General features: G+C 44.8%; 1 protein-coding gene across 2 annotated transcripts; it reads right to left on the bottom strand.

The window, feature by feature from the left end:
- Positions 1 to 23,049: 23,049 nt before the first annotated feature.
- LRRC8C (leucine rich repeat containing 8 VRAC subunit C) lies at positions 23,050 to 49,743 on the bottom strand. Of its 2 annotated transcripts, none has more exons than XM_032695991.1 (3): positions 49,665 to 49,743; positions 31,622 to 31,763; positions 23,050 to 29,173 (listed from the first exon to the last, which is right to left on the bottom strand). In XM_032695991.1, exons 2-3 carry the CDS (start codon positions 31,757 to 31,759, stop codon positions 26,903 to 26,905), a joined length of 2,409 nt encoding a protein of 802 aa, XP_032551882.1. In that variant the 5' UTR covers positions 31,760 to 31,763; positions 49,665 to 49,743; the 3' UTR covers positions 23,050 to 26,902. The 2 variants fall into 2 exon arrangements, with proteins under 2 accessions (XP_032551882.1, XP_032551881.1); XM_032695990.1 differs by lacking the exon at positions 49,665 to 49,743 and adding an exon at positions 46,162 to 46,197.
- Between the last annotated feature and the right edge of the window lie 8,053 nt (positions 49,744 to 57,796).

The raw sequence follows: 57,796 nt of genomic DNA, 5'->3' as shown, positions 1-57,796 counted from the left end.
GTACCTTTATCCCAGTGCTTGCACCAGTAAGTTTCACAGCCTCTCACTTCTCCATCCCCATCCTCCTGGCTGTCTTGCTACTTCTGATGCCATTTACTGCAAATTCCCTTTGAAGTCATATTCCTTCCTGTCTCACGGACTTGCTTTTCCTCTCTGCTGTCACTTTTCTTTCCACACATACCCATGGAGCAGGATGCTGGTGTCCCAGTGTGCCCATCTCAGGCACACTGTTCCTCCTTCTTTGCTACATCTGTGGCCAGCTCTCTCCACATGGGAGTCTCCAGCACCTCTGTCTACTCCTTCCTCCCATGTGAAGGACACAAATGTCTCCTGGGGGACCTTCTGGAGACCATGTCCTCTGCCAAAAGGCTTCACATCTACAGCTGTGCTGGTCCCCACTCCTGATGGGTGTTTCTCCACCTTGCATCTCAGCCAACTCCTACCCTTTCCTATATGCTAACGCCATCTTCACTGACCCCCTTGCTTTTCCTTGCAAGTCCCTTGCGTGTCCAAGGGACTCTGTTTTCCTTTTGGGAGCATCACTCTTTCTTGCTCCGTTTCTTTGGCCTCCACTTCTCCAGCCTTGTCTCACCACCACAAAATCACCCGTGGTCACAAAATTGTAACATTTAAAACTGTTACTGCAGGAATGCAGAAGGTGTGCACATGAGAGAGCACATAAGGATGCTATAAAGGCAAGGAATTTTCCACTTGTATTATATTTTTATGCATACTGCAGACCATCTGTGGAAAGCTGTCAAATGACTAGTTGGAAACATATTATAAAATCATGTTATTTTACTTCAAACATTAATGTAACAGACTCAGATCTGAGAACTCAGCAAAACGTTAACAGTTTTCTTGTGCTTCCCAATTTTGCTCATCTCTTAACAAGAAGGCCTCATAGCTTAATGGAGTCTTCCCCTACCCTCTGTGACTTTTGAGCCCACATTTGGCTGCTAGGTTGGCACGTGTTATACATTTCTGTAGTCTCAGGTCCACACGTGCTTGTTAATGCAGCCTGGAGTAATTTGCATGTGTGTTCTCAAGTTAGGAAAAGTGAGGTGACACTTCGTTATTTTGTAGTGACACCTCTGGACTCAGAGATCAGTACATTACCAAGTGTTTTTTAAGCTTGTTTGCAGTTTTCTTGCATGTTCTTTTTTTTGCACACTGTGCTATGCTGTTATCCATACATTTGGACTCCAGATTTCCAGCTCTGTAACCTCCTGTCCATTTGAACAGCATCCTGAATACATTTGAAGCTAGCTTTGTGACCATTCTTTCCTGATTCCCAGTATTTGAGAAAGCTTCTCATATCTATCTAGTTTCCAAACAGCATTTTGTGGCAATACTGGCCTAGAGGAGACTGGCAGCTCTATATTACTGGTTTTCCCTATACCAAATTTCTCTCCTTTAGTTCCAAACCTCAGGAAAAAACCCTTGTCTCTGTGCTGTTACCCTCAACTCCCCAACCCCCCCACTTTCCCCCACTCCCCCTATACAGAACAGCTTGTCTTGCCTGTGTTTACTGCAGAATGTCTTCTTCCCATCTGAATATGTGTTGTTGAACCTGTCCTTAAACTCTTCTTGCCCACCCTTTCTAGTGTGTTTGTGCCTTTGTCCTTGTGCTATCAAGTTCTTTTGCCTTTACACTTCAAAAACAGCCATACATATCTTTTTTGTATGAGTTCCACTGCAAAACAAGTTCAAGTTAGTGCAACAGAGGGTGAGAGACAGGTACCCTCCCTTTCAAACTACACAACCCTATGCTTGGAGCTGTCGTGGCATGAGCTCTGCTGGTACTCATATACATTGTCCTCCTGAGCTGCAGTAGCTTCCATTGCAAACCACTTTGCTTGGATGACTAACTAGTAAAGCTGAATATATATAAAATAACAATGAAATGTTACTAAATCTATAATAAATCCACTGAAAACAGCCTGACTGACCACTGACCATGCCACTTTTTGTAGGTTTCCTGCACTGACAGTGGTCCATCACAATACTTCTCAGAGACACAGCCTCCACATACACCAAGTTTCTACACATTAGTTGTGGTGGGAGTAGCGAGCCTCAGCAGGCAACATTTTCCATCCAGAGCTTGTTTGCATAACCAGAAATTAACCTCCTCGGGTTTAAGACAGTCCCACAGCCTCATGCCCAACCCCAGGGAATCCACTTGGCATGGATTTTTCTCTTCTTTTATAACTAGCTTTCATTTCACACATAGGCAGGAACTCTTTTGATAACAAGAAGCAGCTGCACAGAATAGTTGCAGCTTGTGTCTGGACTAGGATGTTTCTGGTGCAAGAGGGAAGACCCAAAATGCACCTAAGGAAAAACTCCCTGAAGGATTAGAAGGTTGGTGTCTTGGGTTTAAATTGTATTCCACATCAGGACTACTCAAATGGGAACAGCTGTCTATTTCTGGAAGTCTGGATGACACGATGGGATTGGGAATAGAAAACAGGGAATGACTAGGGGAGGTGCTGTGACTAGTACCCTGGCCTAGCTGAGCCCCAAAGCCTTTCAGCTGTAGAGGTACCACTGTGCTGAAAAAGGCTGATTTCAGCCAGAGTTGGACCATATGTCAGGGAGCAGATAGGCACTGAGAAGCACAAGTCCTATTCCTGACATTTTCCCATTTAATTTTCCATCATAAGTCCAATATTCTTATGTGCACTGGCCAGCTCTTTGCGGTAACATCAGACATCTGGCAAATGTTTCCTTCTATTGTCTTTGTGTCTCCCAAAGGACCTTTGGTTTGAGTGTCTTTGCCAACAAATAAGCAGCAAAAGCAGTTGACAGACCGAGATCAGTGATGATGGTAGAAACAAGCTGACCATGTCAGTGGTTGCTGTTTATTCTTCTCTGAACAAAAGTACAACCAATTTTCCCAGCACTGCATGAACAAGAAGGAAGAGCTGATCTCTGCTTTAAGCATGTAATGAACTGGGATGAAGTCTCAACTTGAGAAATTGAGGATGGGGAAAGCTGAAGATCCCTTAAATTCGGACCTGTTGTGCTCTTTTTGTGTTACTTATTCCTCTGTAAATTTCCTAAATCTAAGTGAGTAGAAAGTGTCTGAGAAATATTGCCTGGTTTGCTGGGTTTGGGGAGGGGGAAGGACAAGATGAGCTCCACACTGCTGGTTTCCAGGCTGTGGCAGACACAAGCAAAACAGGGTGCTCTCTTCCCCTTTCACTTACCTGCATACAGGAGGTAGGCTGTGCCCTCACCTCCTCCTTTTTGGTCCTAGAAAGAACAGGAGGAGCAGAAGCAGAGCAGAGGTGGTCTTTCCACTCAGTTAGCAGAGCCATTAAGTACAGCCAAATCCCCAAATCATTAAGCTCACATGAGTGCAAGACCCTTATATTTTCCCTTTCTAGAGCTGGATCATTTGGAAAAGAGCTACAAGTCACTATACCCATGGACAAGCTTGTTCTGTTCTCAGGAGCAAATCCATGGCTGTACTGTAGTTTGCAGTTTGTCTCAAAGCTAATACAAAATCTGCTGTTGAAGTGCAGTGCACGTTACAGTGGTGTGGTACATGGGCCCCTGGGATGCCAACCTGCCAGATCTCACATGGTTTGGACACCACAACTGGATCTTTGCTCAGAGTGGTACAAAAATTTTTAGAACATGGTATCAGTAGTGTATGGAAAGGGTAGAATGGATCAGACATACATATTTGCTGGATCTCCACTTTGCTCTTTCAAGACTTTTTCACTGGTTCATTCACTTGAGTTTTGTGGATATTTTCTTCCTGTTCCAATTCAAGTGTGCACAGGCTTGAAAAATGCTGACAAAGGTCTTTGAAAGCACAGAATGCAACCGATGGACAGGATTGAACTCTCCCGCCTGTACAGGCAGGTTTGTGTGTTGACACCTGCAGACCAAAGCTTATGAATTTGTTTTCTGTCTTCAGGAATTTTACCGAAGGATGCAGCATTTAGGATGCAGCATTTTACTGGATCGCTGATAAATCAGTGCCTGGCACAGCTTCACAAAGGACAGGGATCAGCAGCCCAAGGGCTTGCAGATGTGACACAGGACCACGAGACACATCTCTTCTGCTGAAAAAACACCTGGAGGTGAAGCAGGGTATTGTCAACAGCAAGACTTTCATGATCTCTGTGGAAGTGGAGCAGACCTTCAGTTGCTCTGAAAACATCCCATGATGCTGTTGTTTATGAACTACTCTTGCAGAAGCTCTACCTTTAAGAAACACAATGATACTTTTATTACTAACCTGGAAAGCCCCATGCCTTGAAGGAATAGCTTCTATTACGTCAAGAAAGCAGAGAGACTTTTACTTCACTCAGGGGGTAGCTGTATGCAAAAGAACCACAGAAAACTGCATGGGTACATGATCCAGATAGATCACAGAAGGAGAGCACTGAAGGGAAATATAGGCCTCCTTTTCTTCCCATCATTGTGTTTGGAATATGTTTCCAATTGCACCAGTCACAAAGCAATCAAAGAAACTTGTCTACAGTGGTAAACTGAAGATGTCCTATCAGACCACATTACAGGGTGCTACACAGTATTGAATCCTTAGTCATAACAGAAAACCCAACATCCACATGACTGCAGCCCACAATACAGCCAATTTCCATATGCCTTAACAGAAAAGAGAGAACAGATCTTCAAAGCAAATGAAATATGTCTTTGGAAGGTGCTCACTAACATGTTCCTTCCCCTCCCTTACATCCTTACCCAGCATCCTACTTTCCCTTGCAGGAAATGGGGAAGGAAGGAGGCCACCCCCTGCAGCACACATGAGGCAGGGAGCTCATCCAGCCAGGGAACCTTTGTCCTTCCCAGACTCCCCAGGAAGCTCCAGGCCCTGCACCCCATCCTTCATCATCCATCACCTGCGCTAGTAGGCTGTTCCCAAGGTGTGAGGATAAACAAGTGCTTCGCTCATATGATTTTGAGGGTGCCATGTTTAAAATTCCCAGTCTCGTTCTGCTTGCTTGACTGACTGCTGGTTTTAACAGCTCTGCAAAGGAAGACAAAAGCAAAATTATTAAACGGTGCAGTCACGGCCTCATGGTAACACAACAGCTGGGGCTGGCCACCACCACAGGGAGCAGCCTGGCCTAAGTGGGCTCAGGACCTGCCATGGGAGCCGTGGTTATGAATAACTAATCTGGAAGAACAAAGGAAGAACAAAGTAACAGACTTTCTGTCATGCTCTGAAATCCGCCAGAGATGACTGCAGCCTTTCACTGGTGTCTTCCAATACTTTTTATAAAATGGCTGCTATCTAGCCCTAAGAAAGTATTCTTTTTTTCATGAGGTCACTCTTGCATCACGAGTGAAGTAAAAACTGCAGAGGAGAAATATTTCCTTTCTATTACTGCAAAGATACTTTGAAGATGATCGGGCTTGGGAAGTGAACTCTCCTCAGGCTACAGCTATTCTCTGACTCGGGTCAGGGCTCCATGCACTCCACCCCAGTGAGCGCTGCACAGCCGCCTGCTGTGCCTGCAGGAAGGTGTTTCTGCAGGCGTTCGTCCTTTCGCTTAACGGGCCAGGTCCTCAGGCAGGCAGAATCCCGCTGGAACGAAGGCATCAGGTTCGCAATCCAACCGAAATCCCACCGGCGGGTCATGGGTCGAGTGCAACAAACGGTCCCCATCGCTGGCAAACGGCGTTTAAACCACGGACTGCCCGGGGCGGCGGCGCTGCCCGGCCCTGGCAGCAGGTGCCACTGCGGGACGGCGGGACACTGCCCGGACACCGCCGGGACACCGCCCGGACACCGCCGGACACCCTCCGGACACCGGCCGGCCCCGGCGGAGCGCACTGCGGGGACACGACCCGAGCGGGCGCTGGGAGGCCACGGCCACCAGGTCGCGTGTGGGGATGGACCCTTGGGAAGGGCCCCGGGAGCGGCCGGTCGGCAGGAGGCACCCGGGTGCCGTGCGAGGGGAGTGGCGGGGAAAGGGCAGCGCTGGCGCTCCGCCGAGCCCGCCCTGCCCCGGGCTGGCTCGGTGCGGGGGGAACGCGGAGCCCTCGGAGGGGCCGTGCCGTGCAGTGCCGGCGGGCTGGCTCACGGCAGAGCTCGGGCTTCACCTTGGGGTTGGTCCCTGCCATCGCCAGAGGTCAGAGTGCAGCCTCCTTTCTTCACGGGCAGGCACGGCTTTACACCTTTAAAGATCACCCCGGCACTGCACTCCAGGACCATCACTGCTACTCACAAGGATTCATGATGATTATGCTCTGGAAAAAGATAATGTTGTCCTGTTTCCACTACCAGCAAGAGAGGCAGCCACAAGGAGAAAGTGTGCTGTGTTGTTAAAGCTGGGTCTGGTTTACACTCACACCACGAACGAACTTCAGAGTGATGTCAGGTTTTTAAATTCTGTTTCCCTTCTGAATGACGTTTATGGTCAGGAAGGCATTACACATCTGAATATTTAAAGAGACTAACAGGGAGAGAAGGTAAAAGAAAAGGCATGGGGAAAAAATAACCAAAAAACAAAAAAACCCCAAAGCTGAATACAGCTAATTAATTTATCATAAAATTAGGGATGAAGGAAATTGCAAGGAATTCTTAGCTCACAGAAGTCCTTCTGTCAAGGGACTTTCTCCATTAGACCTACCCTATTTAGATCCTTGGCCTCACCTGATGGGGCTGGATAACGAGCAGAAACAAAGTGACACTGTGCTGTGCCCTTACCTGCCAGGGCTAATGAATATTGCTTGTGCTGGGCATCTGAACCCACAAACACATGAGATTCTTTCTGTAGAGCCTCAGGAGACTGGTCCTTGCAGAAACAGCAGCTGGAGAGCAGAGTGGCATTCAAGGATATACTGGAGACCTGCAGCTTGAGAGGCAGGAGTGGAGAACAAGATATGCTAGTTCAGAGATCCATCAAAGGAAAGGAAAAAAGCATGAGCAAGTCATTCTCTCCTACTGAGCTACAGCTCCTAGATCCTCTGTTTTCTCTCTTTAGGATCTCTCCATACTTCCACAGTGACGGGTGAAAACTGGGTGCTACTCCATGCTATCAAAGGCAGCTTTACTGTGACTGAGCAGAGCAGCATTACCCCCTCTGGTGCTGTGTTAGGGATCTGAGAGACAGCACTCACCCATTTAGCAAAAGCGTTTAATGGTGAAGTGCTACCTACCAGTAATTTTTCACTAAGGTGTTTTATTACCAGCACTGTCTGCTGCTGGCCAGGTCTCTGCAAGTTGCATTACTCTGCCTGTGCTGGTCACCCACCTCAGCTATGTTTGTCTGTCTGTTGATGACAGCTGATGGATCCCTCAGCACTTCTGGACGTTTTCTTGAGGTCACACAAAGCTCCAGCTTCTGTATCTCCAAGTGTTTTCTGAAAGGGAACAGCACAAGCAGCCTCCTCTGAACACACATAAGTAAGAGCCCCCTTCACCCCTCCCCAGCACTATTGTTTGCTGCTCTGGCACCCAGCCTGGGCAAATGAACACTCATCCCACCCCAAATTCTCATCAGCTTGTCAGCTGCGCATAGGCAGGTGTGAAAGAGACCATGCTGAGCAAGGATGGAGCAGGAACGTGTCCATCCCACACGGGTGCTGGGACAGCTACAGTTTGCAAGCACAGTTTGCCCTGGGCACAGGACTGGGTGACAGGAATTACCTCCCTGCCAGAAGTGTGGGTGGTAGAAAGAAGGAAGCTTGCAGGTTAACCCCCAGAGGGGCTGGTGGCAGCATGGCTGCATCAAAGGACTTTGCTCTGAGCTGCACGTCCTGCTAGCAGGAGAGGCAAGAGATCTGGCCTCAGGGCACTGCTTTAAACCAGCTGACTCTAATGTGTATTGAATCCAGATAGTATTATCCAGGTTTAACTTGCTCTTTATATCCATAAAGGCAAACTAGACACATGGAAATCTCTCTAGTCACTCTAGTCAATGCAGGTGCATCCACATGAGGGTTTGAATCAATAAACTGTAGAGTTCTGTCCGTGTGCTCCAGCGTGTGCCTTCCAGTCATTGAGACACCTTGTCTTAAGGCCTTTCTGGGCATCGTGAACACTCTACTGAGGAGGAAGGTTTTTCCTTTGTAGAATTCTATTCATATTTCCACACATTGCTGCTAGAAATCCATATATCTCCTTGTATTAATGCCTTCCTTTCAAACTACTTCCTTTTTAGCAGCAAAGAAAATCAATAAAAGATGCCCATATGATATGATTATATGCAATAATGATGTATAATTACTGAAAAACCCAGTTCCCAGTTGCTGAGACTGCACAGCCTTGGTAATGGAAGAGGAGTGTCCACAGAGTTAAGCTGATCTTAAGGTGCCCTCCAACCCAAATCAGTCTATGATTTCAGGGCAGTGTAACTGTCTCCACCTGCCTTGGCCACATGTTGAGGTTTGCATCCTAGGTCTGCTCCTGTATATTGTCCAACTGAGGAACTTCCTGGTTCAACTAAATTCCTTTCCAGTGCTTTGGAAAGCCTCTTCTGTTATGCAGCTTGAGCTCCAAGTTGTTTTCTCAGACAGTGCCACCCTTTTTCTCCATCCAGAAAGTTTTTCTGCTGGATTGAAGGACCTCCAGTTTCTCCTCAGGCTCTAATTTGAGTTTCTGCTCAGGTTTTTTTGTTGTTTTGGTTTGGGTTTTTTCCTGGCTACTCAGTTAGACTCCAAGCCTTCCTGCAATTCAGTGATCTGGGAATCCAGGTCACTATTTCCGTCAGAACTGCTTCCTCCTCCAGATTCACTGAGCTGCCCACAGCTCTTCTTCCTTCCTGGGCAGACCTCTATGTTCCTCATGCTGTGCCTGCAGATGCAGTACCTTCCTCCTGCGCTGTGCACCCTGTCTCCACCTCCTGTCACGGTTTCCCTCCCTGAGTTACAGACAACAGTCATGAGCTGAGGTTCAGTCATATAATTCTTGCTAGAAAGTTTTCTTTGCTGCCTACAGTTCATGAGATTGTATTTTCCATGACCCTCCAGGTCACTAGGACCCTGGGCTGTCTGGGAGGTGGGAGCCGTGTGGACTCTTTGGGACAACAGAGCGGAACCCAGCAAGCAGGACCAATCCCATCACCTCAGCCAGGGAGCAGGGCAGGCCAGGAGGCACCAGGGGCAGCCCCAGCCCCCATTGTCAGTCACCTTCTTGGGAATGGGAATGGGACTGGGCCAGGATGTCAGCCCACAGCTGGGCCATAAGTGGAGGCTTTGCAGACCAGTGAGACCACTCCCCATCCTGCATCCTCCACCATGGGAGGAAGGCTTCTGCAACGTCAGCACCCTTCCTGGATCCCTAAAGTAACACCAGCTGTTGCTGCTGCAGGTGGGGCCACATCCGGGCTTGTCCCCTGCTGGTCCTGGCTCACTGGCTCCAGCAAGTACTGACTGCCCAGGATAGGCAGAGCCTTCTGCTACCCAAAGCCCTGCCCATTGCCAGCCTAGCTCTACTCTGCCAGTGTCATGACATCTCAGGCCCCCTTGCTCTCCTGCCTATGGTTACCCAGTTGCTTGCAAGGCCCGCATTTTTCATTCCATAGACCTCCCCAACTCCACAGTTGTGAGAGCCCATCCTGACACATCCTTCCTCCAGCTACAGGAAGAATCCCAGGCACATAGCATGGAGGAAGCACTGGAAGGGCTGCCTGCTCCCAAACACATAGCTTTTCAATGCTTTGTCAGTTCTTAACATGCTGTTCTTCAGGGTCATGCCCTCCACCACAGGATAGCTTCAAGTATTCCCAGCAGTTCTCCTTTTGGTGGTGCCCAAAGCAAAGCCTTGCAAGCCACTGCCTCTGTCAGCATGACAGCAGTGTCCCATTGCAGCATCTGCACTGCACCGGGGCAGCTGCTGGCTGCCACAGAAGAACCTTCTCATTTTTACCCTCTCCACATTTCTAAGGGAAGGAAGAACCTTACCTCTGGCACTTCATATATTAACTGCTACGTGATAAAAGCCAGTTCCTAGAGAAGTCTGCTCCACATGCCTATCCATGCTGAGATTCCCATTAATAATTACTCAGTCTGTCAGTCAGGTTTGTGGGTTGTTATTCTTTTTTACCTACAGAATGTTTCTGTGTATTTCTTACTTCTCTCTGGTTTTAATGTGATAGCACACACAGGCTGCACTGTGAACAAGTGAAATTGCATGTTCAAACTTCTATAGAAACCACTGACAGGCTCTGTATTTTATGACTCGAAGGTATTTATAATTCAGCAGGAAGTTTTCAAAGTGCATACATATATACATACATTCTCCTTTCTCTTTGATTTAATATTTTGCCTGCTTTTCAGAGAAAGTAGCTGCTTATCACACACCTGAACCATTACAATTCTTAAAGAACTGGAAACCAGAAATTATTTGCATATGTTTTCTTTTTTTCTACTTACTTGTTCTTCAAGTTACATTCCAAGGAGTCTGTTACAAATTCTGTCTTCTTTAAAGACTTCTGGACAGCTCTTCTGCTTCTGCTGCATTATCTGTATCCCCTTATTGATGCCTGGAATCCAAGTCTCTCTCTTTCTGGATAATCCCAAATCACTGTAAAATAGTTCTGACCTCCATTCTTTAATCACATTCAAGGCATATGACTGATTTTTATAGATGTAGATAACTGCACAGTGCTGGCACTGCTAGCAACCCCTTCGCTGTGCCATGAGCAAATCCAGTACCAGTGGGTGAACGGAAGAGTGAAGATGGCAATATAGGTCTAAAAACCTCTGCAGCTTCCTGTATTCCAGTTCCCAGTGTGAGACAGAGAAGCTGTTAGATTCTGGGATTGCTCTGGACACTTGGGTCAATTAAAGAGCCTGTGACTGAGCTCCAGCTGCCTCTGTGTTTGCCATTGCCCCAAGGCACTTGTCACGAACCTGCAGGGAGAGGAGGGAATGGCAGGGCTGTCTTGGACCATGCTGACACCACAGGAATGCCCTGTGGGCTCTGTGGCTGGTGGCTCTACACCCCAGCTCTGGAGGTCAGCTGGTTTCCAGGAACTGTAATCCTCATGCCACAATAGCTTCCATGTCAGGACTCCTGATCCAGTATGTCAGTCAGGAAGAGTTGCTCAGCCCTCACTGCCTCTCCTCCTAACACACAGGACTGGAGCTCATCATGCTGAGCCTCACCAGCTGAGCTGGGCAAGCACCCCAGGAAGAGTAACTAGAAAGAAAATGAGATTTCATTTTGTGGCCAAGGACACCTGCTTATCTCCGCAGTGCCTGCAGAACACTGGTCCATCTTTTTTTTTTCCTAAGAAACAAAACCAAACACAACACACCAAGAAAAATGTTGCTGTTGCTATTATAATCAGCAAGATAAAAAGAACAATTAACAGTGACCTTACATCGCAGGACTACTGTAAGAATTGCTGATTTGGGGCTACTTTTCAGCCAAGTAATTTAAGGAGTCTCTTTACCTCATGCTGCTAGCACTTTGTACAGTGGTTCTGGGCAGTGGAACTACATCCCGATAGCCTGTGGGTACCCGGTTCCTCCATTTTGGCCAAACACAGACCTCAGTGAAAGAAGGCAGTCTTTCTCCTGGCTGCAGTGCTCTCCCCAGTGATGACAGACCTGCAGCGCAGAACCTGTAACCTTAAATGGGCTTTCTGTGTGTTGGCTGTTGTCTCCTGGGCTGTGCCTGGCATCCTTTGGTGGCATGTCCCCAGTCCATCCCCTGGCTTGAGGGCAGTCTGGGAGTCCCAACTGATAGCACCAGCTACCAGCAAGAGGCAGGAGGTCTGTGTAAGCACAGGTCTCTTAGGAAACTGCCCTAAACACTAAGGTAACAAAAATCTAGTCTTATAAGAAAAAGATATGGCTCCTGAGTGGTAGGGAATATTTATGTCTCTTGTCTCAAAAATAAAACAAAAGGAAGATAGATAGATAGATAGATAGATAGATAGATAGATAGATAGATAGATAGATAGATAGATAGAGGGAACCCTCAGCTGTGACATAACATGTGCAATGACCCCAACACCCTAGTGCTCCAGGGCTGGGGTGGACTCTTGCTAACTGGGTGGCATCACAGGTCTTCCAGGGGAAGCAGCTATGGTTTTAATCCTGACATCAACCACTCAAATCTGTAATTAGGCAGAGTGCTTTTTTGGAGCTGTCTCTATATCTGTAGTAAGGCTGCTCAAAGTGTGTAATTACTCAGACCCAACCATCCCACAGGTGCCAAGCAAAGGACAGCCATGGCAACTTCCTTACAGCCATATTCCTTCTCCACAGCACAGGCAGGTGGGGAATGCAGGCACCCAGGATGCAACCTCAGGTGCTCCCAGGGGTTGAGGACGTTGCTGGCACCATTCCTGGGTCCTGGTGGCAGCTTCCATTCCACTGTGGGCGAGTCTGATGTGCTTTGCCATAGCATTACTGAGTACTGTGCCTGCTGTGTTGTCCTGGTGGTGTCTAGTCTGCAAGATGCCTTACTGTGCTGAGTCCAGCTACAGCTTTGAGAGGAGCAAGAAAAATGCCACTTGACAGATATTTTTCTCACGACTCCTTTCAAGTTTCTTGGATCCTCTCTCTGTTTTCAGACTCACATGTGCTGAAGTAATTTGCAGCCATGTCTAGGTTTTGCATTTCCACTAAGTCCATTAGTTTATGGATTTTTTTCTTCTCCCATGGAGTTCCTGCAGTTGCTGATGTCTTGCCAGTTAATTTCTCATGTATTTCCTTTCAAATCTGAATTGAATTAGTGAGCATACGTAATGAGGCACAGTAGGTAGAAAAAAAGGCAGATAAAAGCTGACACAGACCAGATGCCTCTTTCAGCCACTGCCACACTGATAGAGTGTGGGTAAATGTCAGGTGAATGAGAGAGACCAGGATATAGACAACGATTTGATCATCAGCTACTTACATAGGGGTTTTGAAAATTCCCTGCCCTCAGGCCATCAGTATTTCTCTGAACTTCCCAAGTATTGTGCAGTTCAAAGAAGACATTGAGAAGGGGCTCATTTGCATTAGAAAAATGTTGAATACTGTGGGAACCAATGGTTGAAAGCAGATAAGCAGAAAAGACAATCCTAAGAGAGCACAGAATATGAACAACAGAAAAAATAACCAAAACTCCTCACACACAAGGTCTTCCTTCATCTCCTCAGTAGGATACCCTGCCCATCCTTGCGATTGCTCATTCTCAGTTATATGCACCTTCATTAGTTAGTGGCTACCAGCACTGCAGCACATACCACAGAGCATTCAGTGCCCAGGAGACATTAACTCTCCCCATCAGCATCACCACAAGCTTGTAACTATATCCTCCATCTTCTGCTCTAGCTTCCTACAGAAAGTCAAACAAAGGTCAGAGCCCTTATACTGAAGGTAGCCAGTGGCAGGGACTCTGGAGCTGCAGGGATTAATGCAAGGCTATGGGAAGGAACCTGTGAGTGGGAGGTGGGATCTGCAGATGGAGGAAGAGAGTGCCCAGCAGCAGGAATATAGGACACATCCCTCCAGAGTAGGATGGAGACCCAGAGATTATCCTGAGATGACAGCTACATCCTCCACAAAAACATTCATCAGGCCCAAAGGGCCCTGTTTGCATGGACTGCATATGCCATTCAGGGCAGAGAGCTGGGTACCCAGCTTCAGGGAAGCCATTTGAGCACAGCACAGATCCTAGGTGAATGCCCTACACCTACCTTTGTCTTTCTGATTTAATCTGCACCAACACAGCTGGTCCTACAGCCTGCTCGAGTAAGCAACACCATGGCCCTTAGAACCTTTAGTGCAAAGTCCCTCATTCTTTATAAGTTGTCTTGTAAAATATACAGGAAGTAAAATATGTGCACAAATCACATGCATGGTAGAATCATAGATCTTTAAATCCTTCTCATTCTCTTTCTTGCTTCTAAGGCTCAAGGTCCTTCATACATTTTAAAATATATGCAAACAAATAACTGTATGCATTTTTCTGCCACGTGCCATTTTCCCTGAGCTCTGTACTGCAGCAAGTGCTCGGGTGGGCATGGCTCCCTTGGTGTTGCCTTTGTGCTGCCCAGAGGGGAACCCAGGGCTGCCAAAGTCAAGCAGATGGTGACAGCCATCCCACTGCTCACCTGCTGGCTGTAAACCAAACCCCTGTCCTGCACTGCCAGGCCACCAGCCTGCCTGGACCTCTACAATACGCTCAACCGCATTTTCAAATTATTATAGAAGGACTTAGAGAATAAATGTCAAGAGGAACGTACTGCCCACACCTTCTCTGCATCCTCCTCTTCCCAGCCTTGTTCAAAGGCACTGTGAAATGGTTTGTAGGCTTCTGTGAATGTAGATGTTCATCAAATATGTCACCTTCACCAAACAGAGTTTCAGCTTGTTTCAGGGCTTCCTCATAGAAACTCCCACAGTGAATGGCTCCACTGGGACCAGCTCTGCTGACTGCAGTGGAAGAGGATTAAAGACCTCTGCTTTTCTTTATTTCTTTGAATCTTTGTTAAAGTGATGTGAAATTATATTGGAAGAACTGAGGGTATGGCTTTTAATGACGAGAAGTAAGTCATGAAATATTTGTGTGTTTATTTTTCAAGTCTCCGAATTTTCAGTCTCCCTTGATGGTCTCCCAGGGTAAGCAGAGCCTACAGTCAAATGCTTGTTGAAGAAGTGAAAATACAAAATTTTTAACCTAAGTGGTTTTATCACTTCTGTTTGCCAGATATTTTATTAAGTGTTAGGAAAATAAGCAAATTAAACCTCCCACTGGTTTTATTATAAATAGATCACGCACTTGAAGCCCTGCAGTTGTTTGCAATTTGTTTCACAGAAAATAATCTGGCTTTCAATTTTGATGTTCTTCTGCATAGTAACAGAGGAGGAAGGTACAACCCTTTAGTCCTGATTTGTAGCTTGTTTTTTAGATCCACCTTCTTCCTTCTACATAACTCTCTTGTGGCAACTGAGAGACATTTCTCCCTCTCTGTGCACGAAGGAGGAGAATCGGATATGTTTCCAGCAGCTTTTGGAGGAGAAGCCGTCCCTCTGGCCAACTCCTCCTCTAGCAGCCACCTGTGTCCATGGTCCCTCTAGGCATCATTTCATCACTGTGCTATTTCTGGCCTCACCTGAGGTGAGATTCCTACAAACACTCTGTCCCACAGGCTTTGCAGGAGGCTTCTCTTTCCAGCTCAGTGGCAGAGGAAAGATGATGCTTTCAATCCCCTTTGACTGCAGGCTCTCTCATAGTCCCCCAGGGAGGTAAACAGTAGAGACTGTTTATTAACAGAGGATCCAAATGTGAAAGGGCTGCAGAAGGCAAATCGAAGTGAGGCATTCACCAAATAAGCCATGATAGTCCTGCCTAAAAAACTGGTTTTGCAGAAAATAGAAGTCAAAAGCAGGAATAAGAACTACGTAGGCAAGCACTTAGAAACAGTCAGAGAAATACAGTATTTCCTCATTTTACCTGTTGCTCAGTTTTATGTTATCAGCCCATGAATACTGCATTCCCATTAACGGGATGTGATATCAGGCTGCTTTTTTGGCACAGTTTTTTGGGTACTCTGATTTGGTGAGAATTTGAGCTACTGATTTTGTCCCCTGCTCATAAGAGAATTTCCTGGCTAGCTGAGGTACTTCCTTTGCAAAAACCTCCCTTTCCCCACTCCCTGGGGGAAGTACATTTACTGGAGGTATCAAGGTTACTATGCCCTGGGAGGGTCCCAGCAGGCTCCCGCTCTGCACCCCTCTAGCCTTGCTGGTGAATGTGCCCAAGCCCAGAGATGGGTGGCAGAAGACACTGGGAAATGAAGGAGTCAGAAATAAAGTTAGGCAGAGGAAGTTCAAAAATAGACGACCTTTTCCTGTAAGTCTGGGTTATTTATTTAATTTGTTGTTGTTGGTTTTGGAACTTTTTTTTCCCCTCAGTGATAGGGAAACAAGGAGAGGGAGAAGCTTTGGGAAAGAGACAAAGGAACAAAAGAATCTTTCAAAGCAAATGGAGGGGAAAAAGAGAAAAATTAAAGAGGAATGATATCAAGGATAAGAGCTGCCTTGGACTCATTCAGTGTCCTATTCTGCTTTCCCTGACCCCACCAGCTGCTGCTCTCCTACCCCATGGCACCCAGCCACAACCCCACAGCTCCATGGGGCAATGAAGAGCCAGACACAGACAGGATTTCAATAGCAGAAGAGGAGGAGAGGGGAAGCAAGTCCAAAACCAAGCAAATCAAACTGGTGCATTGCTGACAAAGGGTGCATCTACACTGCCAAGGGCTCCTGCAGTGCTGTGTCACCTACTGGCTTTACTTACTGCACTGATCAGGAACTTCACTCAGCTGCAAACCCCCAGAGAGACTTGGCATGTCAGAATAATTACTATCTGGTGTATATGCAACTGTCAGCTGGGCCAAATCTGCATCTGTGTCACCTGGAAAGTGGAAAACCCCTGTACAAACACTGCTGGCTGCATACACCCCTGCATTACTCACACAGAGCCGTCAGAAAGATTTTCAGGGAAGCTTGCTGAGATGCAAAGCACTAACAGGACATTTTATTAGTGGATTTCACTTGAGGATCTCACAGTATTTTACATCATCTCTTGTCAGCTTGACAAACTCGTTTAAATGCTCCACCCATGCCAAAGATGAGATGGAGATGGCAGCAAGTCACAGGGTGGATGTTTGCAGGGCAGCAAGTGAGAGGCTGGGTACCAGCTCTGACTTCCATGCATAGCTTGAGCCCTGGCAGGAGCTGTCCTGGGAAGTCCTCCTGGCTTGAGTGTCCCACACTCAGGACCAGACAGCCCCTCTCCTGGGGCAATGGGTGGCATCCGTGCTTAGTGAGTTAATTAGCAAGGGAAAGAGAGAAGCTTCTCCAACCCTGCCCCCAGAAGAATCTCTAGTGAATTCTACTTTTTCTCCACAGAAAGGGTCATAATCCGGAGAGGAACCATTACCCATCCCCTGCTGCACAAGCCAGTGCTGTGTGAGGGCTGAGGCCTCTCAGCTCCTGCTGTCTCCAACAGCAGCACTGCTCAGCGTGCTCCTTGCCTCAGCCCCTGCCCTTCACCCTTGTAAGATGTTTGGTGTGTTCCTGGTTTCCGCTGGCCTCTGTAATATCTGTTGCCTGTCAGTGACACTGGAAGAGGCCCACACCCTGAGGTCTCACTTCTCTTATTCACAGCCATAAAAGGGAAAGCAAAATGTTTAAATCTGAATGCTTTGAAGTTTTGTAGAATAAACAAACTTCTTCATGAAGATTGCAATAGGGAAAAAATTCACAGAATCTCCAGAAGACGTAATAAATCTGGCATCTATTGCATTATCTGTACATCCACAAATAATACATTAAAGACCTGAAAACAAAGTGCTTGGGGACATCATGTAACTAAAAAACAGGGAATAAGTCTTGCTATCTTGGAAGGAACCAAAGCATCCAAGGCACATGTAAAGATGGGATCAAAACCCACCGAGAGAGCTGCAGGCCTAGTAGAAGCATGACATTAATGAAATTCACTTTAAAGGTTCCTAAACTTGTAACATTTCTTATACAATGAGAGATGTTCTCATGTACGATGCCCTTGGAGCCCTGAAGTGACTGTAAACATGTACTTAGAGAGTGTTATGGGCCTTCTATGCTGTAGAGAAAAAGGGCGTGAAAAATGGAAGTACATTTGGGGTGGAGGCAGCTTTGGACCATTTGTTTGTACTCTGAATTCCTGGTTGGCCTTGTTTCTAAATCATCATTATCACAGATCCCCAACAGCTGAGTGATCTCCAATAGAAAAATGTCAAGGCAGGCAATGTGTAAGGAAAACATGCTCATACATTAGGCAGATCTCTCAGGCATAACAACTTCTAAACAAGCACTGGATAAAACTACAGCTCAAATGGATGCATTTCAATGCATTTTCCAGCCACTTCTTAAAACTTTCTTGGAAAGCTGGTTAAATGAGATTTAGATAAGGCTAAGGCTCGACTGTGCTGCTGTCAAGGGAAAACATCCACACACATATTATTAATGATTGACTTGGGGAGACATTGCTCACTTTTGTTTGGATAGTGTCTCAGCACATACCAAAATCCTGACAACAATTTTTCAGCTGGCCTGTGCTGTACAGAGGGTTACACTCAACTGCTGGGATCAAGCAGCCTTGAACATCCGGGGATGGTGGTATTTGACCATAAGTAATTCAGGTAGGGATCTTCTCACCTCCTTTTAGCTGCTGGGGATTGAGCATCATGTGGTTGTTACTGTTCACCTTCCACCTCCAGCCAAAGGATGCAGAAAGGAGCTGAAGGAGGAGTAAGCAGCCTATGCTACTTGAGGGGTCTGAGGAAGAGATACCTAATTGTACCACTAAACATCCTACCCCTGGAGCCTACTGATTAGTTCAATCAGGAATTATTCCTCTTCCTCTAATCCCTGTTTAAAATATCCTGGGCCAAAGACTAAGACAGACAGAACTGGTTAGTCATGGGTTCAATCCCTTTTATGGGTCCATTCACTTAAGAGTTGGACTCGATGATCCTTGTGGGTCCCTTCCAATTTAGAATATTCTGTGATTCTGTGGTTCCTGGCAGGACTGAGCACACCTGTAGCAATGGAGAGAAGAGCTATCAGTGACACTGGGAGCACCTCAACTGGCCTCACCTACCTCTGCCACATATTCTCCTTCCTGCTGTTTTAGGGCTTGTTGCCCTCTCTGGAAGAGATGACACATGGGGACCCTTGGTGTCCTGTGCTTCAGTCTTGGGGTTCTGGGAGCTTGAGGGGAAGATCATTTTTGGGAAACTCACCACTTCAGTCACCTACTGGCCCACTAATGGAATCTTTTCCTTTTTTTTTTTTTTTCCAGTGAAAAAGATTCCAGGTCTGGAATCTAAATTTTGGGCAGCCACATTTTTCATACTTAGGTGTAACTTCCTCCAGAGAGCGTGATTTACCTCCTGCTCCCTTATGAATGAGGACTCTTGAAGCCTACCTACCGGGAATTGGAGCAGTGAAGCTGGAAAAAAAAAAAAAGACATTTAAGTAAACAAAGGCTTTTTTTATTTTTAATGAAAGCCCCAAGTGTCCGAGTGGCAAACCTGGTGCTAGTGGGCGGCCGTGGGAGCCTGGCTGCCGGTGAGGGTGCCGCAGTCACCCTGTTCCCCGCCCTTGTCCGGGGTCAGTGGGGTCAGAGGGTGGCCGTGGCCTTCGTGACAGACGGTCCCTGATGCGGCTCTGAGTGCGGGCGGGAACGCAGCAGAAAAGGAGGCTTGTGCCGGTGGTGGCTGCTCCTTGCATTGCCATGGCAACACATCTGCTTCCTCCATTTCCCGTTCCCTGCCAAGGGAGAGCACCAGCCCTGCCGGCGTCAACACAAGCCCAGGAGAAATCCAAGTTCCAACAAAACACCTTTTCACTGGACCCTCGCTCTGCAGGCCACAGCCCCCTCTTTAATGACTATAAAACCCTTTACTCTCTTACAAAGGATTTGCCTTCCTACTGCAGCCCTGTTCTTGAAAAAGCGACATAACCCCTGAGTCCTTGCAGCATCAGGGCCAGCAGCACCCCAGCACCCCTCTCTGCCCTGGATATCGTCACACCCCGCAGGATGCAGCAGCCCTTTGCTTCATCATCTCACCTTTTTCCAGACCTGCAAGCTTATATTTGCCCCCCTCAGAGGCTTGATAAGCACCGAATTTCCTTTCAGGTCATTTTTCTTTGTGAGATTTACGGCAAACTTCCACTTGCAGCAGATGCAAGCTCAAGCTCCTTTTGATGCACAAGTTGGTCATTCACCAGGTCCCAGCCTCACTTCCCTGAAGAAAACACCCCCAAGTACTTGGGTGCTCCCAGGAGAGTGTGGATTACAGTACTAAGAAAAGCGTCCCACAGCCCTGGAGGAGCTGTGAACAGCACAAGTACTGTGGCAGAGCTGGACCACTGATGCTCAAAGTGCCTGGATGCTGGCTGGGATGAGCACCTTGTGCAGCTGGTTTCTGACATTGGGCACAATCAGCAGTTTGGAAGCAGTACCTCTCTGCTGTCACAACCTCAGCAGAAATATTTGCTGGCAAAGGCAAAGCAGTTGCTCCAGCAGTTTATCAGGGCATCCATGCCAAGCCCCTGGGAAGGGCTGCTCAGGCAGGAGGAACTAGCACAACCTGCTTTGCCAATCCAGAGCTGAACTAGCAGGACCACTTGGTTGCTCTTCCACTGGGAAAGTGCCAGGCCTTGCAAAGCCATTTCTACCAGCCTTTTTCTTCTGTTTTACTAATTCATGCCCCTGATAAGCTCTCTGATTTGAAAAAAATGTCCAGCTCCTTGGCTTTGTAGAAGCTTTTCATCTCATTGTAGCAACAGGGGTAAAACTCCCCAAACATTAGGCTGTGTTTTCAAGGAGCATTGTTAACCAGCTAGGAGCACAACTGTGATGGTATTCATTTACTATGTCTTACCCTGCTCAGGGTCCATGTATGGGTTCTGATGAGCTGGTGGCAACAGTGAGATGGGTCAGTGTTCCCAATATTGCACAGCTTGCTCACTGAGATCTTGCAGCAAGGATGTAGCAATAGATTTCTTATATTTAAAGAAAATAATAGATTTTGTCCCTCTGAGGCTGGCCAGTCTTCTATTCAGCACATCCAGCATAGAGATGCTGCAGTCAAGTGGGCAAATAAACTCCCCTATGGGTAGCATCACCTTCAAAACACAGGTAAGGGGTGCAGCTCTGCTACTTCCAGCTGTCTTATATCCAACCACAGTGAGCTTGTCCCTCTCACTCTCCACCCCTGCACTACAGAGCATCACATGCCTTGGGAGAGGGACAGACAGGCGTAAATGAGGTTGCAGATCTCCCCAGCACTGATCCTGCCTGTATTTGCTCCTCCATTTCAGCTTCCCAAAGTTACTCTTTGCTGAGGGTATTACTTTGGTCTGTGGTTTTGTTTGCAACTTGTTCTGAACTTGTAAAAATCTCATCTAGCTACTAGCTGTACTTGACTACTTGCTCCTACGGGTAACCTTGTGGCTGTGCTGAAGTTCTGTGCTGCTTTAACTACTTTCTTCTCCCTGCTCACAGCAAGGAAACAGGATGCCAGAGCTTTGCCAAAATATCTTACTAAATAAATAGAACTGCAGGCAGTCTCCACAAGCCAGTCTAACAGTGCCACATGACCCCAATTGGCAAGAGACAAGGGTTATATTTAAATTCAGTTTTAATTCAGAAAAATATCAACACTTATTTACCACAGTCCATAAAATTCATGTGACAAAATTCCTCCAACAAGCAGATTAGTAGCCTTCTTACTCTAGCACAACAAATCAAGCCAGGCCATGTTCTGGAGCATCACACCAGGCTGGTAGCAACACATGCACTAGCAAGTGACTCCTAGCTGAAATCTCTGTATGCTCTGGGGCTCTCGGTGCATCTGGAAGTCCTAAGTTCCCTTGACACCTCTGTCTGGTTCCTGGGGGACCTTTCAGTTATCTGAAGTAGCTCAGGGTCTGCCTTTAGTATAAACTACAGTTTAGTACATATACTTTAGTGTATTGCAGCACTGTAAAGGGACATGGTCAGACCTGTCCCATTTGGCCCATTGACATAGGTTTTGAAGGAAGCACCATCTTGCTATTACTATTCTCAATGTCCATGCCACTGCCACTTTGCCATATAAAGGATGCTGCTGGATGTGTTTCCCATACCCTCTGCTTTAGGTGCATCTTCATAAGCCTTGGCAGTAGAGGAGAGTATGGGCTGACAAAATTATGCTTGATAGTAAGTGGTTCAAGCTTGCCTGCAATATAGGTGTTTTATTCCACACCCTGGGATCCCACATCTTGCCAGTGCTGCCCATGGTGGTACTTAGGAATCCAGCCCTGGCCAAAAGCCACCAAACCCCACCACCCATGACTGTTACTCTCTTTGTATTGTTGAAAGCACAATCTCTGGACACACTCAGTCTCTTCTTGGCCTGGGACAGGTGGAGGAAGCCCTGCTCTGAAAACCAGCTCCCCTTCAGAGGCCTGTCCACCTGCAGAGAGCCCATGTGTGAGGACCCAGCGTGACCCCACAGACCACCATGAGCAGCCTGACAGCTTACCTGCCGAGCCAAAGCCATCAGCCATATCCCAGTCACAACACAGCCTCATTCGTACCGAGACAGTGACAAAAACAATTTCTCTGACACCACAATCTCCTTCAAATGTGTGCCTGAAGCCAGAGGACTGGAAGTGAGGTTCTCATGCTGGTCTGGACTTCCTTATGTGGAAGCTCTAGGTCCATTGCCATCCACCACACATCTGCCATGTCCTCATGTCCTCCTGTGACACCCCAGTCCTCTCGATCCCAGAAGGAACAGGGCAGGTCCAGCCCAGATTTGTCCAGCAGGTCCTCCACACCCTGAGGAGCCTCTCTGAGCCTGGTGTGCACGAGCACCCATGGGTGGAGGTGGACCTACAGAGAGCTGCTGTGCTGAGCTGCCCTGCCAGGGCTTATCCAAAGGCAAAGCCAACCCAGCCTGCTATGCTTATGTCTCCTGTCCCTCCACTGGGACTACAAGGACCAGAGAGGAGTATTTCTTGCTCTATTTTGGCAGGACAGTGCTGTCTCAGCATAAAAACTGAAAATTGAAACACATTATTGCTCACAACTTGAGAAAGAGAGAAATGAGGAAAATGCCCCATTACCAAATGCAGACAGCCCAGTTGCCTTTGGAGTGATCTCCAAGTCTCCTCAGGAGATTTATAGGGGAGTATGTCAGATGCAAGGACCAACAGCATCATTTCCCTTGGCAGTGCAGGCATGCAGTGGGGGGAGGAAGCCCCCACACCCCTGGCTGCAGGCTGGCAGGGCTCCCGGCATCCCCCTCAAGCCCTGGCAGAGCACAGGGACCGGAGCGGGGGAGCTGCTCCAGCGGGGATGGCTTCTTTCCTGGCCATTTTGCTGGCTTTCAGAGTGAGGGGATGGAAGGAGGTGCACAGGAAGCGAGACTGTGCGACTGTAAATCCTGTCAAGTATAACGATGTTTTATCAAACATATTTTCCGATTTCCCTCCCAAGGGACCAAACCCAAAGTCTGATCTTTAGGTAACCCAGAAACAAAATGTTTCCCAAACAAATAATCACATTGCAGTCTGACATGGTTGTTATTACAAAAGAGCATTTTATTTCCATTTTTTTCTGGGTGTACTATATTGCAATGTAACACTATGCAGGTCTATTATCATACTAAGATTCTTGCTACAGAATTAAGATGTTTGTCCATTTGGTCAAATTTCAAAGTTTTTCCTTGGCATTCTTACAGGACTCATCACCACTTAAGCACATGAATTACTGAAGTACCAGAAATTATATGAGACTTGGAACGAGCGCTTTCCAATTGGAATTTGCAGAAGTTGTTGGGCTGGCTGGATGCATGAGGTCAGCACAAATATCCATCCTAATTCTGACAAAGGGGGAGATGCACATCTCACCAAGTAGATTTGTTTTTCAAGCTTAATGTACTGTTAAGGTTGTCTTCTTACTTTTGAAGCAATCTTTGTCGTCTCTGCTTCCATTACCAAGGAAGATTTTTATTATTTTTGAGCAATAGTGAAAAAACACTTTGCTTAAATTCTGGAATTGTCATACTTGTTAGGCACCTGATTAAAGTAAGTAGTTATATAAACTCTTTGTATATATACAAACCATGCCTAAAGTATTATCCACAAAATGTCCATCCATTCTAAGTCAAATACTATCCGTCACAGAAAAGTCTAGTATGAATTGTATGTGAATATACATATGAGCAGTACATGATTCACTGAGTAAATATGGCACTTTTACATATTTTCCTGGATGTCATACAGAATTAGGAAACAATCTTCTCTCAGCTGACACGTTTCTAAAATACTGCAATATGGGTTTGGAAAATACTCCCCAGATTAGACAGTAAGAAGTTTAGAAAAGTCAACAATGCAGCTACCTGAGTTTGTTTCATTAAGAAATTAACAGTAATGTGATATTTTATCATTCACTGCGAGCCTGAGGGTTGTCTACTCACAAAAGCCAAGCTGCCTAATGCTGCTATAGATACAACAGCACAGCTCTCCAAGCACGCGGCTCGGCAAGATGATGAACTGACCTAGCACCTCCAAAGTGACTTATCCCACTTTCTCCTTGCCCAGACTCCAGCTGCAGAATCCCGTCTCCTTGTTACTCCCACCCTAGTGTCCATCCAATCCTTTGGAGAGCTGATCCAGCAGAAAATTAGTCCCTTTTTTAAACTGGTATAGTTTTCTGCTGGTTTAAAAAGTTGATTTGTCCTGTGGAGGGATCAGACCAGCACCAGACCTGTAAAGGTACAGGAGAAGCAGCAGGAATGTGTTGGCAGGAACAGGGAACATGGGAGGAGGAGGGAACTGCCCCTTTTTTGTGGCAGTGAGCTGTTAGACTGAGGAAGCTGTCTCAGCAGACCAAATCCTTGGAGAAGATACAGTTATTAGTGCGAAAGTGCTTAGACCGGTATAGTTTATTCCTATCAAAGTGAATAAAGATATGCCAGCACAAGGCACTTTATACTCATGTAACTGTGTCCACATGAGGGGTTGCACTGGTATAAATATAATCAGTAATAAACGAAACTCCCATATCCCCTAAGTGATGTATTCACAACAACATCATAGAACAAGTCTCCAACCTTCAGTTATGAGGTGTGCATAACTTCCATTCAGAAAACAGACCACAAACTACACATGAAACAACATTAGACACAAAATAAATTAAGGATTTAAAATGCTACATCTAGGAATATAAAGACTTTTTAAAAAACTTTAAATGTAATCCCATATTTCAAATGTAAGTAAGAGAATTATACAGCTCCACCAATTACTTGGACATTTTGAACAGTTTACATTCATCAGGGACAACAGCACTTTGGTTTACATAATTAGGTTAATATGAGCAATGAAACGTTTCTCTCCCTCCCATTACATCAAAGTGAAATACATTTAGAATATATATACTGCCACGCTGTTCCATTAAGTGCATTCCACACGAGTTAGAGTAGCTCTCCAACGGCTACATCAGTTATAGGTCTTCCAACAGAACTAAATCCAACCCCTTTAAAAAAGCTTGATTTGATTCCTTCATGCCTGACCCATTTTTGATTAATCACATGGATCTTCTCCAGAACATATCCAAGCACAAAAAGTAAGTCTGACTTGGTACTGTGGCAAGCCCACATACCAGATTGCACAGCACACCCCGGATTAATGAGGAAATTCTCATTGTAGTTTGTCTTCCCATCTTTTTAAGTCAGACTCTTAAAACAACAGTATGCTTTTGTACCAAGCTCAAGAACTCAGATTAACTGTAGCTCAAGACATGCAATGGCAATTAGAAAACATTAAGAGCAACCAATCTGACAACTGTCAATTATTTTACATAACTTTAAACAATCAGCAACTCAACCTCTGCGATTTAGAGAACCTCTGCCTCCTAGAGAAACAAGTACTTATTCCTAGATATTCTTGTGAAATATTTATGCACTGCCTGCATCTGACTCAAATACGTGTTGTTGTATAGGATGAAGATATCTCCTCCCAGCAAAATATTTTACTATCATATGGTTATTTTTGACTAGCTTAAATTAGCTTGCAAGTAGCACATCCCTGTCAAACCTGACTAAAAGAAATCAAATGGCTGGATTAAATAAACAGCTGAACATGGCTTCAGAGGATAAAGTTCCCAATCTGATGCATAATCATCAGAGATTATTATATAATTTTAAAAAGCAGACTTCCAACTGTATGATTTCCAATTTAATTACTATCTGGAACATGAAAACGTAGCCTTCGTCACTGTCCTTGAGTAGGCTGAGATTTGTGAGAAGTTAATATATTCATTTAATCTCATTTTTGCAAATCTGCAAATGTTCCTGTGCTGAGCTTGGTTTTATGATATCCAAGTTCAATTAAGGAGCATATCAGATACTATTTCCTTGTCAGAAGCTTTACAAACTAAATGTGATTGCACTTTTTCTGGATCCCATTCCTGCAAGGTGCCAAGCAATCTGGTAGGGAAGTGAATTGAGGGGGGCAGAGGGCACTTTCTCTCTTGCAGGACTGGGTGTTTAGGGGAGGATGGGGTTTTTCAAGATAGTGTTTCATCCTGCTGGGTTGATGTTTCCAACACAGTGAGTTCATTCCACCCCTTCCATTCAAGTTAGTAGGAATCAGGCAGCTGCATCCCTTTGCACTGTTTGGAAAACCTTCAGCGTGAGTCATTTTGGTGCTGATTCCTCTGTGAACTGCGACCTTACTCTTCCTGCACCAGAGAGGAAATTGTAGTCAGTGCCTCCAGCTCAGCGCAGTGTATGAATGGACAGCTAGACTGAACTTGTCAAAAGGCTCTGAAGGAGTTCTGCACATTCCCTCACGCCTATTAAAATATATAAAGAACCTTTTCTATTTCCTTTGATCATCTGAGAAAACCATGTAATAATACAAAAAGGATTGTCAACCCAGATTTGATCTTGGTTAGATGCTGAACACCTTCTACTGCCACTGAAGAAAAGAAGAAACGAGGCATTCAACACCTGCAGCACCACCTGTTGAAGACCATGTCCTAAGGGATTAACAATAACCAGGAAGACAATATAATCATCTATTACTAACTATGCAACCCAAAGCATACAGCTTAAACACAGTTTCCCTGGTGGGATTAGGAAAAGGAAAAAAAAAAAATCAGCAGATAAACCCATTTACTTTTACCAGTAAAAATTAAGTTACAGATGCCCTTGTTCTCAGGGCAAAACAAAAATATCTTAAAACAGTGAAAAAATATGAGAAAAATTTATTTAAAAATATATGTACTCCTTACTCCATATTTGTTTGTACAGAAAGGATTTGAAAAAGAAAAAAATAATGACAAACTAAATGCATATTCGGAGTATGCATTCTCTAGAGCATATTTGGTAGAAGTGTTATTTCTGTAAAACTGAGTGAGAAGAAGTCATTCAGCTTTCATTTGCTCCCTGACATCAGAAGGCAACGTTTCAAACAAGGTGTCCTCTACAGTGAAACCAGTCCGCTTCAGAGCTCTACACTCACCAAGCTCAGGTGGGAGGATTTCAAAGTGATTGCCTTTAATATCCAAGTAGGAGAGGAATACCAAATTACCAATTTTAGGTGAAAGGACTGACAAGTTATTTTTCCCAATTTTCAGAGTCTTAAGTTTTTTGCAAAAGTATAGTTCATCTGGCACGCTCTCCACTTTGTTGCAAGTAATGGAAAAGTATTGTAAACTCTGCAGAACTCCTATTTCAGGTGGGATAAAGCGAATGTCATTGTAAGACAAATCCAAGTATCTGATTTTGTTGCATAGGAATAGGTGGGACGGAAGAACCTCTATTTTGTTATGGCTGAAGGAAAGCCGCTCTAGACTAGTGAGTTTCTTTATATGCTCTGGGATGTACGTTATACTGTTGTACCACAGCTTTAGAATTGTCAATTTTCGCAGATGTTGAAAACTTACTATTTCTTCAATGGATTTGAGGTTGTTTTCCTTCAGATCCAATTCCTGAAGACTGAGGAGGCTGAAGACTGCATGAGGTATGCGCTCTAAATCACAATGAACCAATTCCAGCTGTGTCAGATTGACCATCTTCTTCAAGTTGTTGAGCATCACTAACTTCGTGCCATCATTATGGATGCACAATTTTTGCAGGTGACTTGAAACATCGACTGCAGATTGTGGGATTTTGGACAAATTACTTTTTATGTAAAGAACTTTCAGGCTTTTAAGCTCCCGAAAAGACTCCAGTGTAATGTTTTTGGAAATATCGTGACTTAGGGAGCCAATTAAATGGAGCTCTTCCAAATTTCTGAGGCCATACATCCAATGTGGAAGCTCTCTGATATCATCGAACTTGACGCTCAAGATCTTGAGATTCTCCTTCAGAAAAGCCAAGGCGGCACTGTGGATCTTCACGGAACACTGGTGTAATGAGAGCTCCTGGAGATTGTCCAGCTGTGCAATGGTTGCTGGTATCATTACATTATTAATTATTTCAAGTTTTAATGACTGCAGCTCAGTAATTTCAAAAACTGTGTCTGGTAGCCCAGAAAGCATGAAAAGCTGTAGCTCCAAATGGCTATGGGAGTTTGTCTGTAGTCTCTGTCGCAGTTTATCTGCAGTCCACTCATTGTTTAGGTTCAGCTGTTTCAGCTTATTTTCACTGACTTCAGACAGGAAGACAGCAAACCGCTTGGAGTAGAGAGGATCATACTGATCAATCATATGAAGCATGAAAGCAAAGTCATTCTTGACATCTGGGATATCATCAATTCCCGTCTCTTGCCGAACATATTCAAAAGAATATTCTTTCAGTGAACGGTAGAACAACCAGTATAGTGTATAAAGGCATGTGAGGCCATAAATGCTTACAAAGCACAGGTAGCAGTAAGAAAGTTTAGAGAACAGATGTGCCATCGTGTGATTACAGCAAAAATTCTTGTATCCTGTCATGTCTTCAATATCAACATTACAGACTACTGTAAAATTAACTTCTGAGACAAGTGCTGTGTTGTAAGCAATAATAATAAGGAATTTAATTACCTTAAGCACAGTCTGGCGAACGTACATGACATAGAGTATATCACCCTCCTCAACATGCAGTCTAAATTTCTTCACCTTTTCAAACAGTGCTTTGGCCTGTTCACCTTCTTTCTTATCTAATGCCCCAGGTGTTCCCTTATCCACAACTAACTTCTCAGGGATTGATTTTAAAGACTGTGTCTTGACCAAAGTGCCTTCAGTGCTTGGCTGAGTAGTATTAGACTTGTTTATGTTGTTCTTCCTGTTATCTTTCTCTTCAGAGTCTTCCCCCGACACTTCAGATAAAGCTCTTGTTGTCCAGGGAGAATCAAAACATTTCCCAAGTATTGAAATGAAGTGTTCAATTTTGGAGCTTGATCCAGGGAATTTGAACCAGAAGTTACTACACAGCATGAAGACCAGTGTGTGTATAAGGACAAGGTAAGGGAAGTACTTGGCATACCAGTGCAGAGCCCGTTCATAACACACCTGATTTATAAAGCTGTATTGTTGAAGGTCCAAATCGGTCTTCAGTCCTTTCATTTCTACTGTAGCTGGAGGGGTGGATGGCTTCAGTGGTGGAAGAGGGGTTGTATCTGGGATTGTGTTAAACGCATTTGAACTATTAGATTGGTTCTGGCAAGGCTGTAGGCGCTTTGGAAGGCATATTATCTTGTCTTGCATGACCTGAAACACATAAAAAGGTATCTTTTGAACTGATGTACAAACAATGATGGCAGCACCAATGGGTAGCTGTCCTTGGAGTTCCTCCAGCTGTCAGGCATTCCTCCCCACAGTCTGCTACTTGGCCCCACAGGCTGTGCTATTATTATTATTATTTCCAACAAGACTCTTGTTCCATATGCCAAGAACTAGGTCACCCCTTTTTATCTACGGTTAGTTTTCCATAATTTGAATAAGAGTGCATTGAGATAATCCAGAAAAAGGACAAGTGTGGGTAATGATTCCAGAAAAGACCAGAGATCTCCTGCATTGCTCTGCCCAGAGACAGACTGTTATTGCCACGTGTATCCACCCTGGCTACACGATGTTCCGAGACAGCTTAGGCTTGAAAGCAGCACAACTGTATTCACATGGCCATGCTCTCACATGGTGATGTCTTATCATACCAAAATATGGCTGACAAGGGGATAATGTGGGCATATCTATGCTGGACAATTACTGAACTTCAGTCTTAATAAAGACAGGTAGGGATAATTCTTTGATGGCATTTGTATGTGCATGGACGTAAATTTTATTCAGTTTCTCATACATAATACAATAGAGACCTCAGAGAATCAGAGAATGATCTGGGTTGGAAGGGAACGTAAAGATCATCTAGTTCCAACCCCCCACCATGGGCAGGGACACCTTCCACTCAACTGGGCTGCTCAAAGCCCCATCCAACCCGGCCTTGGAGACTTCCCAGGAATGGGGTATCCTCAACTTCTCTGGGAACTTTAACCTGTTCCAGTGCCTCAACACCCTCACAATGAAGAATTTCTTCCTAATATCTAATCTAAACCTACCCTCTTTCAGTTAATAGCCATTACCTCTTGTCCTAACACTATATGCCCTTGTAAAAAATTCTTCTCTATGGGGGACTTTTGTACGATGGACTACACACCTGGGGGGAAAAATGTAGCTCTGTCCTTAAGTCTGTCTATAAACAAAAAAAAGGGCAAATCTCCTAATTTGGGCTGGTCATCCATGTTGACAAATGGAGGTCAGAGTGCCTTATGGGACCAAACACCTTTGGTGTCATTTGGGATATCTGAGTTCAATGCAAGGCTTTCCATAGGTCTGAATTTACAATGCTAATCCATGTGATAACAAGCTCTGTTTCTTGCCTTGAATGATTAACTGGGATTGGCCCAAACTAACAATGTGTGTGTAGTATATTCTTTGACATCGTGGTTGTTGAAAGCACTAAATATAGGGTATGCAACAAGAGCTACCAAAATCAGATCCTCCTTGAGGATCCACCCTGGTGCAGAGAGATGCTGAGATAAGATCACATGCGTTTTAAACAATATCAGTGCTGTAACTGTTGACACATCAAAAACTCCTGTAGTTTGTCTGTATACACTATTTTGATACACACTCTTACTTATACCTTGGATTCGTGGATCTGGCAATAAGTTGAAATAAAAAAACTCTATTATTTCAGTGTTTCCACACGCTATTTTCCAGTATGCTTTATCCAATCAAGCAGGTAACGTTAAAAATAACAGATGATTTACTTCATGTAGTAGCAGTGAATGCAAAACTCAGCCCTATATAAAGAGATTTTTAAACATGAACATTGTATCTTTAAACTGAAAATACTTGTGAATGGAGAATACAGGCAAAACTACAGTTGATTTCATGTGAAAAATCCTGGACCATGTAAGTAAGCAAATTCCTCTGAAATAAGAGCTCTGTCAATGTGTCCCTTTAGTTCCATTTCAAAGTCATGCCAAGAAATGTTAGATCCATGTTTGAACCAGTTTGTAACTTTATATTTTTGTGGAGTCATCCCAAAAAGTGCTTTTAATTTCTTTTCTGCTTTTGGCTCTTTAGCAAAACGTAACTAACAGTGATTGACAGTAATGTCAATTGTTTACTTATAAGCATCCTCAGCGATGTTTTGGGATGGAAGAGATATAATATCAGCAGTGAGTGGTGTTAACAAAATAAGCACATTCATTTCAATTCTTAGGCTTCAAAGCATAAGGACAGAAAGAATATTGACATTTGTCAAATAAAGAAAAATAGAAATTACAAAATTACTTTTTTCAAACAGCAAAATGGTAACAAATAAGAACTTAAGTTGACCATGCTTTGTTATGCCAAATTGTGGTGAAAACACTGATCTAGGCACCAGTCCAACCAACAGCTCTTATCTTAGCTGGCGCGGCTCCATTCGCTCTAGTGCAGTTCAGCTGATTTACAGCTGCTAAAAGTCTGGTCTGTGTTATTTGAGGTTGCTACCTAAACAGCTTTAATCCTGAGACCAGCAAATTTTTGCTTTGTTCATGGTGAACCCAAGAGATCAAACAAGATGGGAAACCATCCTTTCAAGGTCCTTCCTCATTCGTGGTGTTCTTTCACCACTGCTGAGCACCCGCCACGCCTCTGTCCCGTTGGATTTACCTGTAATGTGCACCCAAACACACCGATCATCAGCATGGCGACAGAGAGATAGTCCGTGAACACATCCCACCAGGGCTTCAGCACCCTGAACGCCGGCTGCTGCTCCGAGAACTGACGGAACTCGGTCACAGGAATCATCGTCCTGCAAAAGAGCAAGGCCAGCGCTCAGTCTCCTGCAGCTCGTACCCCTCATGCTGTGAGAGCAAGTACTCTCTGAGGTTTGAAAAAAACCCCTCTGTAAATGAAAGTCCCAGGAGCTGGCACAAAAGTTTCCAGCTACCGCCCAAGCAGTCCCCTGGACACCCCACTTCAGAAGAGCTCATGCTGCCCCTGTGCAGCTCCTGTGAGGAAGGGAGAGGACTGGGCTTCTGTCTATGCAGGCAGGCAATTCCTTCTCTGCATTGACTCGGCCATCTCTCATGGGTCAGGCCTTCTGCATCCCTGAAAATCAGCCCATTCTGTAGATAGAGATGTTCAGCTTTGTACACATTAGCCTTAATCTGAAAGGTCTGGCTGAAGTGCTTGTCCTGCACTCAAATTTCACAGGCCCTTTTAGCTATCATGTTTCATTCACTTCCGTTTTATTCATAGTGGTTTCAAGGAGGTTTTGGAATATTTTTCGGCATACTCACTACAATTTTAAATCTACTGTGTTTTGAGTGCAGGTTGCTAAAGTGCTTTAGGTAACCAAAATACAGGCAGATCAAGGGCTTTATCTTTGCCTCAGATGTCTAGGCTTGCATCATCACCTCCTCTGAAAAATCAGCTAGCACATGAGCATGTACAGGCAAAGCAACTGATTTTAAAGCCTACAGCATATTGTGTAACTGAATCCCTGAGATCAAACTAGTACTGAAACTCCCTAGGAAGTTACAGTGGAAAGATAAATTCACATGGAAATGTAACAAAAATACTCCCAAGGGCAATTTACAAAATTTGTCCATTAACTAACATCATAAATGCCCACCACAATCACTTCATATCACAGTAATATTAGAAGTCTATAATCCTGATTCAGCTGCACACTGGGACCCATTAATGTTGGTTTGATGACATCCATCCATGCACATGCTTAGTGATAAGCACACATTTGCTGATACACTGCTGAGGGACTTAGAGGATTCAGTTCATTCAAAGCCAGGGATTGGGAAGGGAAGGATTCAAGCCCTAATGGCTGCAATTCATCTCAAGCATACAGCCATCCTAAGAATTAATAATTGACCACCACTACACTGGCCATACTCGTGTGGAAGGATGCACTTGGCACCTTCTCAGGTACTGCTGTGTCTCTTCTTGCCCAGCTGATCCTCCAGAGATACTGCAGTCCCCAAAGGCATAAGGTGATATCTGTAAATATCCTGGGGAAATATCAAGGTTGGGTTTGCAGCTCTCTGAGTGAGCAGCATAAAAACCTTTATTCCTTACCCCCCTCTCCTCTTGCAACCCTCTCGTATTGCTTTAAGCACTGCTTGGTCAGACAGGAGAATATTTCTCAGCCTCCTGCCCTTCTAAAAGCTGTCCCCAGGATGCATGCTACAATGCCAGATGGAATTGCACACACCTCTTGCACGACTGGCAATCCTCAAGAGGAAAGCAGGCAGTCCTCCACAGCACCTCCAAATTAACAGACCATCAGTGAAAAGGATGGCAATGCAGGCCTGACTTCACATGGCCAGGTCAGGGGCTTGGCAGCATCCATGCCAACAGGCCTGAATTGCTGCAGTGCTGGCAGAGGAATGCAGCATTCGTTATCAAATGGCAGGCAGCCAGGAGCCACAATTCTGCTTTTTGTGCGCTTGTCTTGCAAATGTTAGCAGAGGTATTAGGGAAGATATACCTCTACAGCAGAGAACAGCTGGGGTAGCTGCTGGGACAAATCTTTGTTGCCTTTCATTTTTCTTTTAGAAATAGTGGTGGAAAAAATGGATCCCATAAATTAGAGGTGCCTCATGCAGCTTTAAGTACATGCCCAGCTGAACTTCTGCTGGCAGCTCCCAGTGGCACATGAGCTGAAGAACATCACGCATGATCTCTCTTCCATTCCTGTATGCATTTAACTGCCACTAGTAAGGAACTACTCTTCTCTTTTTTATTTCCATATAAAATGCAGGTGACTGAATAGCTGCTGGTAAGCTTTAAATTTCTTTTTTTCTATCAAGTATTGAAAAACTTAGAAAATTGTCAAAGGAATACACTAATACAAATGTTACCTAAGCAGCTGCCATGCAACAGTCCTGCTCAAAGTTTTGTAACACATATATCACTTGGCTCAGGTTTTGAGGCCAGCTGGCTGACTGGAATGCCATCAGTACACCCAAGAATACCTATCAACAGATTGCTTTAAAATCACAACACTTTCTTCCCACCCCTGCAATAATGGCTTTTGAGTGCTCTTTTGTATTCTGCTGCCACAGCCTCTAGACATCCTATTTGTAAGATTTTTTTCAAAAGTATAAACAATTTGAGTGTCAGGTAAAGACAAAATTTTGTTTTGTTAGAGTGGAGATTCTTGAGAAAACACAAGTGCTCACATGCACCAAAACACGTGGAGACCCAGGCCTTGCTGGTTAGACATCTAAGCAGCTGTGGATCTGAGCCATAGTGTTAGGAAAGTCGGCAAGACTGAAACAGGGGCAGCGCCTGACAGCAGATGGGACTGGAAACTATCTTACAAATTACTGTCCAGGGACAGCTTTAAAGACCAAAAAATTATTTTGGCTGTTGTTTTCTTATAGGTTTTATTATGTATTTTTAGGGGTCTTTGTTGTATTATATATTTGCTTTATTTCTTCTAAGTGATATGTGGGGAATTTAGATGAAGGCAGATAGTTTTTGGTAGCACAAACACATGCTGCCCTGATTCCCTGCATAATGTGACTCCTCATAAGTAGAGTGCACATACTATTACCCTGATTAATGGGCCAAGCAGAGGGAGAGCTGCATCTATCCTAGAAAACCTATCTCTGACGGTAGAAGGTTTGCAGTTCAACACCAAACATCAAAATCTCTCTGCCACTAATGTCTTCCTCTACTGTTAAAGAAAGAAAACAAACGTTACTGAATGATGGCAATAGTACTGCACATAATAACAGTAAATAAACCAACAATGTCTAATGACAGATGATATTTTTTAGCTTCAGGGAAAAAAGACATTCACGAGAAGCTTTAAATAGAAATTGGATGTGAAGAAGTAGGACAACCATTTCCCAGCACTCACTGGAGGAACCCTATTGCTTCACTTGCTGCACTAACAGTCAAGAGAAAATGCTGGAAAGCAGTGCAGAGCAGTCTAGGCCTACCAGCATTGCTAGCATCTGCATGCAGAACGAAATGACACCAAATCACTTTTCATTTGTCTCCCACTTCCTTCTAGCTTCTTTTCCATTCTGGCCTGTCCAGTGACTGAAAGGACATCTATTAGCAGTATCTCTGAGGCCTCAGAAAAGACACAGTAGGTCCACGTAGCTCAGAGCAATCCTGAAAAATCCCTCCCGGCCATGTCCAGAGTTCGGCTCTTCCTCACTGCTACACCCAAAGCTGCATCACTGCCACGCTCATTTATAATCATGCACAAACCTGGTCTGCATGAAATAAAGTGGTTCAGTCAATCATCAATATCAGCAAACCAAAACAGGGCTGCTAAAAAGTCACACTGCAGTCCAAGTCACAGCAATCTCTGGGACAGCACACCATCTACTGTAGTTTCTTATCTCTTCTTGTAACAAGGAGATAGAAGACAAGGAGCTCAACATTTCAGCTGATGAAAACTAAGACAGCATTACTAATTTCAGTTCAGTCACATTCAAAATGTTATTTAATTGCACAATACATTGTAGATGAAATGTGGAGTCTGACTTATTGTTAAATATTATTCTAACCATCTTTACTAGAGTTCTAAATATTGGATTTTTTTTCCAACTAAAATCAGAACATTTTTTTTTCCTCTTGCATTTCTAATAATTCTCAGTCTCTAGAGGAAACAAAACCGTACATGAGATAAATCATCTGGTATTCAGCTACCAGAAGGAAATAAAAAAGGAACTTGGATTAAAAAACAGTTGAACTGGCTGTTAAGCAACGCTGCAGAAAAGAGCCAGATCAAAACCCCACCAAAACAATAACAAAAAAACCCCCAACAAAACCCCCAAACAAAAAAATCTGAGAGGAGAGAAATTAGTAGGGTTTTTTACTGTAATTTTAAAATTTCTATGAAATGTAGAAAACTTGGTGAGTGAAAATGAATATGTCATAATAAGATGAACTATTTGAATCCAGGTGCAAGTGTGATACCTATTCCATCAGAAAACCTATCCTGTAGGAAGCACCTAATGCATGGACAATTAGGAGTGAGACAACAAATTAACGTGACCTAAAAGAGCTAAGGAGAATAAATAGATCCAAGTGAAAGAGAAAAGTATTGGAAAAAAATTAGACAATAAATCAAGAGATCGAGTCAAGGGATGATTGTGAAACGGCTGCACTGTGGAGCAAAGCAGCTTCTCAGCGATTGGTTTACATCAGGGGGAATAAAGGAAAGCAGTGGGGACAGCTCAGAAGTAATGACGGCTCTTGCCAGTGCAGCTGAAGAGAAAAACGAGGCACCAGGCAATCCACATGATGTGCACTGCAGAATACAAAGGAAATCAATTCATGAGCTTCCTGCCCAGTGGGAGCTCGGAGGGTGCTCGGGCGCAGAGCCCGGGGGGTTTCTGGGCAGGGACCGCCTTTGCAGCGCTGGTGCCAGAGGGGCCGAGCGGCAGGGCTGGGCCAGCGCTGTGTCAGCAGGGCCTCTGTGCCAACAGCCCCACAGCCACCAGCGACAGCGGCCCAAGGGCCCGGCCCTGCCCCGCCACGGCACAGTGTGCCCAGGCTGGCACTGCTCACTGCCGGGGCTCCTCAGCAGCGCTGTCACAGCACAGCCAGCAAAGCCCCGGGGACAAACCCTGGCCTTGGCTTAACGCTGCACAGGTAGGCACTGTGAGCTGCTCACCGCGGCTCCGTGTCCACCCAGGCTCTGTGCCCTGCCGTGCAGCAGGGCACAAGGGACCCCAGTCAGAGACAGGGCCGGCTCTGCCAGGAGGGCAATCACTTGGGGACATGAAAGGTGAAACACCCCCTCATCAAGCTGTATTCATCTTGCATCTTGGGAGACACTTCACAAAACAAAAACATTAATGCTCAGAGAAGTGTCCCTGTGGTACTACTGTGAACAAAACCACTTCTGGTTTCTAGCACCTTCCAGGCCCCAGGCTTGAGCTATTGCTAGGTGACAGTTGCTATTTTTAAGCGGATTCTCACAGAGTAACTTCATTCATTTTATGAAGCGTAGCTGTGTGGACTGGCACCAGCCCCCAGCAGAATTAGAGGGTACACGATGTTGGGAGCGCTCCGTCCCTGGTGAACAGCACTGTGCCTCTCCCACTCCACCCCACCTCAGCTTTCAAGGTATAGACTGCAGAGACATGGCATTAAAAAAACCACACTGAGCAAAACAGAAGGGAGTAACTGGGAGGCTCTGCCTTTATCTCACCTGCAGCACATCTCACAGCGCTCATTCCTCACTGAGGCAGACTCCCACCACCCTCAGCATCACCCGTGTACAGCAGCCAGACAATGCCCTAGCTATGACCTCCTTGCCCAGCAAAGCCCAAGGGCCTCTCTCCATGCCTTGCTGATCCTCACGTCACAGAGAAGCAGAGTCACTGCTGCTTCATGTGCTCAGGCAGGAGACCAGGACTTCCCAGAGCTGCATTTGCCAAGCTACAGGTATTTTCACCAGAAATCAAGCCCTCTGCTATTTTGTTCTTCCAGTAGTAAGGTTACTCAAGCATGTTACCATGCATTGAAGCGATCAGTGTCATCCATTGCTTGTTTTAGGGGAATAACCAAAGCTGCGCACCAGAATCAGGGCCCCTGAACGTTGGACAGGCAACTAACATCCAGAAGGTACTGGTCTGGCCGAGGTAGGCTCTGAGGCATCAGTATAAATTACACATCAGAGGGAAAAATGAGGAGGAATATAGCTGGAGGAGAGAGAAATAGCGATGTTTCAACTGTGAAGCATAAAAAGTTGGTGATATTTCTAGAGCTGACTAGAAAAGATGTTTAAATTATTAGCCAGCTGACATTTAACCATATTATCCTGACATCTGATCAATCCTCTTCAGATGCAGTAGGATCAGCACCACCATCTCAAGAGCGACACAGATTCCAATCAAGCCCCAGATGGTATGGACACAGCCCTGATCACCACCAGGAGAGATACTTTCCCTTAGCATGAGGAGCTTTGGGCTGGTGGCTGCAGGACCACAATCGCAGTCCAGTTGAGTATAACAGGAAGGGTCAAGGCTGAAATGTCCTCAAGAGCCAATTCAGACTGGGGCTGCTTGGTCTTCTACACCAGAGATCTACTGAAAGGATAAAAGGCTAGGCAAACCCTGCCCTCCTGGCTGTTTTAAACATACTGCATATGCTAGGATAAATTATGAAATGCCTTTTGGGAATAGCACTGCAGGAAGGTCTTTGGGTTGGTTCCCATACATGATTTATTGCATATTCATCTTCATTACAGGAACAGAGCACAGCACATATTTAACATACAACTAACCTGTGACCTGGCAGCAGGGACTCAGAAGAGCCCAAGTACTGCGGCCACATACGCAGGGGCTGCATGCCAGTGGGTTTTGTTTTACACAGGACATGGCACTGCACACCCTGAACACCACAGCCCACTGTCCTTGGTTGTGAACATTTGTTACTCTGCACAAATACCATGAAGTTACCTTTCAAGTGTTCTGTGCTGTTTGGCCTCGGCTGTCATGGGCCAGGAGGTGAAATCAAGCTAGAGTGCTTCTCGGCACGGGGCCTGAGGCTGCACTGAAACACAGAATTTTCCATTCCTATTTTACCTGATTTGGAACTGCACACTGAGATAGGTAAATATGCAGGGGTGAGGGATTTTTGCAGTCAGGTTTGTGGTAATGTATTCTCAAATAGACTATTTAAACAAAATCACTGGTCAGTACAGAGCCCCAGAGCTTAGGGCCACAGTCTCCTCTAGTCAGAGCTGATAGGCACAGCCTGGCATGAAAATGGCTTGGTGCTACTATCATCAGTCATATATTCTGTTGATTATATCTTTACCAAATTTAGGTGTGACTGGGTCCCCAAAATGACCATAAGGAAAAACCTGTGTAATTTTAAAACAAAATTTGAACAAAGATCTAGCCAGCAATTGTTCAAACCACTCTAGAAACAAGATTAGGGGAACAACACTGGATGTCCACACTACAAAACTTGTGGTCTCTTTATTTAAAACTTCCCAGGTCCCCCATGCCCCAAAATTTGGCCTGTGTACCAGGAATGCAGTTTTTACTGCTGTGTGAACAGCTGCCTATAGCTGGATAATTTATAAACCTTTGGAAACTGTGGGTTTGCATCTGTCCTTTGATCTTAGCAGCTGAACACTTCATCTTCAGCATATGTCCAGGAGCCCCTCACAGTTCCTGGCACTGCCCATGCTGGCACTATAGATGACAGACAGCAAACCTGCTTCACTTCATCACCTAACCAGAAGAGGACTAAAAGTGGACCCAGGGACAAGACACCAGGTCTGGGAAACTGAGATTAGACTAAGGGGGAAACACGATGATAAGAGCTGGAATTAGTAACTCCTAATTCCCAAGAGGTTGATGTTCCTTCCTTATCTGTGTATTCTCACACACATTGTACACGCAGTGAAATAACTTCTGAACTACCCTGACATTCAGTTTTGGTAATTATCTTGCTATATGGTTGTACTGGCCAAAATGCCCAGCATTTTGGTAAGCGTAGGTGCTTGGTCAGTTCCCATGTAACATACAATAATACCTCTGCTACTGACTTCTCCCTGCATTTGAAGCATTTCAGGAGACCAATTTCCCTGCTAGGCTTTATTGCCTTTGGTAGTTTCCTGCAATATAAAATTTAATTTAAAAAAAGGTAAAAATTTTTTGCCTGGAAAAACTACTTTCAACATTGGCTCCTGTTGCCTCTATTTCAAACATGATGGCTTACTTCTTGTTCTGTTGACTGCACTCAAGATTTTCATAGGAAGAAATACCATCATTCTGAAGTAAGAAATACAAACAAATGATGCTGTTGCCTAAACATAAATCCCATGTTAAGGAACTGGAACAACATTAAAAACAAACCATTTTCATCCAAGCAGTTATTTTTAAAAGTCTATGTGTTTACTGTATTTTCAAACAAATTCATCTCCTTGAGGCTGAAGCTGGTGAGGAAATGTGACCTAGAGGAACAACAGAGCGTGAGTCAGGAGTCCACTGGGACATGGACAGCCTGTGCACGCCACATCAACCAGCCATGCCATCATTCTCCAGCTGCAAAACAGAAAGGTATCTACTTTCTTTAATACCTTTGGTGGGAAATATGAATGAATAGTACTATAAAATCATAACATGCTGTTTTTTTCCAGTTTTCTGCAGTGGCTGAATTGATACCATGTCAAAACTTCCCTGCGAAGCCACTGAAGTTAATCTGATTTCATACTACACATTACCAAAATTACATGTCCCAGGTGGTACTAGTTTACAGCCTGGGGAACAGACCAAATACAATTAGCTCACAGAAGACATTATTCTAGTACCCATAATTTGGTGGTCCTGCAAAACCTGTGCAACCCATGCAGTGTTCACAAGGGCTGCACATGCCCCGATGATGATGAAAGCAGGCTGGCCACGATCAGACTGTCTGCTGTGTGACGGCCACGATCAGACTGTCTGCTGTGTGACAGCCACTCAGAGTAGCAACGGGGTTTCATTGCCAGGTGCACTGACAGGAGACAGCTAGGTTGTGCCACCTGAACTCCAGTAGAGTCACAACCCCTCTACTGGAAAACTGCCCTCCATTATGCCAGCTGCCACAACCAAGCTTCCCCAGAGCCCCAGCTCCGCAGGACCACAACCGTGGGCAAGACGTCAATGAATCACTGGGGATTTAGTGCTTGAGGAAACTGGAAAGGGTGTAACTTCCAGAAACTTACTGAATACCTAGTCTGCTCTTTTCCCTCTGAGTTACTGAGGCACACGTGCAAGCATCCAGTGTGTATTTAGGTTTCAACTGCCCCTCTGCCTAACAGCCAGGAGGGAGTGTAGTGGATTCAGAGGCAGCAGTGAATCCCCCCTGCTCTCTGCTCTTGATACCATCTGCTGTGGCAGTGGAAGACCAAAGACCTGAATCCAGAACTCAGAGGAGACATAAGGGACACAAGGAGGAGACATAAAGGACATAAAGAGGAAGTACCGTTAATAAACTGCATTTCAAAATATATGCTGCAATTTTCACCTACATATACAGTAAGTGCTGCTTTGGCAACGAATCCCAGACAATAACCTTCTTGTTTGTTCCCACTGAGTCATAGCACTTTTTCCTGTATTACACACCAAAAAGACTTCCTATTGTCAGCAGCTCTTTGACTTCAACTTGGTTGAACTGAAGACAAAAAAATATTCCAGACTAGATTCTGCCAGATAAAATCTCAGTGAAATCAAGAGGAATTCTTTCCGTACCAAGCACATGGGCCTGTGTGGAGATTTGGCTTTGCTGAGCTATTTGTCCAAAACTAAAGTACACTCCATGCATTTCTATGTCAAAGACTACTTCAAAGGCAATACTAATCATTTTTCATCTCTGGGAGTAACATTCTTAGTTTATCAGGGCTATCACTCAAGCTGCCAGCCCTCTTTCCAGAGCTGCAAAATGGTTTTAACGCGAGTGTAAACCTCTAACAGCAAACCAAAGCACTGAGCGAGAAACTATCCAATAAGTGATATTTTAGTACTCCTGAAATATGTCTAAATGTTTGAGAAAAGTAAATTCACATCATGTTTTAATCAAAGTTATACCATGTTTTCCACAATTTTCCAGTGTTTAACATACTCAGATAATGAAGACAGAAACAATGCCATAAAATATCATAGGACAGACAATATTACACAAATCAGTGCCATTCCTCATCAAAGGAATATTCAAGCACCTCAGGCTAATACAAGTGCTCCTATTAAAAAATGTTTAGCTGATATAATTAAAAATTAATTCCTAATTGGGACAGGAAGCACAAAAGCTCCATTCTGAGTCTTAAGCAGCTCAACCATCTGACAAGTTAGTTAAAAACATTTTATGCAGTGATTGAGCCAAAAACATTAAAGAAATGCCTGTTTTCGTGATTTGCGAGACTTTTCATATAAAGAATCTTTTCTGCTCCCACTTGCATGCAACACAAAAGAGCTTTCTAAACTTCACGATAGCCTCATAATACACATCTCCCTCCCAAAGTGCCTGGATAAACATACAGGTATTCTCAGCCTGAAACAGCTGATGGATTTTCTTCCCCCAAAACCATCCTTCGTGACAATAAAAATAAAGCTCATGGTCTCATCCATACTCCTGAAAGAAAAAGAAAGCCTAACGTAGATAAATTCAAGTAAATAAACTGGATGTGAAATACACATACAGAAACAGAACTGCTCTTCATATAAGATGACTTTTAAAGATCATAGACTGGAAAACCAGAACTACCTAACTAAATTCTGTACTGGACTTGTTCGGGACAGTGTCCAGCCATGGACCACCAAAGAGGGATTAGCTCTAACCTTGTTCCACCAAAGAGTCTGTTGATGCATAATAAAACAGAAAGAAAGGCTGTTTCCATCAAGCCTAAACTTTGTGAGATCAAAGCAGTTGCTGGGGGGGGATTCTGACAACGCAGGTGTATAGATCTTTGAAATGATGTGATCATGGGTAAATGACTGCAAAGAACAAATACTCTTTTTAATCACATTACACTTAACAAAGGGTTTTTCCGAGAATACTGTCTGTGAACACTGGTGAAAACTATCTAGCTCTGAGACAGCTCATCAAACATTCACGTCAACTGGAAAATGAGATCTCTAATGGTCCCTGCTCAGAGCACCCAGTCTGCCTGCTGACAGCAACCTGCACTTCTGAGCTGTTGCATTCTGCTGTAAATCACAAGTATATCAGGATCTTACACTGCTGCATGCTCAGGGCAGGGCTTGACCTGTGCTCTGCTTTACCATGTGCTCCAGAGCAAGCAATTAGTCCAAACTCCCACCTTCCTTTCAGTGATGAGTAAATAAAATCGGAAATGTTCTCAGCACTTCAGCAGTCTTATTGCTGGCTTGTTGAAGTTAGTATTCCCATCAATACAAAATCACTATGTACTACTGCCATTGCAGGGAGATGTGAGCTAGCCACCTCCATTTTCAGCAGATCATAGGTTAAGCCAAGATTTGAAACTGATATAAAAGGCTGGATTCTGCTCACCTGGAAGTCAATGGAAAAGTTAAAGTTTACTTTGACAGAGAGAAAAATGGATTTTTAATAGTACTGTACAGGACCAAATGTTTTTACATATTCCAATTCAAATTTAGTGGAACTTGCCATAACAGGAGTGTTAGCAAATTTCCATGGAGAACCATGCCATCCTGCTCTTCAGGGGAGACCTTTGTTTTACTTTAAAACCAAGAAAAAACATGTAATGTATCTTAAGGCAGGATTCTCCCAAACAAATGGAAAATACGCAAAGCACCTGCATGTCATCATCCTGCCTTTTAAAGATCTGACCAGATCAAACACAAGATTGTAAATCAGTTCTTCATGGGAGGAGGAGACAGTGTACTCAACCTTCATATTGGAAAAAAATTCTCAAGCAAGCCTCATCCTTGTCCAAACCTACAATTCTCTGAATGATATGGTTGTAAAGTTAATGCTGTGTCTGATTAGCTACTTGTGTCAGGCACCAAGATGTAAAAAGAATACAGTGCAGGAAAGCTGATCCAGGGTCTGCCAGGTTTAAAGACAGCTCTAAGACACTTTGCCTGCCTGAGGATGGGACTGCCCTGTGTTATGAATGAAAGCAATGGAACCAACAGCATACTCACACATGGCTAAGAGGCTGAATCAAACCTAGTCTCTTCCTAGTGGAAAAGAGATCCTAGAAACACAAACCCCAACAAAAGTCATTGCGCTATTGCTTGAATTTGCATCAGAGTTTTGTTGCACAAAATCCGTGGGCAAACAGCTAAAGGATGAAGAAGAGAGGAAAGTTTCCATTATGTTGAGCATTTGAAATCCAACACTTGTTAAGATTCTTCTGACAAGTCATTTTGGAAGGAGAATGGCTTCTTTGCTTTATTAAAGTAAAGTTTTAAAGCATTTTGAGGTTGTTTTTTTTTCTTCTGAGGTCAATTGTTTAATTTTCAGTGTTTTCTTTATTATATAGCCTCTCCCCTGACCTTCACAACTCTGTGACAATGAGGACAGCATCTTTTCAATAAATTTTCTCCAAGAGGAAAAAACTATAAAATTAAACTCTAGCTCCTGTTATTGTGAATTGTTTGGGTGGTAATAGAATTTTTTTTTTTACTTCCCGCAGTGCTCAAAAAGCCTTGGGCTGGGAAGTGCCTTTCTGACGGTGAATAGGGGCCACTTCAACCAGTTGCAACTGAGGTCAACAGACAATCAGGGGAACTGCTCCTCCCAGCACTCTGACCCAGTTCATTATTTTGGGTCTCACTGTGTTGTCACTCTGGCGCTAAGACCACCTGAGTATTGTTTAACCCTCGGTACTGCCAAGCCTGGATATCTCCCTCCTTGGTTGGAGCTCCTTATTGTGGACCTCAAAAGCAGATGCCGAGGTGGGATGAGGCTGCCTCAGGAAATCAGCTTGAACTGGTACAGGAACTGACTGCAAGACAGCACCAAGCACCAAGGCAAGGAACTTGTGAGAAGAATTCAGCAGCCTCTGGTTTTGTTTTTTGCTGAAAACCAGCACTAGCCTTTTCCAATACTGGGCGTACAAAGCAACTAGATTTTTAGGCTTTCCGTCAGAAAGCTTCTTTCTAAAAATGTGTACAAGAGTAAATAATAACAAATAAAGCACACAAAGTTATATTATGGTAAAACCTCTAGCAGGGCCTGTTAGTATTCAGAGTGGAAGAAAACAGCATCACGGCTGCCACAAATTTAGCAAACTCATAAAGCAACTGGAAAAGGAAATGATTCAGAAACCACAGGTGCTCAGCACCAGGCTGCTGCGCCTTGCTGGCAGCCCTGGGACACAGGCACTTGTGAGACAGCAGGAATTCAAGGCCAGGTTAAAATTAGGGATCAATTCGGAACTGTGCTCAGCCCAGCTCTCCATGCTGATCTGCACCACAGGAGAAAACAGGTTTTTCCAGGCGAAGAGTGAACCCAGGGGAGTGAGAGCTACCCTCCTGACTGCTTTCATCATGCCAAAAAGAAAAGTAAAAGCAGGTCTAATATAGCCAGGGGGGAGAGAGGAAATATACTTAGCTGAATTGGGAAGGGAGATTTTTTTATTATTATTTCCAATTTTGCCATGTTTTTCTTAACTATCTTGCAAAGCACCTTTCTTTCTGCCTGTCCAATCTTTTACACCATCATTCAAGCCTACAGTGCTCTGTGGGAGGAAACATGTACATGGGAGTCTTCAAATAGTGGTGCTTATAATACTGAGTCTCTCCTAATTGGAAGTAGTTATTCCAAGAGTAAAGAAAATTAAAAAGCCAAGCCGTAACTAACATTCTTATCTGAGCAACAAAATTCCTCATTTTTAAACACTTTCATCCTCATGAAATACTGGCAGGATACATTCAGCGGTCTTTCATAAGCCTCTCATTTTGCTTGGTCAACTCTTTCCAGTGAACTGGACAAACCGCATTTCGTGAATAATGAACAAAACTGCCCATCACTCCGCGACAAGGCAGGGCCGATTTCAAGCCGATTTAAAATCAGGACTTTTTTATTTATTTAAATCTCTTCACAAACAGAGCCGTGGACACCGGAGCCTCGCAGTGCCACCGGGGCTGCGCTCCCCTCCCGGACCCGCCAAGACCCTCTGCCCTCGGAGACGCTGCGCAGCCCCCGCGGTCCCCGCGGCCGGACCGCCTCCTCACAGCGCTGCTCGCATCCTCCCCGTAACGCGGGTTGGTCTGGGGCTTTTCTTCGGGGAAGATACCGCTAAGGGCTTTCCCCGAGCCGCCCGTCTCCACGGCGACTGTTTCCCTTCGCCACCGCCCCCTTGCCGGCCCCGCTCGGCCCCGAGCCGCCGCCCCGCGGGGCACTCCTGGGGCCGCCCGGCAGCGGAGCGGCCCTGCCCAGTAGGGATGTGGTGGGATGCATGGGGAGTGGGGCTGCCGTGACCGCTTCCCAGCGCCCCTCCGCGGGGGAGGAGACGGCGGCGATCCCAGATAAAGTTTGGCTCCCCCGGCGCTGCCCGGGGATGGGGGCGGCACCGCCGATGCCGCCGCGGGCAAAGCGGCGCCCTGGCAGCCGCGGGCCGGGCCGGTCTCTTCTCTTTTCCCCCGCGGGGACGCAGCGTCGAGCCCCGCGGGGCGGCTCCGTCCCTGCGCGGCCCCCGGGGCCCCCTCCCCTCCCCGTCCCCGGGCGGGCAGCGCAGCGCCCCGGGAGGGGCAGCGGGGCGCGGCAGAACTTACCTGGTGCGCGGCCGGGCGTGGGGCGCGGGGTCACGGGCGGCGGCCGGGCGGGAGCGCGAACATCCCGCGGCGCCGTGCGGAGCTGAGCGCGGCGGGCAGGGCCGGGCCGGGCGGGGCGGAGAAGCCGCCCGCCCGCAGTCGCGCTCCGCCCGCCGCCGCTCCGCCCCCGCCGCCGCGGGGCCACGTCTCCGGTCTGACGCACGCGGCGGTGCCGGGGGGCGCCGGCCGGGCCGGGCTGGGCAGCCCCCGCGGGCGGGACGGTCGCACTTCGCCCGCGCCCGCTCCCCCGGGGGCGCCGCTAACGCTGCCCGGGAGCCACGGCCTCGGGGAGCGCCCGCGGCATCCCCGGGCGGGGGAGCGTTGGCACGGACAGGCTGGGCCGGGGGTGGTGCCGTGGGAAGCAGCGCCGGGCGCGGGGAGGGAGCCGCGAGTCGCCGTCCCCGCGCGCGCGGGCGGCTTCGCGCCGCGTCGGGCCGGTGACAGCAGAAATTGTGATGGAAAGATCTCGACCTCAACACACAGGGCCGTGGAACGACTATAAAGACACCAGGCTGTAAAGCGCCCGGGATTGCATTAACAATGGAAAAGTGTCTCAGAGAGTGACAATTAGAAACACAAACTTCTGGCCCAGCAATTCAAAAAGCACAGTCTGAAAACTGCTGCTGAAAGAAACCACATGTTTAAAGAGACTTTTGTCCAACATTTCCAGAAAGATTTACATCTCTGGCACAACGAAGAGACAGGACAAATTCTGCATCAGAGGGAGGTACTTGCCCTCCAGTAACTTGCCCCTAACCTTAGGGGTAGCGTGTGTATCCCCTTAGGGACAGTTCAAGTATGTAAACAAGAAAATACAAATACATAAGCCCACGGGGGAGGAGTTAATGAAAACAAACACAACATGAGGCATCACAGCTGTTTTGCTGCAAAAATATTAACTGGGTTGGGATGTGAACCGAAGGTCTGCCAGGGATAACTGTGGGTAATTCTGACTTCATGTACTTTCTGACCCATTTGCTTCAGGGACGGCTGAGGGCAGACTCAGGTTCCTCATTTGGGAATCGTGGATGTGATTTCTATCTGTGGGAGTTCAGCTCATCGTTTTCCTAAAGTGTTTGCTTAAGTGCTTTGCTGTGCAGAGCTGCTTTTCTCAGCTGAAACCTCGAGGCTTTCTGAGGCACCTGAAGAAGTGAGGGTCTGAGTCTGCCAGGAGCTGGAAGAGGCTGTCAGCATAGCTCCGTTACAGTCCTCCAGAGCTGCCAACCTAAAATATTTCAGCGATATGGCACCATTATGTAATTTTAAGTGTTAGCCCCGTGCTTTGTGGGATATGCCTAAAGAATAAAATAGGACAAATAAGCAAGGTTTCCACATGGATAAAAGCACTGGGTTTCTTTTTTTTTGAGCTAAAGAAATAGTTATGGTGACTGCTGTGTTCATTTTATTGGTTTCTTTCCATTACTCTTAACTCCTGGCTGCAGCTTAAAGAATCCCTCCCTGTCCTGGATGGTTTCTTCTTTCAGTCATTTGGAGGCAGTTGTTCCTTTCACCCTTCCGTCATCGCTTAGCTCATTTAATCTTTTCTCATAAGTCAGTCCCTCCCCTTACCTAATCATGGTGCTGCTTTTCCTTGAACTCCCTCTCAGTTTCTCGTTTATTTTATGGTGATACGGTGGCCCGTAATCCTGCTATTGTTAACGTTTCCTGTTGTGGACTTTTGGGTTATTTTTGTTCAGAGTTGCTGCAGGAGTTGGAGGACTGAGCTAAGCTTCCCCTGTGAAGAATAATTACAGGCAAGGTCACTGATACTGCAGTAGGAAATATGGTCCATGGATAATTATAGCTGGTGGGTTTGGGGATGGAGGCTTAGTGCAGTTCTGGTATGTGAGCTTCTGGTGGAAGAAGGCCCAAAAATATGTTTACTGTCAAACACACAATTGGAACTCCAAATACCTTTGCTCTAGTGGAAAAATTCTGCTCTCTGCAGAAAACTGTAATTTATTTGTGAATTTCTGCATTATTTTCTTTAAGACCTTCTAAGCAGGTGAAATCTGAAGTAATTTTGGGATGTTTATTTTACTAAAACGGTAAACAACAGCAACTGGATTCAACCACTTGTTTGACTGCAAGTTTTTGACATCCTTTGATTTTGTTGTTGCTTCTTTTTCACTGACTCCAGAAGAATGTGGGATAGGTCACATGAGAAATGTCATTACTACAAACTTAAGATACCTGCTTTAGTGTCAATTGGCCTGTTTTAGTCATTCATAACTTAAAAATTCTACAAGTGTTATTGCTGCTACTGAGCGTTACCTTGCAGTACTTACACTACAACAGAACCAAGAGCAGGATTTGATTTACACCCGAGTTAAAAGTATCACAGACCAGCTTCCAAACTGAGACACAGGAACAGATCACACTGCCAGTGCTTATGTTGCAGTTATCCTCTGTTCCTGTAGCCATGGGCTGAATCTCAAGTGTGACCCAGGTTCAAGATGCCTAATCCTGTAGTCCTTACTCAGCACCAACATAGCACCTGCCAGAATACAGCCCCCACCTGCTACTGATTCCTGCTCAGTTTTGTTTCTTTATTTTTTTTGTCTCTAATCCCTTCGTAATTTGAGGATGCACCCTGAAAAAACTCAAACCCATTCCATACTCTCAGGTCTGGGGTCCCAAGAGTGGCATTGAAGCTGGGCCTGAGGAGATGGTCTGCACAGAGCTTGGCAGACCACTTACCCTCAGCTTCAGGAGAGATCAGGGCAACAAACGCAGGGTTTGAGTGCCAGAGCTCTGTCTATACTTGGAAACACACCCACAGTGAAAATGCTTTTCATCAGTCATCTCTCCAACAACTGTTGAAAACAGCATAATCTGCTAACACAGAAAAGCTAAATTGCTTTCAGACGAAGCACTGAAAAACTGCTTCTGTGATTTGCTTCAGCTCAAATCCAAAATGAATGATTTGACAGCTCTAGTGCTTCTTATCTGCTTGAAGTTTCTGTCAGAATGTATCACTTTCCGTAGTTTGCTTTTCTCTAGCTTTACGTTTTAAACCCTCTCCCCCAAGATTAGTTTTTGAAATATAAATTTTAATTGCACCAGATGTTTAAATAATAGCAGTAAGCTGGAAATACAGACTTTTAAAATAAATTGCATGGATGCTATGGGCTGACTCTGGGAAGGAGAAGCAAAACTTCAGAGCAGGGTGAAGAATAGTGATTTCTTAACCCTGCAGCATTTTCTAAATACTAAAAGTTGCTTTAATCAGAAGGAAAACACTGAAAGTTTGTTTAATCTCATGAGCTCTTTTCTTGTTCCCAATAAAGAGGAGCCACATTCTGGTATAATTACAATGAAAGCAGTGCAATTACATCAGGGGAGAATTTGGGCCAACTAGTTCTCTCTAGAGAAGATATTGACAGCTGTCCCCACATACTGATGAGAAAACAGAGAGCTAAAGACATAACAAAAGAAAGAGGACTAGCTCCCATTTTTCTGACCTTTGGCTGAACTGGAGCTCCTGGATTTGAAGGATGCTTTACCTCTGTTACACTTCTGATCATCATCAGGTTTTCTTCAGTGACCTGTCTGAAAACATCTTCCTAACTGAGAAGCTGCGCAGCTGTGCTTGGTGTGGCTCTGGCAGCTCTGAGCCACTGAGCCGTGTGCTTCATGGGATACGGCATCTTATCTAATTTTAGATGTGATGCAATGAGTGGGGGTAGCTCATGTGAGGCAGGAGGGATGGAGTGCAGCAGCTTGAGCTCAGAGCAAATACTTTACAATTACTAAATGCTACTTTCAATATAACAGAGGCTTTTATTACTACCAATGCACAGTTATGGGTGTGATTGAATAAAGAAGTGGTAGCAAGGACAAACAATTCTGGGCAGGATATTAGGACACGAGTCAATCAGCAGGTTTGCTGTCCTCACATGGTAGCTGAGGTTGCCCCAGTCCTGCCTCCCAGCCTTCCCCCTCTGATGTTCTCTACTGAAATGCTGTGGCTGGTCTGACATACAAATAAGCTTTCTACAGGGGCACCATCTCTTAGCCTCATTCAAGCACTCACAGAGAGATGGCTTAATTCAAGTGTTCAGTTTTCTATCACGCTTGGTTTTCTCAACAGCTCTCTGCTCCTTGCCCAGTTAGTCTGCCCACAACCAAATTCATGCATAGAATACAAAGAAGCTCTACTTTTAGGGAAGTCTATACTTACCAGAACAGTGACTTATCCCGACCAGTATCCTGGCTCCAGTGCTGTGCTGGACTGAGTCACTGCTTACACGGCATGTTCCCCTGGCTGACATCCTGCTAAGAGATAACAGACTGTCACTGGTGGTCCCCTTTGCATCATGCTTTGGGCTTGGATGTTTCAAAGAGGATTCAAGTCTTTCACTGTCATTAGACATCAGCTTGGAATGTTTTTCCCTAGTCCCCCCCCCCCCCCCATGAAATTCCACTGTTGAATTACCCACCTTTTTGTCCACTGTCTTTAAACAGTTAGTTGCAGATCTTTTACTGCTAGCAAACCTGTGTCCATAAATCATATTCTAAAAAGCACAAACAGCACATTCTTAATGGAAATACCCTTTTACACAGCTAAATGATAAAGTAAGTGTTTGAGAAAGCGGTCCCTATGTTTTTTTGTGGTATTTTAGAACAGTCATCTCAAAATAAACAAAAAGAAATGTTTGTTAATCATCTGGATTTTTTAATTTCCTATTTTGCATGGGAACCTGAGTAATTAGACATATGGTATGCTTGTTAGCTGGGAGAGGGTCAGGATTAGAATAGATTCTCAAAATTAGAAAGCACTAAAATACAGCAGCAGTCTTGGCTGCCTAAACTTAAACAATGTTTTGTGCTAATTGCTGGAACAGATCAACACTGAAAAAAACCCACACATCTAAATGGTTCTCTGAAATGTGTTGCTTGGCAGGAGAGAGGAAGCCTCAGGGGGATGGGGATGAGCTAGTCCATAATGTACCTGCAAAGGGGATGATCTGATACAGATATATCTGATAAGGAGCAAAATGTGAAGTATTGTTTGGTGGCTTCTCTATGAGCTCAGTAGCTTTAAGAGTTGTGGGACTCTCAACGCAGAAGAGTTAGTCAGATAAAAGTAATAATATTTTTGGATTTATAATGCTAAGCCTCACTGAGCTAGTCGCAGTAAAAGCATGTCCAGGTGTAAGCTTTCCTGCCCGGTGTGCAGGCGCAGCTCACAGGCCATGCTGCTGCCATCAGTGCAGGTGGGATGGCACAAACATCACACCATCATTCTAGTTTGGTACCGGTGGAGTCCTTTAGATCAGTGGGGTAATGGCAGGAGACAGCTCTCAGAATTTCCATGTGTCATTACACTAGGCCCACGCAGAGGGTGAATGGGTGCATGTTTTGCTGCTTATACGTGACGCAGATCCAGGCCAGCTCTGCTTCCGACAGCGGAAGTCGGCACACATCCTGCACTGTGCTCATTCGTCACTTAATGTGGAATGTACCTGACCCCACGGCAATTATGTCTGCTATGTTCAGACTTGCCCCCATTTCAGTATACACAGGTAAGAGGGTTTTTTCTCTGTTGTTTTTCAGTCATGTATTTGCACCTTGCACTTCACTAGGAAATCAATTTGAATACAACTATTGGAAAAACATCTCACCAAAAAAACCTTAGGGGTAGTTTACAACTTCAGCTCTGGCTGGCTACTTCACACCTCTTCAGTGATGGAACAGCCCAAAAGACCATGTATCTCACTGCAGTGTTTAGGAAGAGTCCTGGGAACAGTCTTTTGTGATGAGGGGGCATAAATAACAGCGATCTGTGGCCTGCACTAATTGCCAGTCCAACTATTCAGGCATCATACACATAGCACACACCTGATATTTTCATTTTTACTTTCCCCTTTCCTAGGTTGTCACTGGTTGGCTCTCCACTGGGACTACATCAAATTCAGCTGGGTCAGTTTAAAGGTCTGTCTTCTAGAAATGCTTTTGTATCCTCTAAGCTCTGGCTCTGAGCCATTCACACAGGTATAGGATGATAGTCTAAGTGCTCTAATCTTCCCTTCTCACAACTGTAGGAGTTTCTGGTGAATGTGATTTGCAGAGTTGTCCAAGCATTCCAGGCTGCATTGCCACAACTTTCTATCCATATGAACAACTATCAGGCTAAAGTATTTAGAATTCAGGCTGTGTATATTTCCATATACATACACATATGCTTACATACTAAAACATGCCTGCATGCAGCTGAGATTAGAGGTAGGATTGTTTGTTATAGCAAAACCTAAGGGGATGAAACAAGCTGTTTGGTCTAGCTGTTGGTTGAACTGTATGTGGTACATTGACTCTTTGTTCAGCAAGAGGCTAAAGACTCTTGCTTACACTTAAGACATTTAAGACTCAAATGATGCAGCAGAAAACTTCCCCTTTAGACTGGCTAATAATAATTTAAGAGACAGAACTGTGCATTTTTATATGCCTAGCGTCATCTGCTGTATTGCATTTTTAGAGCATTGTATATGACAAACCTTCCAGGAATCCCAAACACAAATGGAAGTTCCACTGAATCACTTGAAGCAGCTGAAGAAGACCATCAGTGAGGCCACACAACTGCATGGAATGTGATGAATTTCCAGGAATAGGATTGTTTCCTGGAGATTATTGTGTAAAATACAAGTATAAAGAAGGAACAAAGGTAATGCTGACAGTCTGGGCACCACTAGGCTATTTTAGTTTGTGAAAAGAAGAATGAAGAAAACAAGACATGCTGTAAGACCTTTGCTAGGCTAACAGGAAGCCTATATGTCAAGAGCAAATCCTGAAACAAAGCAGTGCAAAATTATCTTAGCATAAAATAAAATTCTCCATGATTTTATCTTACGAAGCCAAATCCACTTTTAACTTGAATGCAGTGCTAATGGAGAGGTTAAGAGCTCCATGCCCATACTTCCATCTAGTAAGAATAAAGCAATGACTAGGTAAAAGGCAATAATTATATAGAAAGAGGTGAACTTTGCAGTTCTGAGGGGAAAGGAGAGCACTGTATTTGGGAGCTCAAAAGCAATAGGAAACCTGACCATTCATGTGCATTAAGAGATCAGTGCTGCTGACTAGAATCTACTCTGGAGCAGAGGTTAAGCAGAGCACTATCAAAGGAAAGCATGTATAGCATGTATAAAAGTTTGACCTCTGCATGCAATGAAAGCATTCTGCTCTTTTCTTTCAGAGAGCCTCAGCTCCAACATGCTGGAGGAAGGCTTACTTAGAAATAAGTGGATTCTTGGAGATGCAAAATCTGGTATGGTTTCCATCATGGAAGTGTTTGCTTTTCGGCTTTATCAAGCATAGCTCAGGTCCTGGCATTGGCTATAAGTGAGTAAAGTCTGCACCTTCTAATAAGACATCAGGTCTCAAACTCAGGTGATATCATAGTTATTGTTCAGTGTCTGCATTCTTCCAATTTCAGGTGGTCTTTCCACCATATACAAAGATGCTTGAATGGAACACAAAAACTAGGTATAGCACTTCATGAAACAGGTTTTCAAATGCTTTCATATTTCTGTTACTTATTTAGTTTTTAGTCCAGCAAAGAGAGAGAGGCAGAAATATGAAAAACCCACTTATGTGCATCCAAGAATAAGCAACTAGACATGGTCAGCTTATCAAAATTTAAAGAACAGTGATATGATACTATAGTTACTTTTCACATCTACTTATTGCAAAGAACAGCCTGTATCCATACAGCTGAACTCCCTTGCCACCAACAGGGCTGGATCCAAACTGCCAGCTGGAAACAGTCAGTGGCCTCTGTCACCCAGAGCACTGCAGGAAGGGTGCTGACCGGCCCAGAGCTGTGCCATGGATCCACCACAACAGGCAGTATCCATAGAGAGCAGGCTCGTGCCTGGATCTCCACTCAAGGCCTGCTCAGCTTACCCGTGTAGACATTTTCTGCACAGCTGCAGAAATATTTGCACACAGGCGGGGGAAGGAGGGAGGAGAGGGCAGCAGAGCCATCTCCCCCAGCAGCACCATCAGCTTGTGCCAGCTCACGCTATTCATGGAATTTCAGCTTAGCCCTGACAACAGCGCTGGATACCAGATAGACAGACCTCCTCCAGGCTTACACTGGGAAAGCAGGCAGCAATGTCAGGCTACAACAAGTGATACACCAGCTTTGAACAGAACACAAGAACAGAATTGTTTTGCCCTGCACCTATATATTTTGCCTTCACAGCATCTCAGTGGTGTGGGCTTTACTCACTGCATCTCAGTATGACTCCTCCACACAAGGCACCATGGTGCAGAGATCCCGAGCTAGTCCAGATGAGCTGGGAGAGCTGCCTGGCACAGCCCACGGGCCTTAGCTTATAACCCAGAAGCAGTGAAGCTGCATTAGCTGAAAAGGAGACAGCAATGCATGGCAGCCCAGCCAGAACAGAGTGCAGTCTGCATTCCCTCTCCTGGCAAGTATCTTGACAGCAATTGAGAACTCCTACAGGGAGGGAAAAAAAAAGAGATTGTAAATTACTGTTTCAGTTTTTCTTCCAGTCTAACTAATAAAACAGTACTACTGGCTCAAATTCTAGGAATTTGACAAGAACACTGTCATTATGAAGAACCAGAAAGACAGGAAATGATGAGGAACTTTCTAACAGAAGCAACAGCAACAATGAAAACCCTGACTAGTTAAAGCCTTGATAATTACACCCAAGGTCACCCAGGCAATCTTGTTTTGTGCCTTTGGATAGGTCCATCTTCCCTTCCTCTCTCCCATCTTCAATGTTCCTCTTAGACCTAGCAGATAAAGTTAAAAGCTGAAAGGAGATTTGGTGTATATATAGATGCACACTTGAAACTGATCCATGCTCTCACTGAAAGTGTTGCTTTCTTCACCTCTTTCAAAGTTTATTAAATGTAGAGTGGATGAATTAGCCCAGAGGATACTGTATTCATAGTAACAAATATGGTTTCTGCAGATTTCATAGGATGAAGAATACTTACATCATATTCCCACAGGAAATTAGGCAAAGAATAAACATTAAAGTAATGATGTGATACGTCATTCTTCTAGTAAATACTGAATGCGCTGGTAGATTTCAAACAAATGTAACAAAAGAATAGAAATCTCAGATAAACAGAATTCCTTCCAGTTGCATGAAAAGAGGTAACTGGCTACCTAGGGGAAGAAGATAGTAATTGCAAGCGTTCCAGCCAAGAGAAAGCCTCAAAGATTAAGTTAAAACACCAGAAAATCTGTAAAAGGGAGGTCACTTTTAAATAGCCCAAGTATGAGGAAATCTTCAGGGACACTGATCTGTAGGCCAGGCTTCATTCCTTCAGCTGCTTATGAAATGTTGCAGTGTTAGGCTTTTCTTCCCTGGTTTCAGTTTTCTCAACTTCCAATTATGAAACAGTTTGTCAGAGACTTCAGATTGACTGCATGCTTGTCCAAGCTAAAACCAGTAAAAATTATCTCCAAGTAGGAATGTAAAGATAATACCTGTGTGTCTTGAAAATCCTAGGAATCCCCAGGTGTTATGATGCTGATGAAGCACATACTGTACTGACAGGAGTCCCTGGCTACACACATTAGCTGGAAGACCTACAATGCTGACATATGGCAATGGCTCCAGAAAAGTTTTATCGTTTTCCCCTCTTGGCTTTGCCACTGTTTCCCCAAGGCACTCACCAAAAGCTGCCTCAGGCACAGAAACGCAAAGGCCTTCAGATTTTTTATTTTCTTGTTCCTGGTACCTTTAAAAAGCACACACTGAGAAAGTACTAAGCCCTGTCTTTCATCTTCTGTCCTCCTAACCTTGGACAGTGGCAGGATCAGTAACATCCCATCATGAACATTCAGTGTTTGCAGTGATGGTCTCCTACAAGCAAGAGACTATCCTATAATTATGTGGTAGTTAGTGCTCCAGTAAAAGATGATGTTGACCTCTAGTGACTAGTCTGGGGATACCTGGTGGCATGATCACAGTGAAACATTCCTGTAAACAGCTAGCCAAAAATGTCACTGAAGCTGGCACAGGAGAAGTCACCCTCCTCATGGGAGTATGCAGTTACACATCCCTTTCATAGAACAGAAACACCCAGCTGAAACAAAGATCCCAAAAGGCTAAATTATGCATGCAGAGAGATTTAAATAGAGGACACAGTGCACAGTGACTGCAGCCTCAAGAGAGAAAATGCACCCAGAGTGAAAGGACTGGACAAAGCAGCTCATGGAGGTAGACATCATGGTATAATCTAGGAAAAAAATCACAGGATGAGGAGTCAGGTAGGGAAGGACCTGAGCTGGAAGCAATGAATTAAACAGATTTCTCAAAACACAGAAATTAAGCAAGAGGAGACAACTGTGATTCATTGCAAATAAGCAAAACAGCAAAGGAACACCCCAAGCAACCCACTGTCTATTTCTTTGCTGACATAACCCGATAGAATCAACATTTTGCCAGATTATTAGTAATGGAAAATATTGTTAGACATTTAAATGATTGCCATCAGCAAGTTATGCATTTGATTTTTAAGTCTCATTCATTCTACATAATGAAAACATTTCTGCAATTATGTTTGAAGATCATGTAGAGTATGTTATGTTGCACGTTCAAACCAGAAGACAATACATGATGCCTTAGGAAGTTATTCAGAACTTATGCACAGATCCAAAATAACAAGTGTTTTATTTTCCTATTTATTTAAAAGAAATTAGGAAAAAACTCTTCTCAGCAGTGCCACTCAAGGCACCTGAAGAAAATAACAGATATTCAAGAAAAGGTTAAACAACAAAAGTGACTTGAGGATTGGGAAGGAGAGTAAATTCCAGTCTAGCGACATAGCCCAAACAACGTAGTGACTACAGTGCCCCACACGGAGATAGCAGCAAAAGGGAAATTAGGGGAGCAGAGCATGCTTCCAGGTAACTATTCTGACATGGACTGGAAGTGGGAAGAAAATGAACAGAATTTCTATTTCCTCCAGAACTAAGCAATGGCAGTTCTTTCTCAACGGAAAAGGACTTTTCTCATTTCCTAACTTTTTCCATTTAATACAACTTCTGTAATAGTAACATCCATCTTAATAACCCAGCTTACTTGTCAGCTTGGACTGATTAGCATCAAAACTGGGCAGACACCCCAGCAGCAAAAAGTAAGCTAAAAATGCACATTTTGCATTCAAATACATAAATTAAAACAAGGAAATCACTTAGTGTTTTGCTCTTTGGGTAGTGCATTTGCTTTGTACACAGCAAAGATAAACTGGTATTGCTGCCCCCCATAAGCTTTCCATTCCTGCTTTCCAGGGCATTGCTCCATACTGCAGAGACTGGAACTCAAGGGTGTGTTTACAACCAAACTTCAAAGAGCTTAACTTATTTTTTGTATTTAATTCATTTAGACTTTTTTTTTCTTAAACTGTCTTTGCAAAGCAGATGTCCGTACCTGAAATCCTGCCACGGCACTCACCGAATCAGGCAATAGCGCCGTCAGGGGGAGATGGAGAGTACAGTTGCCTGAGGCGGTGTAAAGCACAAGTAGGAGAATGTAGTAGAAATGCCTTATGCAAGGTCTTGGAGCATTTAAAAGCTCAAATAAATTGGCATCCCAACAGGAGATTA

This window comes from Chiroxiphia lanceolata, chromosome 9, assembly GCF_009829145.1.
Source record: "Chiroxiphia lanceolata isolate bChiLan1 chromosome 9, bChiLan1.pri, whole genome shotgun sequence".
NCBI classification, from domain to species: Eukaryota; Metazoa; Chordata; class Aves; order Passeriformes; family Pipridae; genus Chiroxiphia; species Chiroxiphia lanceolata.
The sequence above is the reverse complement of the archived record's forward strand: the minus strand, read 5'-3'. Positions and strand labels throughout refer to the sequence as shown.

What these genes read in the sequence shown, in the direction of transcription:
- LRRC8C (XM_032695991.1), bottom strand. Translation starts at nt 31,759, where the DNA reads ATGATTCCTGTGACCGAGTTCCGTCAGTTCTCGGAGCAGCAGCCGGCG. An exon ending in TGTTTGGGTGCACATTACAG is followed by an intron (nt 29,174 to 31,621) that starts GTAAATCCAACG and finishes TATGTGTTTCAG; the next exon opens with GTCATGCAAGACAAGATAAT.